This window comes from Beta vulgaris, chromosome 7, assembly GCF_026745355.1.
Source record: "Beta vulgaris subsp. vulgaris cultivar EL10 chromosome 7, EL10.2, whole genome shotgun sequence".
Lineage (NCBI taxonomy): Eukaryota > Viridiplantae > Streptophyta > Magnoliopsida > Caryophyllales > Amaranthaceae > Beta > Beta vulgaris.
This window is the reverse complement of record NC_079208.1, coordinates 19,113,227-19,185,315: the sequence shown is the minus strand read 5'-3', so window position 1 is coordinate 19,185,315 and position 72,089 is coordinate 19,113,227. Positions and strand designations below refer to the sequence as shown.

The 72,089-nt window shown below is 38.8% G+C and overlaps 3 protein-coding genes and 2 long non-coding RNA genes across 7 annotated transcripts; 1 reads left to right on the top strand and 4 right to left on the bottom strand.

Annotated features, from left to right (window-relative positions):
* Window positions 1-3,252: 3,252 nt before the first annotated feature.
* Window positions 3,253-5,570, bottom strand: LOC130589489 (uncharacterized). The gene is made up of 2 exons (XM_057390759.1): window positions 3,873-5,570; window positions 3,253-3,271 (listed from the first exon to the last, which is right to left on the bottom strand). The coding sequence occupies exons 1-2, from the start codon at window positions 4,796-4,798 to the stop codon at window positions 3,253-3,255; spliced, it is 945 nt and encodes a 314-aa protein (XP_057246742.1). The 5' UTR covers window positions 4,799-5,570.
* Window positions 5,571-13,549: 7,979 nt separating this feature from the next.
* On the bottom strand, window positions 13,550-19,620 carry LOC130592213 (uncharacterized). Its single transcript, XR_008970468.1, has 3 exons — window positions 17,949-19,620; window positions 15,636-15,698; window positions 13,550-13,636 (listed from the first exon to the last, which is right to left on the bottom strand). It is a non-coding gene; the product is annotated as an uncharacterized LOC130592213 (long non-coding RNA).
* Window positions 19,621-19,648: 28 nt separating this feature from the next.
* Window positions 19,649-55,819, top strand: LOC104908873 (auxin-binding protein T85). Of its 2 annotated transcripts, XR_008970467.1 has the most exons (6): window positions 19,649-19,881; window positions 36,953-37,059; window positions 41,765-41,968; window positions 52,209-52,894; window positions 53,022-53,089; window positions 55,355-55,426. XR_008970467.1 is itself a non-coding variant. In XM_048633703.2 (5 exons), the coding sequence occupies exons 1-5, from the start codon at window positions 19,788-19,790 to the stop codon at window positions 55,458-55,460; spliced, it is 579 nt and encodes a 192-aa protein (XP_048489660.1). In that variant the 5' UTR covers window positions 19,654-19,787; the 3' UTR covers window positions 55,461-55,819. The 2 variants fall into 2 exon arrangements, 1 of the variants encoding a protein (XP_048489660.1); XM_048633703.2 differs by lacking the exon at window positions 52,209-52,894 and having other exon boundaries at window positions 19,654-19,881; window positions 55,355-55,819.
* LOC125491638 (uncharacterized) lies at window positions 27,878-33,469 on the bottom strand. Of its 2 annotated transcripts, XR_008970466.1 has the most exons (3): window positions 33,009-33,469; window positions 28,182-28,312; window positions 27,878-28,106 (listed from the first exon to the last, which is right to left on the bottom strand). XR_008970466.1 is itself a non-coding variant. In XM_048633700.2 (2 exons), exon 1 carries the CDS (start codon window positions 29,458-29,460, stop codon window positions 28,333-28,335), a length of 1,128 nt encoding a protein of 375 aa, XP_048489657.2. In that variant the 5' UTR covers window positions 29,461-29,593; the 3' UTR covers window positions 27,973-28,106; window positions 28,182-28,332. The 2 variants fall into 2 exon arrangements, 1 of the variants encoding a protein (XP_048489657.2); XM_048633700.2 differs by lacking the exon at window positions 33,009-33,469 and having other exon boundaries at window positions 27,973-28,106; window positions 28,182-29,593.
* Window positions 54,426-64,558, bottom strand: LOC109133597 (uncharacterized). The gene is made up of 2 exons (XR_002038744.3): window positions 57,487-64,558; window positions 54,426-54,837 (listed from the first exon to the last, which is right to left on the bottom strand). It is a non-coding gene; the product is annotated as an uncharacterized LOC109133597 (long non-coding RNA).
* Window positions 64,559-72,089: the final 7,531 nt, after the last annotated feature.

Here is a 72,089-nt window from a genome sequence, read left to right as displayed (position 1 = left end):
TTATATTATTTGTATTAATATATTAATACTTGATGATGATTATATAATAACAATAATATCTAAGAACTAAACTAATATACTATTTTAATAATTAGATTAATAATATAATAATATCTAGTAATTAAAAATAATGATGGATTGGACGCGAAAATTGCATCATAAACCGTTTTGACGCGATTTGATTGGTTTATGGGCTAAAAAACGTGGGTTATTTGCACTTGACCTAAAGCATGTTCCTCTTAATAATAATACTAATAATAATGAGTAAAGCTATAATAAAAAAATAATATATAGAAACAAAAACAATCATAATAGTAATAATAATAATAGTACTTAATAGTAATGATATAAAAATAAATAATAATAATAATAAGAGTAATTAGTAAAATAAATTATACCAACATAATACTAATATTTAACAAAATGGTTTATAAAAGTATGGAGCTGAGCTGAACTGAACTGAACTAAACTGAGATGAACTGAACTGAACTAATTGGATCGGAGCTGAACTGAACTGAAAATAAGCTGGAGAGAACATGCCCTAAGTTTGTACACGTGTCAATCACTCAATAATACTGATACATGTCTATAATATAATTAATTGCCAAAAATAAAGTAATAATAAAATATTGAAAAAGTTGTCATAATATAGTTTTATATGTCGGTTCTTACGAAAAACAACCTTTTAAAATTTCTCTAAACAACATAATACCTTTTAAAAAAATAATTTGCAAAAGACAACCCTAGCGTAATTTCAAGAAGGAAAATGGTGGGTATTTATATATCCGAAATTGGAGTGAAAAAGGTGGAAATAGAGAAAATAATATCACACGTGTCTTATATTATGAGTAATTTGGACATGATAGACATTGCAGCCTCACATCACCCAAGTATGTGCAACCTACTATCAAGGGAGTGGTAATTTAGCATGCGCAAAATCGATATGATTCACAATTTTGAAGACATACTTATATTATAAGTAATTGATTAATTGGCAATTCAATCATTTTTCGTTAATTCTATGTTGAATTATCAGTTGCTAGATGCATGCATTAAACTCAATGATGACTTATAAGCATGTTAGTCGTAAACTATTTTTAAATACTCTTTTATAATAACATGTTTAATTTTCTAATAATCAATGAAACTCAATAATATCTAAGAATTTATATATTTCGTGTGCCTTCTAGATGACTATTAACATAATGTATACCATGTATAAAGCCATAAAGAAAACGAGTTACGCCCTCGTAACTCACCTCAAGGAATAGGTCTGGATACTTTTTCTTCATATCCTCTTCGGCTTCCCACGTTGCCTCTTCTGACTCGTGGTTAGACCAAAGAACTTTGACTTGGGTAAGGCAGTCACAAAGTCCATAGAAATCGAATCCCACTTCCATCCAGGAACCTCTAGTGGTTGGACTGTCCCCATGGGCCTCTTATGGTCTATCTTCACTTTCTGACAGGTTAGACACTTAGACACATACTCGGCTACCTCTCGTTTCATGTTCGGCCACCAATATATCACCTTAAGATCCTTATACAACTTGTCACCCCCAGGGTGCACAGAATACGGAGTATTATGCCCTCATCCATAAGACGTCTCTTTAGTCTTCACTTCTGTGGTACACACCACCTCCCTTTAAACCTTAGACCCATCATCATGAATCTTGAAGTCTACTTCCTTACCTTGCTTCATTTTCTCTTTAATCTTATCTAGATGCTCATCCCCACTTGACCCTCAATGATCTCATCGAAAACTGACATCCCAAAGAAAGATTACTAAGTCTCGCCTCACTTTCCCCAGGATTTAAAATTTCTAGGTTCAACCTTTGCATATCTCTACACAACTCCTCAGGAACTATCAAAGTACTCAGGCTATGACTCGATTTCCTACTCAAGGCGTCAGCCACCACATTGGCTTTCCCTCATGATATTGGATATCTAGATCATAATCCTTAATCAACTCTAGCCATCTTCTTTGCGTCATATTCAGGTCTTTTTGGGTAAATATGTACTTCAAGCTCTTATGGTCTGTAAATATCTTACAAGTTGCTCCATAAAGATAATGTCTCCAAATCTTTAAAGCAAACACTATGGCAGCTAACTCTAGGTCATGGGTAGGGTAATTAGCCTCATAAGGTTTCAATTGACGCGATGCATAAGCTATTACCTTCCCATTCTGTTGCAACACACAACCCAAACCATTCTTCGAAGCATCACTATAGACCTCAAATCCCTCATTCCCATCAGGTAGGGTTAAGACAGGTGCAGTGGTTAGACGATCTTTCAAGATCTGGAAGGCTTCCTCACACTTCTCATTCCACTCAAACTTGGTCTCCTTTTTCATTAAATTCGTCATAGGTCCCGCTATCTTCGAAAATCCCTCAAAATCTCTCCTATAATAGCCAGCTAAACCCAAGAAACTTCTAATGTCAGTCACACTCTTTGGAGTTGGCCACTCACTCACAGCTTGAATCTTAGCAGGATCTACAGAGACTCCTTCCTTAGACACAAAATGACCCAAGAATGCTACTTTCTCCAAACGAAACTCACACTTAGAGAACTTGGCATATAATTGGTTCTTCCTCAAGGTTTCTAAGATAATCCTCAAATGTTCATCGTGTTCGGTTTCATTCCTCGAATAAATCAAAATGTCATCGATGAAAACCACTACGAACTTATCTAAAAACTCGTGAAAGATTCTATTCATCAAATCCATAAATATAGCAGGAGCATTGTTAACCCAAATGGCATTACAGTGAACTCGTAGTGACCATAACGCGTTCTAAAGGCAGTCTTAGGTACATCCTTATCAGCTACCCTCAACTGGTGATATCCTGAACGTAAGTCAATCTTCGAGAACACACTAGCTCCGTTTAGTTGATCGAATAGGTCATCTATTCTAGGCAAAGGGTACTTGTTCTTGATGGTAACATTATTCAACTCCCTATAGTCTATACATAATCTCATACTCCCATCCTTTTTCTTCACGAACAAAACAGGAGCTCCCCAAGGCGATGCACTAGGTCTGATATAACCCTTATCCAAAAGTTCTTGCAATTGTGTCTTTAACTCACTCATCTCAGGAGGTGCCATTCTATAAGGTGCCTTAGATATAGGTGCAGTTCCAGGAACTAAGTCTATGGTAAACTCAACGCTCTTGCAGGTGGCATGCCTGAAATTTCACTCGGAAATACGTCCATAAACTCATTCACTATTGGAACATCCTCAAGTTTTAACTCAGCTTCTTTACTCACATCTTGCACGCCTACAGAAAAACACTCACAACCCCTTTCTCATCAACTTCTGCACTTGTAGAGCAGAGATCACTCCAAAGTTTTTAGGTTTCCCAAATCGTCTATATGAGGTAAATTTTCCCGAAGGGTTTCTCAACACTACTTTCTGGACTTCACAATCGATCCTGGCCTTGTAATGACTCAACCAGTTCATCCCAAGAATCACATCTAAATCTCCTAAGTTAAACTCGATCAAATCGGATGGAAAAACACTCCCTCCTATCTTCAAAGGTAAGTTCTTAAATAACTTAGTACACTTAACGACTTCCCCAGTAGGAATACTAACAGACAAGTCAATTGACTCATACTCCACCAATCCCAGACTCTTTAAAACAGAAGGCGAAATAAAAGAATAAGTAGCCCCCGAATCGAATAACGTTTTAACGAAAACTGAGTTGATAGAGAAATTACCAGTTACCACATCCGCAGATCTCTCTGCCTCGTTATGACTCATCACGAACACTTTTCCTGCAGGTTTGTTCTGGGTAGAATTATCATTAGCACAGGCCTACTATGGTTCCCTTGGTTATTTGACCTCCAGGCTTAGGACCCTGGTTCCCTATTTGATTAGACCCTGGTCTAGCCTGATTACCGTTTCCCTGAATTCTCAAACCTTTTCCGTGCTTAGCGTAGCACTCATACTCTCTGTGACCCTTCTTCTGGCAGTAATGACAGGTCACTAGCTCTCCTTTACAGTCTTTCCCAGGATGGTTTTTGTCACAGAACTTACAAATGTGAACCCTCTCAGGTCTACCCTGACTACGATTATCCTGGTTGTTCCTTCCTTGAAAGTTCCCATTCCCATTCCGGTTTTTCTTAAAGTTATTTTGGTTTCCTCCAGTACTAACCTCCTTTCTCTTCTCACCAACTATTCCAGCCTTCTTATCTCTTCTCGATTGCAACCCATAAATATGAGAAGCTCTCCCATACACTACATCTAAGGATGTAAAGGTCTCACCCCCTAATCCCAGCTGGATCTCATCAGTCAACCCCTGTTCGAACCTCTGAGCCTTAAGCTCCTCAGTAGCTACAACCTCAGGTGCAAACCTAGACAAGGCTATGAACTTACTATAGTATTCAGAAATGGTCATACTACCCATTCTAAGGTTGATGAACTCTTGGGCTTTCTGCTTCCTCAAGAAGGCAGGGTAAAACTTTCCTCTCAGCACAATCACAAAGGCTTCCCAATTGAATCCCTCAGCAGCACTCAATCTAGCCCCATTTTCTCTCCACCACAAGTCAGCCTCATCTTTCAGGTATAAAACAGCTTGTCCTACTCTCATGTCAGCAGGGCAATTCACTACCTCAAACAACTTTTCAAATTCCCTAATCCAGTTTTCTAGGAAAGTAGGGTCAGCTTGTCCCTTAAAGTAAGGTGGTTTCACTTTGGACAGTCTTTCAAACATTTCCCCAGCAGTCTCTGGACGTTCAACCTTGTCCTGGTTCAGTTTCTCCGCCAAGAGGCGAATAGCGTCAGCTAGTTCAGTGTTGTTAGCCATTCTACTTCGGGACCTGAAAGTAATATAACTCTACTCAGGCTCCAGAAAACTAGTATAGACATCTAAGCAAGACAATACTTGATTTGATCACTAAAGATCGCATCACATACAATTTCACTAAGTTTCAACATGGAATGTTCACTAATATTCATACAGTTGTTCACGTAAGTAAATTCATAGTCACATGAATTTAGGCAAGAAAATTTGAAATCACATAATGAAAATAAATAAAAAAAATATTCCCCATTACGTGTCCAAAATAAATTTTTACTCCTTGAACTAAACAAACTAAATTTATTCTTCCATAGAAGGGAAAAGAAAATGTGAAATAAAATAACACACTAGTTAATATATATATTTCCTAAAATGCTAATCCTATAAAACACCTTTGTTGTTGGCATATACCCAACCTTATTCTTTTAACAAAACCTTATATACCTCTATATATATATAAAAAAAAAAATATCTATAAGTTTATAACCTATGGCACTACACTGCCATCCTTGTCCTTATCTTCCTTATATTGTTGAGGTACAAAGTCTTCATCACTAACTTCGTCCTCTTCGTCAGTCTCATAGTAGTCAACGAATTTCCTCTTGATCTTAGACTGCCTAGTAGGTATGGTGTCCAAATCTTCCTCAGGTTCAGATTCCACCCTCATACATGCATCATATATGTCTTCCCTGGTAGTTCCTCTAGCATGATCCATTTCTATGATGACTTCATCATCCCTAGCATAGTGTCTCCTCAAGATGCGACGCATTATCCAATGCAGTTTTCATATTCTCATCCATGGTCAATGGGTGGATGATGGTCGTCGTCTTCATCGTCAGTCAGGACGATAGGGTTAAAGTAGTTTCCTAAATTTGCAGCCATAATAGTAGAGCTACATCACAATAACCCAAAAGGTTTAGCACTCTTCCTTAACGTATTCCCACCAAGAATCAAAGATAAGAAAACAAAGGCATGTAAAATATAACACTTTAATAGGCAAAAGGATATAACAATTAGCAGGAAAGAAAACATTCATGCATCGTTAGTAGGGAAGAAAAATAATAATGCACTTATTTGCAGGGAAGAAAATTTATAATGATGCTGAACTAAATTTTCAATGCAGGCATATAATATTTTTATCCTATATGCCCTTCCTATACTACCCATTCTCACAATGTCATGTTGTAAACCCTTAAAGGTATGAAAATAATGCAGGCACTTTTTATAATAACATTACTTTTTTGCCTAAAAAAAAAATTTCGAACTCAAGACATTCGAAAAAAAATTTTACTCGACTCAATTTTTTTTTTTTTTTTTTTTATTCGGCCTCATAAAAATTTCCGAAAAACGAAAACGACAAAAGAAATTTCGAACTCCTCGATTTCGAAAAAATTTCGAACCCAATTTCCGAAAAAAAAAATTTTCGGTTCTAAAAAAAAAATTTTGATCCTCAAAATATTTGTGTTCATCTTTCGAAATGAAACGTAGGAGCAATACTAAGGTTTCCTTCAAATAACAATAAGCTAGGTAACTTAAGAAGCTAAAGTCACTTAATAAGCTAGTTAGTTAGGCGCCTATAAGTCTTAAACTAACCTAAAGCTCCCAGATACCACTTTGTAACACCCCGATAATTCTCTCTTTCTAGAAAATACTTATATATAAAACTTAGAGAATTACCCAGGCATTATCGCCCGTGTGATAACGTTTCGGCTTACTCAGAATTTTGCAGCGGAAAACTTACTAAAACAAAATCAACTTTATTAAACTTATGAAATAAGAGTCAAACAATGTTTGAACTGAAACACCAACTCAAAGCTAAAGTCTGAAAATATAAACTCCTAGAACAACTTAAATACTACTATCACAAAAGCCTCTCCATTCCAGATTCCCCAATGGTATGCATCTTCGAACCTGTAATGTCAATGCTTTCTTGACTCTGCTCCCCCGAAGGATCACCACAGGATCAATAGGCAAAGCCATGATCACAAACACAGACAAGCACGTAATCAGCAAAGCTGAGTACTACATATCAGACAACAATAATCCTAAACATGATACTACAACACAACTTGTAAAATAAAAATAATAATAACATAACAATTGCAGATACTCTTACTGAACTAGACTCTAACTTTTATTTCTTCTTTAAATGGAATAGTTATTGGACGAGTTGACTTTCTGAAATAGGAATACGGTCATGACTCCGCAAACCAGAATGACCTACGATATCGAGGAACCTTTGAACTAAAGAGGAATGGTGATCAATCCAACCTCGAGAATACATATCACGGCGGACTATGTACTCCAACCCTTAGTGTCCAACTCTAGACGTGCACCAGTCTAAAGTCTATAACCTATTCTCGTTTCACTTTACGTTGCATTCATTTTATACTTGTGTTGACACCAACCAAGCACATAATACTCACAACTACTAATCACATAACATCACAAAACTCCTTTTTTAATCTTAGAATTAATAAGTGTTCACAACTTAGCATCCAAGACTCTTTTAACTTCTTTTATTCTTTACTAACTTGCCTGTTGAACCTAGCCAACAGTAAACTGTACCTTTATATAGGTATAACTCAAAATTACCAAATAAGATCCTCGGTTCTTATAAGATAAATATAAACTCAAAGAATCCATGATTCCAATTTACTTACATTAATTCACTCACGAATTAATACCAAACTAAACTTAGTTGCTTGCATCAAACTTCCATACAAACAAGTCATACTTAAACATATTCTTAGTTTACATGTAGCATACAAGCAATTAACATGTAAAGCCATCTCAGTAAATCATATATATGAACTACAAGGTCCTATACATGATACTACATATTAAAAACATCCCTAAAGCATGTTTCTAATCATTTAGCACGTAGACTATGTACGTACCTCGTATAAACGTAACGGTAGGCCACTTTTAAGCAATAAAAGTCCCCTACAGTGAATTCTCCGCCTAAAACAACCAAGAAATCGAGTAAATACTTGTACTAAAAAAAATACAGCAACTTTAAAAACGTCCCAAACCCTTCTAAACTTCTTTAAAAATCGTTTTTATAATTTAAACTCTCATTAATTTTTAATCCCTAGTATAGATAAACTATTCTAGTGATTAAAAACCATTAAAAACCTTAAAATATTAACTTTCTGAATTTCCAGCAACTATAAAATTTTCTAAACCTTCTGAAAATATTTTAAATGAATATAAAAATCGTATTCCAATCAAAATTCATATTCATACTCTAAATATACGATTTCTAGTGATTTAAAACCCTAAAAATCACATCTTTCATGATTAAAACTAAAAATAATAAATCTGAAATTTTCTTTTATACACATGATCCGAAAAATACATATTTCATAATAAAAATAATAACTCAAATCGAAATCATGCAAATAATAATAAAATAACAATAAAAATTAGAACTTTAATGGAATCTTAAAGGAGAAGTAAAGAAAACAACCAAAATAAGAGGAGGAAAGAGGGGCGCCGGACTGAAACAGCAGCAAGGACCGGCGGCAGCAGCTTTTTCGGCTTCAAAAATATGTTTGTGACGTTTCTTGTTCAACAAGAAACGTTACTTAGCGAAGAAGAAACAATTTTTAGAGAGAGATGAAAGTCACGCTCAAGAGGAAGAAGAGAGAGAAAATGTCGAGTGAGGGAGAGAAAGCTCGAAGTCACGTGCAAGTGAGGAGAGAGAAAATAAGTGTAGGGCAAAAATTCGGGTTTTAGGATATTTAAATAGGCTAATCCTATTGGGCTTAGGAAAAGGAATTCAATAATTAAAACTTTGATGACTAACAAGATGGGCTTGTTAGGACTTTAGTCATCAAATTGTCCTTTCCCTTTTTATTTCTTTTGGGCTTTCGATTCCATTAAGTTTCTTTTCAAATATACTTTTAATAATTAAACTCTTATTTAAAACATGCTTAATTAAAATATTACAAACTTTATTAAGCTTAGAAAAATATTCTTAGTTGACTTTTAAAATAGTCAACCCTTTTTAAAAGTCAAATCATTTTCCAAACTCATTTGGATTTAATATAATTACATAAATAACTTAATATATTTATGAAAAATCCTTTAAAAAATGTGGGGGATTACAGTCTACCCCCCTTAAAAGAAGTTTCGTCCCGAAACTTAACACAAAACCCTCTTGTTTTCGAAAGTCTGAACTCATCATTTCGAAAATCTTTGAAGAAAAGATAGTGCCTCTGGTGCACTTTCCCATTTTTAAACACTTGTGTCACTTATGAACACTTTTCTTATGCGGAGACTCTACTTCTTTTGCACTAACATGTGCAAATTGCCCAACATAGACATACATATACATGAAAATGTCATAAAAATAGACAAAAAGCGCGAAATTTATCGCATTCTACCCCCTTAAAGAAAACGAGTTACGCCCTCGTAACTCACCTCAAGGAATAGGTCTGGATACTTTTTCTTCATATCCTCTTCGGCTTCCCACGTTGCCTCTTCTGACTCGTGGTTAGACCAAAGAACTTTGACTTGGGTAAGGCAGTCACAAAGTCCATAGAAATCGAATCCCACTTCCATCCAGGAACCTCTAGTGGTTGGACTGTCCCCATGGGCCTCTTATGGTCTATCTCCACTTTCTGACAGGTTAGACACTTAGACACATACTCGGCTACCTCTCGTTTCATGTTCGGCCACCAATATATCACCTTAAGATCCTTATACAACTTGTCACCCCCAGGGTGCACAGAATACGGAGTATTATGCCCTCATCCATAAGACGTCTCTTAGGTCTTGCACTTCTGTGGTACACACCACCTCCCTTTAAACCTTAGACCCATCATCATGAATCTTGAAGTCTACTTCCTTACCTTGCTTCATTTTCTCTTTATCTTATCTAGATGCTCATCCCCGACTTGACCCTCAATGATCTCATCGAAAACTGACAGTCCCAAAGAAAGATTACTAAGTCTAGCCTCACTTTCCCCAGGATTTAAAATTTCTAGGTTCAACCTTTGCATATCTCTACACAACTCCTCAGGAACTATCAAAGTACTCAGGCTATGACTCGATTTCCTACTCAAGGCGTCACCACCACATTGGCTTTCCCTCATGATACTGGATTCTAGATCTAATCCTTAATCAACTCTAGCCATCTTCTTTGCTCATATTCAAGTCTTTTTGGGTAAATATGTACTTCAAGCTCTTATGGTCTGTAATATCTTGCAAGTTGCCCATAAAGATAATGTCTCCAAATCTTAATGCAAACACTATGGCAGCTAACTCTAGTCATGGGTAGGGTAATTAGCCTCATAAGGTTTCAATTGACGCGATGCATAAGCTATTACCTTCCATTCTGTTGCAACACACAACCCAAACCATTTTTCGAAGCATCACTATAGACCTCAAATCCCTCATTCCCATCAGGTAGGGTTAAGACAGGTGCAGTGGTTAAACGATCTTTCAAGATCTGGAAGGCTTCCTCACACTTCTCATTCCACTCAAACTTGGTCTCCTTTTTCATTAAATTCGTCATAGGTCTCGCTATCTTCGAGAAATCCCTCACAAATCTCCTATAATAGCCAGCTAAACCCAAGAAACTTCTAATGTCAGTCACACTCTTTGGAGTTGGCCACTCACTCACAGCTTGAATCTTAGCAGGATCTACAGAGACTCCTTCCTTAGACACAAAATGACCCAAGAATGCTACTTTCTCCAAACGAAACTCACACTTAGAGAACTTGGCATATATTGGTTCTTCCTCAAGGTTTCTAAGATAATCCTCAAATGTTCATCGTGTTCGGTTTCATTCCTCGAATAAATCAAAATGTCATCGATGAAAACCACTACGAACTTATCTAAAAACTCGTGAAAGATTCTATTCATCAAATCCATAAATATAGCAGGAGCATTTGTTAACCCAAATGGCATTACAGTGAACTCGTAGTGACCATAACGCGTTCTAAAGGCAGTCTTAGGTACATCCTTATCAGCTACCCTCAACTGGTGATATCCTGAACGTAAGTCAATCTTCGAGAACACACTAGCTCCGTTAGTTGATCGAATAGGTCATCTATTCTAGGCAAAGGGTACTTGTTCTTGATGGTAACATTATTCAACTCCCTATAGTCTATACATAATCTCATACTCCCATCCTTTTTCTTCACGAACAAAACAGGAGCTCCCCAAGGCGATGCACTAGGTCTGATATAACCCTTATCCAAAAGTTCTTGCAATTGTGTCTTTAACTCACTCATCTCAGGAGGTGCCATTCTATAAGGTGCCTTAGATATAGGTGCAGTTCCAGGAACTAAGTCTATGGTAAACTCAACAGCTCTTGCAGGCGGCATACCTGAAATTTCACTCGGAAATACGTCCATAAACTCATTCACTATTGGAACATCCTCAAGTTTTAACTCAGCTTCTTTACTCACATCTTGCACGCTACAGAAAAACAACTCACAACCCTTTCTCATCAACTTCTGCACTTGTAGAGCAGAGATCACTCCAAAGTTTTTAGGTTTCCCAAATCGTCTATATGAGGTAAATTTTCCCGAAGGGTTTCTCAACACTACTTTCTGGACTTCACAATCGATCCTGGCCTTGTAATGACTCAACCAGTTCATCCCAAGAATCACATCAAATCTCCTAAGTTAAACTCGATCAAATCGGATGGAAAAACACTCCCTCCTATCTTCAAAGGTAAGTTCTTAAATAACTTAGTACACTTAACGACTTCCCCAGTAGGAATACTAACAGACAAGTCAATTGACTCATACTCCACCAATCCCAGACTCTTTAAAACAGAAGGCGAAATAAAAGAATAAGTAGCCCCCGAATCATAACGTTTTAACGAAAACTGAGTTGATAGAGAAATTACCAGTTACCACATCCGCAGATCTCTCTGCCTCGTTATGACTCATCACGAACACTTTTCCTGCAGGTTTGTTCTGGGTAGAATTATCATTAGCAACAGGCCTACTATGGTTCCCTTGGTTATTTTGACCTCCAGGCTTAGGACCCTGGTTCCCTATTTGATTAGACCCTGGTCTAGCCTGATTACCGTTTCCCTGAATTCTCAAACCTTTTCCGTGCTTAGGTAGCACTCATACTCTCTGTGACCCTTCTTCTGGCAGTAATGACAGGTCACTAGCTCTCCTTTACAGTCTTTCCCAGGATGGTTTTTGTCACAGAACTTACAAATGTGAACCCTCTCAGGTCTACCCTGACTACGATTATCCTGGTTGTTCCTTCCTTGAAAGTTCCCATTCCCATTCCGGTTTTTCTTAAAGTTATTTTGGTTTCCTCCAGTACTAACCTCCTTTCTCTTCTCACCAACTATTCCAGCCTTCTTATCTCTTCTCGATTGCAACCCATAAATATGAGAAGCTCTCCCATACACTACATCTAAGGATGTAAAGGTCTCACCCCCTAATCCCAGCTGGATCTCATCAGTCAACCCTGTTCGAACCTCTGAGCCTTAAGCTCCTCAGTAGCTACAACCTCAGGTGCAAACCTAGACAAGGCTATGAACTTACTATAGTATTCAGAAATGGTCATACTACCCATTCTAAGGTTGATGAACTCTTGGGCTTTCTGCTTCCTCATGAAGGCAGGGTAAAACTTTCCTCTCAGCACAATCACAAAGGCTTCCCAATTGAATCCCTCAGCAGCACTCAATCTAGCCCCATTTTCTCTCCACCACAAGTCAGCCTCATCTTTAGGTATAAAACAGCTTGTCCTACTCTCATGTCAGCAGGGCAATTCACTACCTCAAACAACTTTTCAAATTCCCTAATCCAGTTTTCTAGGAAAGTAGGGTCAGCTTGTCCCTTAAAGTAAGGTGGTTTCACTTTGGACAGTCTTTCAAACATTTCCTCCAGCAGTCTCTGGACGTTCAACCTTGTCCTGGTTCAGTTTCTCCGCCAAGAGGCGAATAGCGTCAGCTAGTTCAGTGTTGTTAGCCATTCTACTTCGGGACCTGAAAGTAATATAACTCTACTCAGGCTCCAGAAAACTAGTATAGACATCTAAGCAAGACAATACTTGATTTGATCACTAAAGATCGCATCACATACAATTTCACTAAGTTTCAACATGGAATGTTCACTAATATTCATACAGTTGTTCACGTAAGTAAATTCATAGTCACATGAATTTAGGCAAGAAAATTGAAATCACATGATGAAAATAAATAAATAAAAAAAATATTCCCCAGTACGTGTCCAAAATAAATTTTTACTCCTTGAATAAACAAACTAAAATTTATTCTTCCATAGAAGGGAAAAGAAAAATGTGAAATAAAATAACACACTAGTATATATATATTTCCTAAAATGCTAATCCTATAAAACACCTTTGTTTGTTGGCATATACCCAACCTTATTCTTTTAACTAAAACCTTATATACCTCTATATATATATAAAAAAAAAAATATCTATAAGTTTATAACCTATGGCACTACACTGCCATCCTTGTCCTTATCTTCCTTATATTGTTGAGGTACAAAGTCTTCATCACTAACTTCGTCCTCTTCGTCAGTCTCATAGTAGTCAACGAATTTCCTCTTGATCTTAGACTGCCTAGTAGGTATGGTGTCCAATCTTCCTCAGGTTCAGATTCCACCCTCATACATGCATCATATATGTCTTCCCTGGTAGTTCCTCTAGCATGATCCATTTCTATGATGACTTCATCATCCCTAGCATAGTGTCTCCTCAAGATGCGACGCATTATCCAATGCAGTTTATACTCATATCCTATGGTCAATGGGTGGATGATGGTCGTCGTCTTCATCGTCAGTCAGGACGATAGGGTTAAAGTAGTTTCCTAAATTTGCAGCCATAATAGTAGAGCTACATCACAATAACCCAAAAGGTTTAGCACTCTTCCTTAACGTATTCCCACCAAGAATCAAAGATAAGAAAACAAAGGCATGTAAAATATAACACTTTAATAGGCAAAAGGATATAACAATTAGCAGGAAAGAAAACATTCATGCATCGTTAGTAGGGAAGAAAAATAATAATGCACTTATTTGCAGGGAAGAAAATTTATAATGATGCTGAACTAAATTTTCAATGCAGGCATATAATATTTTATCCTATATGCCCTTCCTATACTACCCATTCTCACAATGTCATGTTGTAAACCCTTAAAGGTATGAAAATAATGCAGGCACTTTTTATAATAACATTACTTTTGTGCCTAAAAAAAAAATTTCGAACTCTAAGACATTCGAAAAAAATTTTACTCGACTCAATTTTTTTTTTTTTTTTTTTTTTTCGGCTCCTAAAAATTTCCGAAAAACGAAAACGACAAAAGAAAGTTCCGAACTCCTCGATTTTCGAAATTTAAATTTCGAACCCAATTTCCGAAAAAATTTCGGTTCTAAAAAAAAATTTTGATCCTCAAAATATTTGTGTTCATCTTTCGAAATGAAACGTAGGAGCAATACTAAGGTTTCCTTCAAATAATCAATAAGCTAGGTAACTTAAGAAGCTAAAGTCACTTAATAAGCTAGTTAGTTAGGCGCCTATAAGTCTTAAACTAACCTAAAGCTCCAGATACCACTTTGTAACACCCCGATAATTCTCTCTTTCTAGAAAATACTTATATATAAAACTTAGAGAATTACCCAGGCATTATCGCCCGTGTGATAACGTTTCGGCTTACTCAGAATTTTGCAGCGGAAAACTTACTAAAACAAAATCAACTTTATTAAACTTATGAAATAAGAGTCAAACAATGTTTGAACTGAAACACCAACTCAAAGCTAAAGTCTGAAAATATAAACTCCTAGAACAACTTAAATACTACTATCACAAAAGCCTCTCCATTCCAGATTCCCCAATGGTATGCATCTTCGAACCTGTAATGTCAATGCTTTCTTGACTCTGCTCCCCCGAAGGATCACCACAGGATCAATAGGCAAAGCCATGATCACAAACACAGACAAGCACGTAATCAGCAAAGCTGAGTACTACATATCAGACAACAATAATCCTAAACATGATACTACAACACAACTTGTAAAATAAAATAATAATAACATAACAATTGCAGATAACTCTTACTGAACTAGACTCTAACTTTTATTTCTTCTTTAAATGGAATAGTTATTGGGACGAGTTGACTTCTGAAATAGGAATACGGTCATGACTCCGAAACCAGAATGACCTACGATATCGAGGAACCTTTGAACTAAAGAGGAATGGTGATCAATCCAACCTCGAGAATACATATCACGGCGGACTATGTACTCCAACCCTTAGTGTCCAACTCTAGACGTGCACCAGTCTAAAGTCTATAACCTATTCTCGTTTCACTTTACGTTGCATTCATTTTATACTTGTGTTGACACCAACCAAGCACATAATACTCACAACTACTAATCACATAACATCACAAAACTCCTTTTTAATCTTAGAATTAATAAGTGTTCACAACTTAGCATCCAAGACTCTTTTAACTTCTTTTATTCTTTACTAACTTGCCTGTTGAACCTAGCCAACAGTAAACTGTACCTTTATATAGGTATAACTCAAATTACCAAATAAGATCCTCGGTTCTTATAAGATAAATGATAAACTCAAAGAATCCATGATTCCAATTTACTTACATTAATTCACTCACGAATTAATACCAAACTAAACTTAGTTGCTTGCATCAAACTTCCATACAAACAAGTCATACTTAAACATATCTTAGTTTACATGTAGCATACAAGCAATTAACATGTAAAGCCATCTCAGTAAATCATATATATGAACTACAAGGTCCTATACATGATACTACATATAAAAACATCCCTAAGCATGTTTCTAACATTTAGCACGTAGACTATGTACGTACCTCGTATAAACGTAACGGTAGGCCACTTTTAAGCATAAAAGTCCCCTACAGTGAATTCTCCGCCTAAAACAACCAAGAAATCGAGTAAATACTTGTACTAAAAAAATACAGCAACTTTAAAACGTCCCAAACCCTTCTAAACTTCTTTAAAAATCGTTTTTATAATTTAAACTCTCATTATTTTTAATCCCTAGTATAGATAAACTATTCTAGTGATTAAAAACCATTAAAAACCTTAAAATATTAACTTTCTGAATTTCCAGCAACTATAAAATTTTCTAAACCTTCTGAAAATATTTTAAATGAATATAAAAATCGTATTCCAATCAAAATTCATATTCATACTTTAATATACGATTTCTAGTGATTTAAAACCCTAAAAATCACATCTTTCATGATTAAAACTAAAAATAATAAATCTGAAATTTTTCTTTTATACATGATCCGAAAAATACATATTTCATAATAAAATAATAACTCAAATCGAAATCATGCAAATAATAATAAAATAACAATAAAAATTAGAACTTTAATGGAATCTTAAAGGAGAAGTAAAGAAAACAACCAAAATAAGAGGAGGAAGGGGCGCCGGACTGAAACAGCAGCAAGGACCGGCGGCAGCAGCTTTTTCGGCTTCAAAAATATGTTTGTGACGTTTCTTGTTCAACAAGAAACGTTACTTAGCGAAGAAGAAACAATTTTTGAGAGAGAGATGAAAGTCACGCTCAAGAGGAAGAAGAGAGAGAAAATGTCGAGTGAGGGGAGAGAAAGCTCGAAGTCACGTGCAAGTGAGGAGAGAGAAAATAAGTGTAGGGCAAAAATTCGGGTTTTAGGATATTTAAATAGGCTAATCCTATTGGGCTTAGGAAAAGGAATTCAATAATTAAAACTTTGATGACTAACAAGATGGGCTTGTTAGGACTTTAGTCATCAAATTGTCCTTTCCCTTTTTATTTCTTTTGGGCTTTCGATTCCATTAAGTTTCTTTTCAAATATACTTTTAATAATTAAACTCTTATTTAAAACATGCTTAATTAAAATATTACAAACTTTATTAAGCTTAGAAAAATATTCTTAGTTGACTTTTAAAATAGTCAACCCTTTTTAAAAGTCAAATCATTTTCCAAACTCATTTGGATTTAATATAATTACATAAATAACTTAATATATTTATGAAAAATCCTTTAAAAATGTGGGGGATTACATTACCTTTGTAGAGGATATTAAAAAAAAGGAAGAAGAATAAGAATACTAATGATGTTATTGATAGTAAGAGGAAAAATGTGGGGAAAGTTGTGTGTGATGAAGATGATATTGTTGGGTAGTTTTAGTGAAGTACATGCAGCATATAATTTCTTTACATTCTTAATTTTCTACATTGTAAATTTAAAATCTTATTTGGTTGAATAATATATATTTTAATTGTGTATATGTGACATTTTTGTTGGGTGGCAAAAAGTCATACGACCCATTAACTCAATCCGAATCCAACACGAAATTATCGGGTTGTTTAATTTAGTTTTTTTTGGTAAAATATTACTCCCTCCGTTTCATTTTAATCTACACACTTACACTTTTCACGTATGCCAATGCAAAACTTTGAGGACATATATCTTTAGTTTTGTATTTGTAAAAATTATAAAAAGTAGATATAAATAAAATACATGTTATGATGAATCTAACAAGATCCCACATGACTATATTTTTATCCACGTATAAATCACAAATGATGGTCAAAGTGAAATTTGTGAATAGTGTAAAATGTCAAAGTGTGTAAATTAAAATGAAACGGAGGGAGTAGTAAATAAGAAGTGGGTTAAAAAAATTCTTGAGATTGATTTGTTTGGCTTATGCATATGTTCAAACTTGATAAACGGGTTAATAAATGAATCGGATAAATAAAATCAACTAATAATAAACAAAACAATTTACGTGTCTTGCACGGGTTCAAGTCATATCTACATAAAGCCTCCCGTGCATTTTTGCACGGGTTAAAAGCTAGTAAGATAATAAAATAATACTCATCAAGGAATACATGAATAACATGATTCAATTCTATAACATATATTAATTCTTCATGCGAATTAATAAATAAACTTTCTTTTTCATGCTTGCATCAATTATTCCATACAAACATACAATCTATTATTCATGAAAATCTCAAATCACATGCTTGCACACAAGCATAAAACATGTAAATCAAATACTAGAAATCACATATATATGAACAAAATAAGTTCCTATACATGATACTAAAATTTATTCCTCCTTAAAACATGAAACTAATCACATAGCACGTAATTATGTACGTACCTCGTGTAAACTAGCCTGTAGGCCACTTTTAATCTTTCAAAAGTCCCCTACGAGATATTCTCCGCCAGAAATCAATATAACCGAAATTAATAACTTTAAATAAAAATTACAGCAGCCTCAAAGTACTTAAAACCCTCTTTAAAAACGTACAAAAGTTGATTTTAATATCAAACTTGAATTATTTTTAATTCCTAGTATATTACTACCATACTAGTAATTAAAAACTCTTAAAAACTCTATAAATAAACCCTTTCTGAAATTACAGTAACTTTAAAAATTAATAAACCTCCTTTAAACATATATAACATGTTTAAAATCATATCCTAAGTTAATCTCATAGTATCTAATGTGCTATTATGGTTTTCTAGCAATTTAAAGCCCTAAAAATTCATGTTTTCATGATTAAAACTAAAATCTAATCATAATAACAAATCTGAATTTTTTTTTATAATCTCTATTACATAAGGGAAGGGGGGAGCAACGGTGTCCTTTTTTGAACCGACTATTTTGCCCCCCTTTCCTTTCTAAATTACAAAATACTTGCTTGATTAGCTTCTACTTGATTAGCTTATATGAGGAAAATTAAAGTTTCCTCTTATTATAACTTTATAGAAATAAAATACCTGCTTGATTAGCTTCTACTTTCACTGATCAACAAATAGTTTCATGTTATTATCATTGACGACTACACATACATAGCTTTTTATCCACGCGATGCGTGCGATGACATTTTTAGGCCTAATTATTACTAAGTAGTAAACAAAAAGAAAATGCAAGTTAGTATTTAAGTTCACCTCCATGTTGTAGAAATAAGATTCTTTGAACTACAATCAAATAGTATTTAAAAACACTTTAATAAATAAGTATAAATAATGAAAAAATAACGGTATTTTATTTCTATAAAATGCTTTGCAAAAACCATTTCATGCGCAATCAGATTGTGTATGAAAAATTTGAAATTTCATTTCACCTATAATTGAAAATCAAAGTGTTCAAATTTAGAAAAGGAGAAAAATTAAAAATGACCATTTCATGCAAAATCAGATTGTGTATGAAAAACTTAATTTTCCTTTCAAATATAATTGATACTCAAAGTGTGAACATTTAGAAAAGGAGAAAAAATTAAAATGATGAAAATTCTTAAATATCTGTGAAATCAGAATTTAGAAGTTAGACAAGGAAAAAAAACTAAAATTGTATTATACTTTTCGTTTACAATTTTGGGATCATAGAGAAATTACTGAAATCCATATAAAAAACTATTATAAATTACAAAAATGAACAAAACAAAAAAAAAAGAACATGACGATATTTGGTAAAGAACATCATACTGATTATAAAAGAACATGCGCATATAAGACTTGAGAAACAAAAAACTATTCAAAATCACAAAAATGAATGACAACATAAAAAGAACATGGAAGAATATTATTCACAAAATAGAGGTGAACTTACATACTAACTTGCATATTCAGTTTGTTTACTACTTAATATTAGGCCTAAAAATATCATCGCACGCATCGCATGCACAAAAGACTAGTATAAACTATTGCGAGAGAACGACTAAAAATTTGTATGATTATAGTTAAAAAATAGGTTTAATATTTTTCGATATTCATTGAAAATCAACATGTGTATTTTGTATTTTTTGATTTAATGAATCTATATGGTTTGGGATGTTGCTTTTTGAATTGTGTACACATTTCTCAGTGTACACCTGTGCGCACTATGGACGGATTGCTCTAGACAAACCCAAGTAAAAAAAAAAAATCTCATCCTTTCAATAAATATTTTGGCAAATGCTTACTTCTCACCGTTGGGAGGATCGAGCGTGAAGGAATGTGTGATCTTAGGCCGTTTCTACTTCTGATTGCGCTCATCACTTGGCTTTTCTTAGCGCCCACGCTGTTAGCTTCAAAATGCGGCATTAATGGTGAGTTCTTCAATTTCCAGAACGATTTCTTCTGTGTTTTTATAATAGTTTTTAGAACTGGGTTTGCTATCAGGAGTTGATTATACTATAAATCTCTTGATTCCCGAAATTTATTAGTGAAAGTAAAATAAAAATCTCAAACTTCATTGTATATCATCGAATGAACAGTATGGGAAAACATTAGCTAATTAATAATTTTTGGGGGAAATTGAATACCAACATAAATATAATTTTGAGAAATCATGTGGCGGATTGTTTGATACGAAGCGATAAATACGTCAGTTTGAAGTTTGTCATCGTTTTTTTTTCAAAAAAATTCACACGAGTTCGTGTGTATTTAGTCAGACCCTCCCCAAAAAAGAAACAAATGCCTGTGTTATGTGCTAGAAAAGAACCCCCAAAGATTACATACTAGGAGCAGGAGCAGAAGATGCACTAACAATATAGCAGCAAAGCGAGTGCATATATTAATGTGGTAGATGATGCCTACTGCGAGTGGCTGTGGTAGATGATGTTTATTTGCACGGTATGCTGGATATCTGTACCCTCATATAAACCATTACTTAAACTTCATAGTATGCTCTTGCACTTTAGAGTCTCACCGCCTATTACAATTGTTTGGGCTTATTTCCTGGTTTAAGCTTACCAAGGATAATCCAGCCCAATAAAGGCCTTAGAGCTTCCAGTGGGCCCCACCTGTGATGGTGCATTCCAGCTGTCAATGCCCCCTAGCTGGCCTACAGTTGGGAAATCCCCAGCACTATAAATACTCAACCCCCTCATCAATGAGAAGGTATTGAATTCTTACCTAACAAACCAGAGCATCTCTCTAGACTTATCTCTCTAAAGCTTGATCACTGACTTGAGCGTCGGAGAGGCGATCCCGGAACAACCCCCGGGGAGTCTAACCGTTACTTTTGCAGGATTCCGGCGTACGGACTTTGGACTCAGGACATTCGAATCTGACCCGGTACTCCCTAAGCAAAGGAATCAAACCCTTAATTTCTAGACAGAAACAGTTTGGCGCCGTCTGTGGGGATAGTACAAAAAGTTACTTCGCCACCACTCACTCAGATTTTTCAGCTACTCAGCTCAGAACGCCAATTGACCATGGCACCAACCAAAAAACTCGCGGCAAGCCAGCCTCCGAGCAGGTCTCTCGGCCAGAGAGGGCCACTCGCCCGCGCATAATCGGGATCCCCAATCCCTCGACCGGAGCGAGGCCATTCGCCTGCGCATAACCGAAGGCCGAGGACTCCCTCACCGGCTCGGAGGTCACCCACCGTCCAAACTTTGGACCCTCGGTCAGTATCCCAGCACATCCAGCATGTGGAGCCTCAGCCGCTCTTCGCGTCTGACCTGGCCCTTATCACGGCTCAGCTCCAGGAGACATTCCAAAAGCGATGATGGACATGATGGCCATGCTTCAGCAGAGGCAGCCACAACAAGTGTCCCGCTCAATCAGCATGAGCCCAGGGAGCGCACGGTCGTCCGCTCTCAGAGGGACAACTCTCGTTCTAATCGGACCCGCAGCCTAGCCGGCCACGGTCCGATGCGAGAGACCCAGCCACCGGGAAAGAGAAAAGTCAGCGCGACAGGGTCGGCCCGTCAGCATGCGAGACCCATGTATCTAAATCCCCAAGGGGGGTGCGGGTCGGAAACCCCAAGATGCCCGAGAATTCCTTAACAACAAGAAGCGCCTCAGCCAAGGCTATGACGCTCGGGAGTTCCTCAGGAAGAAGCAAATGACCGAGAGGGCCAAGGGGACTCGGCTCATTCTCAGCCCCCTAGCTAGCTGGAGGAGGGCTCAAGTTCCTGATCCCCTTCAGTCAGGAAATCCTAGGACCAACCTCCGGGTAAAATTAAAACCCCCCTGATCGAGCCATTTGCGGGCCTAACCGACCCAGATGATCATATGGCTAGTTACAAGGCTCAAATGAGCGTGCAGACAAGCTGCGAGGCCACTTGGTGCCGCTTCTTCCCTACCACCCTTAGAGGGTTGGCTCTGAATTGGTTCCAAGAACTGCCGGCGGGGTCATCACTGACTTCGCCATATTGGAGCACCTCTTCATCCATCAGTTCGTAGCGGGAAAGAGGCAAAGAAAAACCAGCCTTCACCTCATGGGGGTGAAGCAAGACAAGAATGAATCCTTGTCGGACTACATCAAGAGGTTCAACGAAGAGTCTCTAAAATAACCGACCTACAGGACGCTGTAGCCTTCGCTGCCCTCATGTCCGGCCTCCAACCGGGTCGGCTCAGATGGTCATTACCGAGAATGAAGTCAAAACTTACTCGGAAGCCATGGCTCGGGCTCAAAGATTCATCCAAGCAACGGATATCTGCCGTTACTCGGACGAGGTTGGCAAGAAAAGGAAGGATGAAGGGAATCACGCGGGTCAGCCTAAGCATCAAAGAACAGGGGGCCGAGGGATCGGCTCACTGATAATGGCAACGACCCCCGATTCAATAAAAACCGGAAGGAAATCTACTTTGGCATCCGGGACAAAAATTGGCTTCCCAGGCCAACGCCCATCCGGACGTCATCGTCTCGGAGGGACAAGAATTTGTGGTGTGACTACCACAAGGAATGTGGTCACACCACCAATGACTGTCGGGAGCTCAAGAAATCCTTGAACGGTCTAGCCGACCAGGGCAAGCTCGACCACTACCTCAAGCGCTCGAGCGAGGAAAAGGGAAAGCAAAAGGTGGGTCAGTCGAACAGTGGGGACACCGAAGGCTTCATTGGTGTCATCGCTGGAGGATTTGCGTCGGGAGGCCTAACCGGCCGAGCCGCAAGGCTCACCTCCAGAACCTTAAACATCAGGTGCTTGATGTTCAGCTCCCTCGAGCAAGCTGCCCCGTCATGACATTTGGGGAACCTAGTCGGACGTTGCGCGTTCCGCACGACGACCCCCTTGTCATCGAGCTCAAGGTAGCGAATACAAAGGTGAAGAGGGTATTGGTGGATAGCGGCTCATCCGCTGAATAATCACCCTTGACTGCCTCAAAAAGCTGAAGTACACCGAACGGGATGTTACCCCCATGGCTCAGCCGCTCATAGGCTTCGGGGGCAACTCTGTCCACCGGTCGGATCAATAAATTACCCACTCGGATGGGTGAAAAGGGTAAGGGGAGAAGCCTACCGATCGACTTCTTGGTGGTAGACATCCCTTTGCCTTACAACATAATAATGGGGAGGCCCATGCTAAACAAGGCCAAGGCCGCCATCTCCACCTACCAGCTCCTCTTGCAGTTTGAGACTGATGACGGGAAGGTAGGAAAAATTCAAGGCGACCAACAGGCCGCAAGAGAGTGCTATGTGAATAGCCTAAAAATACCGACGTCCAAAAGGACTCGGACAACGACGTCCAAAAGGACTCGAAAAAAAGAAAGTATGAAGGGGGTCAGCCCTCAACGAGCCTCGGGGTGTATCATAACTGAAAACCCCACAGAATGAACGTCCTCAACCAGCCGAAGAGGACGAAGAAGTCGCGATCGGCCAGGACCCCGGTCGGACTGTCAGGGTAGGCAAGGCCATGGACCCGCAAACAAGGCAAGATATCATCCAAGTGCTCACGGAGTACCAAGATGTCTTTGCCTATGAGGCCACAGAAATGCCGGGGCTCGACCCGAAAATCATGTGCCATGAGCTTAACATCAAAGAGGGGTTCAGACCTATCAAGCAGAAGCTCAGGCACCAAGGTCCCGAAAGAAATGCCGCGGCAGCAGCAGAAGTCAAGAAGCTGCTCGAGCGGGTTTCATAGAAGAGTGTCAATACTCGGAATGGCTGGCCAATGTGGTCCTGGTCAAAAAGCCGAGTGGGGCATGGCGAATGTGTGTCGACTTCACCGACTTAAACAAAGCCTGCCCAAAAGACAATCACCCTTTGCCAAAGATCGATAGGCTGGTCGATTCAACGGCAGGGCACGCCCTTCTCAGCTTCATGGATGCAAATGCCGGCTATCATCAAATTCCCATGGCCGAGAAGGATAGGGTTCATACGCGTTCATCACTCCTCAGGGTGTCTACTGCTACAAAATGATGCCATTCGGCCTCAAAAATGCCGGGGCGACATATCAGCGACCGTCAACAAAATCTTCAGCGACCAATTGGGTCGGAACATTGAGGTATATGTTGACGATATGATAGTCAAAAGCAAGGCCCAGTCGGATCACCCTGCAGATCTGAAAGAAACGCTGAGCACCCTAAGGAAATACCGAATGATGCTCAACCCCAAAAAATGCGTCTTCGGAGTTAAAGGGGGAAAGTGCCTCGGATTTCTAGTAGATGAGAGAGGTATAGAGGCCAACCCGGACAAAATCAAAGCGGTCTTAGAAATGAAATCGCCTCGGAATGTTCGGGAAGTACAGCGCCTAACCGGCTGCTTAGCGGCACTGGTCGGTTCCTCTCCCGGTCGGCCGATAAAAGCTTGTGTTCTTCAAGGCCCTGAAGCGAAAAGAGTTCGCATGGGATGACGAAGCCGAGCAAGCCTTCGCTGACCTCAAGAATCACTTGGCATCTTTGCCCAAACTGATTTCCCCCTTGCCGGGGGAACCCCTGTTTATCTACTTGGCTGTCTCGGACTACGCTCTTAGCGCCGTCCTGATAGCCGAGCGAGAAGGAAAGCAACATCCTGTGTACTTCATCAGCCACGCCTATAGGGGGGCCGAGGCGAAGTACAGCGATGTTGAGAAAATGGTCTTTGCCTTAGTAATGGCAAGCCGGAAGCTCAAGCCCTATTTTCAAGCACACCCATCAAAGTCCTAACCGGACAACCGCTCCGGAAGCTTATTGAAAATAGAAATCATTCGAGTCGGATGAGTGATTGGGCAGACCAGTTAGCAGATTTTGGGCTCGAGTTCGAGCCCCGAAGAGCCATCAAGGCCCAAGCACTCGCTGACTTCATCACTGAATGCGCAACTCGACCCCCGGTCGGTTCGCAAGAGGAGTGGGAATTGCTTGTTGATGGGTCATCCACAAAGATGGTTGGGAGCCGGATTGGTCATCAAACCTCCGGTCGGAGAAAAAATTGAATATGCTGTTAAGTTCGAATTTCTCGGATCTAACAATGAAGCCGAGTATGAGGCTCTCATCCTCGGAATACAGTATGCATCCTAGCTGGAGCAACCTCAATCATAGCCAAGTCCGACTCACAACTCATAGTGGGTCAGATTTCGGAGACTATGAGGCCAAGAGGACAACATGAGGATGTACTTGGCCAAAGCCCGAGCTGTCATTGCAAGGTTGTCCGGATTCCGGATCACCCACATTCCTCGCTCGGAAAATCAGCAGCTGATGCACTGGCTCGGATGGCTAGTTCTGCTGAGGGGTCGGCCCCCAGAACCATTACTTGGGAGGTGTTGAAGGAGCCTAGCATAAATGCTAAAGAGCAGCTCGTACTCAATCGATCCTCAAACTGGATGGGGAAATTGTGGAGTACTTGCGAGACGGGACCTTACCCAGTGATCCTAAAGAAGCCGACCGGATTAAGCATAAGTCTGGTTGGTTCCTTTGGCATGAAAGGCAGCTCTATAAAAAGTCTTTCACTCATCCCCTCCTCAAATGTATAACTCCCGAGGAAGGAAACTATGTCCTCCGAGAAATACACCAAGGAGCCTGGGAAGCCATCAAGGGGGTCGGACTATAGCCGGAAAGGCGCTAAGAGCAGGGTACTATTGGCCTACCTTAAAGGCTGATGCCTCGGACTTAGTCCGACGGTGTCCCTCCTGCCAGATTCACTCGGACCTACCAAGGGCGCCGGCCACTCCCCTCACCACCATTCAAGCAGTCCTGCCTTTCGACAAGTGGGGCATGGACCTGCTCGGACCTTTTCCCCCGGCTTCTGGGCAAAGGAAGTTCCTAATTGTGGCAATTGATTATTTCACCAAGTGGACCGAAGCCGAGCCACTGGCGTCAATTACTGACAAGCAGGTTCAGTTGTTCATATGGAGGAACATCATTACCCGGTTCGGAATTCCAAGAGCCTTGGTTCAGACAATGGCCGCAGTTCAACAGTGGCCGACTCAGAATATTGTCCCGGTTCGGCATTCAAACAAGGTTTTCGGCGGTCTCCCGCCCTCAGACCAATGGGCAAGCCGAGTCGGCTAATAAAATTGTCCTGAAGGGTATCAAGAAGTCCCTTGATGCCGCTAAAGGGGCTGGGTGACGACCTACCTGGAGTACTCTGGTCGGCTCGAACAACGGTAAAAAGCCACGGGGCACTCCCCTTTCGGCTTGGTCTATGGAAGCGAGGCTGTCCTTCCGGTCGAGGTGGGAATTCCTTCCCCTCGGATGACATTCTATGAGTTCGACCAAGAATGAAGAAGAAAAGCCCATCAACTTAGACCTATTGCCAGAAACCCGAGGCAATGCTTTGCTCAAGCCATCCGGTACAAGCAAAGAATCACAAGGCATTTAACCGCCGAGTAAAGCCTCGGCCAATCAGTCTAGGCGACTGGGTCGTCCGAAAGGTCGAAGCCACTGGACTTTCCCATCTCAAAGGGAAGTTGGGGGCAAATTGGGACGGCCCTTACAAGGTTACAGAAATCATCAAGCCAGGGACTTCCGACTCGAATCTCCCGAAGGGGTCCCCTGGCTCGGCCTTGGAACCTAGACAATCTCAAAAGATTCTTTGTGTAACTTCTTTTTCGTTACTTGCACTAGGGGCATGATGTAAGGCCAGCACTACCTGGTCGGTTTAGCAAGCAAATCAAATTGTAACTCGGACTTAACCAGTCCATGTACCAAGTCGGTTTTATACCCCAGAAATGAAAGAAGACTTAACCAGTCTAAATTATTTTGAACAAAAAGGCAAGCAAAACTTAACCAGTTTATTGTCTATTGAATGTTGTAATATTGCAAATAACGAAAAATATGCGACAAATGACGAGTTGCAAAATAGTAGTTGTATTCCAATTGATTAAAAGTTGTAAAATACAACCAAAAGTTTACAAAAGTGGTCGGAAAGCAAAAAGCTAAAAGGGCCGACAAGGCCAAAGCTAAGAAAATAAAAATCCTAAGGAAGCTAAGTAGAAGGACCAGTGGCAGGTGCTCGGCCGCAGGTTGCTCTGGTGGAGGTGGCTCGGTGCTCCGCATCTTCCTCTCCATCATCGAGTCAGAGTCGCTGTCCGAGCTCAGCTCTTCGGCATCCGGCCTTGATCTCAGCTGCCTCGGCATCGGCCAGCTCCTGGTAGCGAGACCAGACGAATTCCAGTCGGCCCGGGACAGGAATCAGCAAAGGCCACCTTAAGCCTACAAGCGCCTCGTCCTCGCCCATCTTATGGGAAGACTGGCCCACGTCGGCACAGAAATCGGTACAGTCATCCGACTTCTGCCAAACTTGGAACCACTCCTCCTGAGAGCGAGAAACGGCCGCTTGGGCTTCCTTCAGTTGAGCCTCGGTTGTTGAAAGTTTGAGCCGGACCTCCTCCAGATCTTTCTCGGCCTGAGCTTGCTTGGTCTCGGCCGTAGCTTTGGCGGACTCGGCGTTTTCCTTGGCAAGAGAGAGGTTGGTCCTTTCGATCTGCCAATCCTCCTTCTCTTGGTTCCAGGTCGCCTCGCCGTCCTCGATCTTTTGTTGGCCTCCTCCAAGCGCAGCTCGGCAATCCGTTTGGCCTCCTTGGCCTGGTACACTTCATCAAGTGCGACCGAGCCGCCTGCTTCAGGTCCGAGACCTCTTGCACCAGGGCGAGCCGGTCTTCGGCTACCTTGGTCATCCGGATGGAAAACTGCAGAACAATAAACAACAATTGGAAGCTGGCCAATAAAAAGCAAGTAAAAGGACGAAGAAACATTCACTTACGTCCATCCAAGAGCGGAAGAGCTCACTCGACTCATTCCTTGGGTTGACCCATTGATATGGTCCCGGTCCTTTGAGTACATAGGATCTCCAAGCATCGGAGATCCTCTTCTTCTTGTCCGTCTTGGACATTTGCGTAAACGGGACCGGTGCCTCGGATAAAGAGCGCTCGGTCGGAGAATGGTGAGAGGCCCCGGTTCGTACCCCGGACTCCGAACAGGCTCGAAGTCTGAAGGGTGGACCGAGACATGTGTCCCCCCACCTTCTGAATCGGGTCGAGGACTATTCACCTCGATGCAGGATCTTTTCTAGCCTTCTTGGCGGCAGCCTCCTGCTCGGCTCGGGCCTTCGCCAAAGCCTTTTCGTCATTTCAACCCTCTCCTCGGTGCGCTCCTTGCGCTTCCTCGGTTTGGGGTTGGAAGGATCCTGCAAAACACATTAAAGTTGGTGAGAAATTGCAAAACCTAAAGTAAACCGGGTCGGAAGTAAAAGGGTTCTCACTTTTGGCTTCGAAGGCTTGTTAATCTTGTTGGCCTTCATCTCGGCCCTGATCCGAGCCGCCTTCAGTGCAGCAGAGGTCAGTCGTTCTGCCATCTCTGGGTCGGTCTCTTTGAGAAAGGCGAGGGAAGCTTCTGCAAAAAGGAAAAAAGAGTTAGAACAAAATAACAAAGCAAGCATAAACATAAGTCAACCGGACCCCCTTTTTTGCCGAATTACCCTTGGGAAAGGCCGGACTCAAGCCGAAGGCCGCCAGGAAATGCTCGTTCTTGAACAGTTTGCAGCTCGGGAGCCAGTTCCCCGCTACAAACACCTCGCCGCCGTCGACTATCTTAGCCTCCAGCTGAAAGTAGATAGCAGCCACGGCTTCCTCGTCGGATAGCTCGGGCACCTTGAAATTCAGGCAGTGGTTTGGCTCGGCTGCCGGGGGCACGATGGGGATGCCCCATTCCCCACCGTAGTACACGAAAGCGAACCCTCGGCGGAACCCCTTCTGAGAAGTGGGGAGATCAAGGACTGTGCGATAGCCCCGCCGAGCCTGAAAGCACCACCAGCCCGGACCATGATCCCCGGCTGGCATTTCAAACAATTTGTACATATGCCGCCATAAAGTAAGGGTCGGCCTGACACCGATGATGTCACAGATCACTTGAACCGCTAAAATGCCGCCCCAAGAGTTTGGGGAAAGCTGACCCAAGCACAAGTTGTAGGCGTTCAAGAGGTCTTTCTCAAACTGGGTCAGCGGGAATCTAAGACCTAGTTCCATTGCCTTGTAATAAAATGCCGTGCATCCCGGCGGTGGTGATAGGATGGTATGGTTGGCATCGGGTCGGACAAGGATGTAGGGGTCCTTTATTTGAAATTTGGCCGCTTGGCCTCGGGCATCTTGTAGCAAAGCCTTTATTAAAGACGGAAGTGGAAACTTTGCTCCCGGTCCGCCCTTCGGATCAAGCTCCGGATATACGAGCCTCCCGGACGTCGAAGCTTCGCCTTCCTCTCCCGGCATAGCTATCCTAACTACACCATCAGAAAATATTTGTCTAAGTAACTCCTCGAAGAAGGATAGGCCAGGGACACCTCCCAGGGTAGGGGGATGGTACCCTCGGCCTCCTCCTCCTCGGCTTGCGAAGGAGTACTGGGAGGGAAAGCGCCTCAGGCACGCCGAGGGATCCGGGCAACTTATTAAAGTTGACACCAAAACCATTCCCATACCCCTCACTTCCTCGGCTAAATTATAAGGAGGTGAGGGAGGGGGTGTCACTGACTCGGACGAGCTCCCCATTATTTATCAACAGAAGGGGGTCGGCCGATTTTATTAAAAGCAAGAGAAGAAAAACTTAGCGAAAAACAAAACAAGTGCGTACCTGGTCGGACGAAGAAGATGGGGCTCGACTTAGAGAGAGAAAATGCTCTAAAGTAGAGAGAGAAGAGCAGAAACTCAAATTTAGAGAGAGAGAGAGAATTGTAAAAGTGACAAAAATCTCTCCCCTCTCTCCTACTTATAGGCAAATCCTCGGTCCCCGTGCTCCACGTCACCTCTTGGACCGGGCCTTGTGTCTTCAACACCTTAATGGGCCTCCCAACTGCCCAAAACTGTTCAAAAGGCACAACCCCTCGGAATATCAATTGTCACAAAAGTCATGAATAACCGGAAGTTGAATCGCCACCATGTTTTCAAGCACCCCAATAATCCACCGTTGCCACGTGGCATTTGGGTTCCCAAGAAACTATTAAGTTCACCAGCTCAATATTGCCAGTTCATCAGCTCAAGGTTACCCACTCGGTCACCTCAGCCAGTGGTCCAAAACCTTGGCACGGCTCGGCCCTTGGAGGCACTCCTCCTTGGTTGAGTAAGTCTCCTAAGTCCCAGATTGACTTAGCGAGAGCAGGCACCGCCTCGGACAAGCATGGGGCTCATTGGCCCTCATTCGAGCCGCGTCCACCTAGCTCAGCCCTTGGAGGCACTCCTCCTTGGTTGAGTAAGTCTCCTAAGTCCCAGATTGACTTAGCGAGAGCAGGCACCGCCTCGGACAAGCATGGGGCTCATTGGCCCCTCATCCGAGCCGCGTCCACCTAGCTCAGCCCTTGGAGGCACTCCTCCTTGGTTGAGTAAGTCTCCTAAGTCCCAGATTGACTTAGCGAGAGCAGGCACCGCCTCGGACAAGCATGGGGCTCATTGGCCCCTCATCCGAGCCGCGTCCACCTAGCTCAGCCCTTGGAGGCACTCCTCCTTGGTTGAGTAAGTCTCCTAAGTCCCAGATTGACTTAGCGAGAGCAGGCACCGCCTCGGACAAGCATTGGGCTCATTGGCCCCTCATCCGAGCCGCGTCCACCTAGCTCAGCCCTTGGAGGCACTCCTCCTTGGTTGAGTAAGTCTCCTAAGTCCCAGATTGACTTAGCGAGAGCAGGCACCGCCTCGGACAAGCATGGGGCTCATTGGCCCCTCATCCGAGCCGCGTCCACCTAGCTCAGCCCTTGGAGGCACTCCTCCTTGGTTGAGTAAGTCTCCTAAGTCCCAGATTGACTTAGCGAGAGCAGGCACCGCCTCGGACAAGCATGGGGCTCATTGGCCCCTCATCCGAGCCGCGTCCACCTAGCTCGGCCCTTGGAGGCACTCCTCCTTGGTTGAGTAAGTCTCCTAAGTCCCAGATTGACTTAGCGAGAGCAGGCACCGGCTCGGACAAGCATGGGGCTCATTGGCCCCTCGTCCGAGCCGCGTCCAACCGGCTCGGATAACCATGGGGCTCATTGGTCCCTAGGCCGAGCCGTTCACTAAACTCACCCCTCCTAAGGGAGACCGGGTCGGCACTCAAGCCACCCTTCTCCTCGAGTAGACCGGGTCGGCACTCAAGCCACCCCTCTCCTTGAGGAGACCGGGTCGGCACTCAAGCCACCCCTCTCCTAAGGGAGACCGGGTCGGCACTGAGGCCACCCCTCTCCTTGAGGAGACCGGGTCGGCACTAAGGCCACCCCTCTCCTTGAGGAGACCGGGTCGGCACTCAAGCCACCCTTCTCCTCGAGTAGATCGGGTCGGCACTCAAGCCACCCCTCTCCTTGAGGAGACCGGGTCGGCACTCAAGCCACCCCTCTCCTTGAGGAGACCGGGTCGGCACTAAGGCCACCCCTCTCCTTGAGGAGACCGGGTCGGCACTCAAGTCACCCCTCTCCTAAGGGAGACCGGGTCGGCACTGAGGCCATCCCTCTCCTATAGGAGATCGGGTCGGCACTCAAGCCACCCTTCTCCTCGAGGAGACCGGGTCGGCACTGAGGCCACCCCTCTCCTTGAGGAGACCGGGTCGGCACTGAGGCCACCCCTCTCCTTGAGGAGACCGGGTCGGCACTCTAGCCACCCCTCCTCCTTGAGGAGATCGGGTCGGCACGTGCCCTCCTTTCCTGCCTGAGAAGCAGGGCCACCTGGGTTCCAAACTGTCTAGGTTCCGCCACGAACTGGAAATATTTCAGCAAGGCCTCGATATTTCCCATTCCTGGCGTGGGGCTAATTGTTTGGGCTTATTTCCTGGTTTAAGCTTACCAAGGATAATCCAGCCCAATAAAGGCCTTAGAGCTTCCAGTGGGCCCCACCTGTGATGGTGCATTCCAGCTGTCAATGCCCCTAGCTGGCCTACAGTTGGGAAATCCCCAGCACTATAAATACTCAACCCCCTCATCAATGAGAAGGTATTGAATTCTTACCTAACAAACCAGAGCATCTCTCTCTAGACCTTATCTCTCTAAAGCTTGATCACTGACTTGAGCGTCGGAGAGGCGATCCCGGAACAACCCCCGGGGTAGTCTAACCGTTACTTTTGCAGGATTCCGGCGTACGGACTTTGGACTCAGGACATTCGAATCTGACCCGGTACTCCCTAAGCAAAGGAATCATAACCCTTAATTTCTAGACAGAAACAACAATTTTGATAGTGAATAGCAATCCAAGCTCTTCTTTTCGTTTGCGCGTGTGAAGCACTTTATGAAGCCTCCCGGAATTTAATTGATTTATTTATTCCTTTTCTACATGCAGAAGAAGAAAACTTACATTTAGAGGACAATCAACACAAAGTTTCTTTACCCCTTTTTACCTTTCACAAGAAATTGGCTGAACTAAGGAAAAAAAATATAGCATTGAAATCTATTTTTATTGACCAATTAGAATTTCCACCTAGGATCTACAATTGCGAATTGAATGTGTAAAGTGAACAACTCAGGAAAATTGAGGGGGATTAGGAAAAAGTTGACTGAAGCGAGAGGAGGCATTGGAGCTTGATAGCATAAACCAGGTCTTGCATGTTTGACAGCGGTTGGGATTTAATTGAGTTCGTTAGTTGAAGGGGAAATGAATTTGGAAAGAGTAGCATGTCAAGTCAAGTACTTGCTGGATTGACCTAACCCGAAGTAGCTGTATTGCATAGGGGGGTCATTCTTTGAACGCTCATCTCCTGTGTCACTTCATTCCGTTCACAGAAATTTCCTTTTAGAGCACCTTATCAGGCTTCGTTTTTCCTTTATTTGGCTTCTCACAACTCACAACAAAGTTTATAGGAAAATGGAAAAATTTAAATGGAATAGAGAGGATAGGTGGGAGAAGAGAAAGAGCAAGGCATGCAAGGATGCAAGGAATTGAGAGGAAAATGTGAAATTGCTTCCTTTAAGTAGGAGGTAGAACTACTTATCAACTATTGGAAAATTATTCAACCCTTTGACAAACCAAACAGAGGAAAACGAAACCACTTTTCCATGAAAATGGTCTTCTCCCAACCAACACTCTCTTATGAAGCTAGTGATAGGGTTCGCAATTGTAAATGCAATATAATATAAGGAACTAGATCTTACCTTCTAGGCTTCCGTTGAAGTTCACTCGGGAGGTTCCATAGGTTATAGATCAAGGCTCTAAGGATTCAACCAAGTTGAGGTATTCTGGTAGCAATATATATCTGGCTGAAACTATTGTTGGATTATTCTTCAGTCACCTTACATGTCAATTCACAGGGGATAGTTCTTCCATCAATATCAAGATATTAACAAGCCCCCATTGTAAAAGCTACGAACTTCTAATTTTCTATGTAGAACAGATCTTGAATCATAAAGGATTGTTGTTTAAGATCTTGAATCATAAATATCTATCTTTATATACATTATTATGTATTTAAGTAGAGGATTGAGGTAGTGTTGTATTGAGCCAATCTTATACTATCTATGCAATGAGTGTGTTGAAACATACATCCTTTCTTTTGTGACGAATAAAATTGGTATGGCCATAATGTTAATGGGGACAGAAGCAAGGACTAAGAAGTTCTGGATCAAATGAATTTTTGGCTACAATGTCAAGCAACTGTGCATTATGATAATACTTCCTTCATTTTTTTAGCCGTAGCATATCGACTTTTGACACTACTCACATATTCCACTTTGACCTTCACAATTTTCACCAATCAATAGGAATAGTAAATAATCGGAATTTCTAGTTATTAAACAATAAAATAAGAGAACCTTAATAATTGCAAATTGTTTATCAATCTCGAGATATCTCTTTTCTTTGAGGCAAATTCATAATTGGAAGGGGGCCTTCTTCGCCTTAGTTAGATTAGTCTCGTCATATAGTTTCATAATATCAGCTTGTCATGGATGGTGAGGAAGATGGTGAAGATTAGGGATCGATGGACGCAAACTGAAGGGATGGCGGCAGGTGATGCTGTGATGCAGAATGATAAACTTCCTATTAAGAGTAAGCAAAGGTAGATAGGAAATGCGTGAAAGCATATTGGGAGAATATGATTCGTGCTAATAATGCGAGGCTACGTGCTAACTTCATATTTGATGCGAAATGGAAAGGCCTTATTAGTCCAAAGATGTCCGTAGGTCTCTTTAATCTATGGATATGGTTAATCTTGTGGATTAAGAAGGGAATTAAGGGCTTAAATGGTGGAATTCAACCAAATGATATATCTTTAAGAGCAATGATCTCTAAAGGTTGCATAAAGGAGAGTAGAATTGAAGATGCAAAACAAGATCAAGATCAAGATCAAGAAGTTCTTCTAAGTACAAGTTCGAGTGTTCAAGGGAAGCTTTCATGGTCCTTGGATTACTTCGAGCATTTCCGTTTTGCATCAAGTTCAAGCAACTAATTACTTGGATTAATCCTCCAAGTGGAAGAGATGAATTAGCTACAAAGGATTATTAAGTATATATTAATGTTATACACCCCTAAATAGCATTAATGTATCTTAATTTAACTCTTAAACAAGCTTAGAAGTGAAGTTGATTCATCCAGTTTTTTGTCAGCAAAACTGTCTAAAGTAATGCATACTTTTAGGGACGAAAATGGATATATTTTTGGGATCCTTTTGTTGCCCATAATAGAAGACATATATGAGGAGGTGCCTACCAAAAATCAGCCAATTAGGAGCTTTCCTTCATGAGGAGGAAAGGTTGCAAGTAGACGCCGCCATCACCGCCATTCTGGCGCTGCAGCAGCGTGTTGATAATAAGATGTGGGCAGCCACTTTTCTTGGTCCAATGAAGACGTTCCTTAGTGTTTTGGAAAGCTTAGAATGTCTACTTTCATGTTCAACCAGCCTTGGAAACAGTAAAGGTCGGCTAGTAGCTGGAAAGGTGCAAACAAGATAACGTGGTAGTTTTTGGATAGTTTTTAGTAACTTGTACTTTTAGCATAGCTCCTCTTATTATTTTAAGCTGTATTTTTGGCAACTTGCTGCCAACATGTCCTTTTGTAACCTATATAAGTTTCAAGTTCAGAAACTTATGGGAACATAGTTGAATGATCAAAAAACGAAACCGTTGTTTCACCTAAGTCAAAAACTGTTTCAGTTTTTACTTTCTTTGAAAGATTATTCTAGGGACCTTAGTTGGGACTAGTTAATCACCTTGATTAGGAGGTTTTGAGAGCTAATCTCTTAACCAATTAATCACCCTTAGTTTAGACTTGTGAGCTAATCCTCTTCTAAACTAAGTTTACCTCGAGTTTGAGTTTTAAGAGCAAATCTTTCAACTTGAATTCACATCACTTAGTTAAGGTTGAGAGTGGAGATTCACTTCCTTAGCTAAAACCGAATTAGAAGCTTAAAGAGGAGTCTTTTAGTTTGTAATTCATTCTATTCTAAACACCATTCTTCATTGAGTTAAACAATTCTTTTAGTTTTAAGAGGTTTTCTTTCGACTAAGAGTCTATATCCATTGTTCTTTCGTTTTCCGCTGCATTGTGTTATTGAGTCTTCTAAACACACACATGAGAGGAGTCCGATTTCACATCAATATTATGGCTATGATTGTGGAATGGATTGACTACAAGGATAGAATGCTCAAATTTGGAGTGTGCTGTCACTATGCGTGATAATGAGATGGAAAAATCAAATCATCTGGAATTTAATGGTTAGGCTATTAACATAGAATAGAGGACTAGAGCGAGGATACTACCTGCTTGAAGAGGGCATGTAAGGCTATGTTCTAGGAGCAGCAAGCTCAAATATTTGTTTGGCTCAATCAGTCTTTGCCAGGCTATAGCAACTAAAGTTGAGAATTGCTTTGAGGAGGTTAAGTGGGAGGGCTAGTATGTTTTGTAGGTTGTTTGTTGCGTACAAAGGGAAATGAGTATGCTATGATGTGATCTGTCAGGGTTGCATATGGTGCATCTTTCCCATTAGAAACTCTTCCTTGAAGGTGGGCTATGGGTAAGGACTTGTTCTCCCCAGCTTATTTTCAGTTCGGTTGAGTTGCAATCACTTCAGTTCAATTCAGTTCAGTCATTTAATTCTCTGATAATAAAACAATGATACTTATTATTATTATTATTATTATTATTATTATTATTATTACTATTACTATTATAAATATTAATATCATGATTACAAATTTACAATTATTATTATTATTACTTCTATTACTATTGCTTTTAATATTATTTTTGTTAATAATAATAATAATATTATTATTATTATTTTAATATTGCTAATTATTATTTTGCTAATACTTTTTTTCTATATGATTCGGCTAATTATATTGCAATGATAATTCAAGCCTAAGAAGTATACATTTCAATAATATTTGTCATTGTTCAAAGTACAAACTTTTTAATAGATGACAACACTAATACTATTAATAATAACAACAATAATATTTGTCATTGCTGAAATGAAAAAAAAATACACGTTTTGATAGTTGAATTACTAGGCAAAATATTAATACTATCGAACATTAACTAGTTTTCATAGTCGATTAGTTCTTCGTCTTCTTCTTGTCCAAAAATTTGCGCCATTACATCGGGATTATTGTGCATTGACTCCCATTGTTGTCGGCATGTGTGACTTAAAGTGTGATGTTTTGAAATATCTTTTAGTAGCAACAACAAGAAAGCCTTAGTCCCAAAATGGTTTGGGGTCGGCTAACATGAATCGTCACAAGAAATCATTTCCGTGATAGAAGAAAAAATAAATGTAAAAGTGAAGTTTAAATAGAGAAAAATGAGCGAGTAAAAGCAAGAAGATGAAATCCTTTTATAGCTCTAGATTAAAGAATTTATTGGTTGTCCATTGATTCCAATCTATGCTAGTATCTTATTCTTGAATGCTTTAATTCCTTTTTAACTTCTTGAGAAAAGAGATCTTTTAGTTTATTTTTTCTTTTGATATTTAGATTAAACTATTTTCTAGGGCGGAAAAATGCACCTTAGGAAAATGTTGTACAAGTGAAGGAGTGATGTTCCTGGGCAAGAATATATGTTGTATAGAAAAGGATTTGATTTTAGCTTGCTACCGATGCAGGATTTCCACTTGTGAGGAATATAAATGAGCTTCCACAAAGTAACTATGGTAGAGAAGGCCTCTCTCACATTACCCTTGCCGGGTCTCTCCTCCACGGAATGAAAGAGGCAAGTATATGGCTACAACTATATATTTCATTCATTACTTATTTTTATTTTTCATAGTAGCTAGTGCCTTGCAAATTTCAGCAACCTCATAGTAGAAATCATATACTTTTCCACAAAGTTGTGTTGATAATTTGGAATCCTCAGGTGCTGTTTTTTCATCAATCAGTCGGCAAATTTTGTGTGTAAATATTTTCAATTTTTTTTTATTGTAAAACGTGGACAAATATTGCTGTGAAGGTGAATTGGTCATTCCTATGTGTTGATACTTTGAGAGGTTATGTCCTTGTTATGTTCCTTTGGCTTCTAGGGACCTCTTTTTTCTTATAATCCTGGAATTTCTGATTATATAACAAACTTTACTGCCAGATAATTTCACTTTGATAGAATTCTTTTCTCTTCCCCTTACCTTGTTTCTCTTTTCTTCTTTTATTTGAAGATAGGGCACACTTTGTCCACTTCAATCACCAGAAACCCATAAGACCACCACATTTGCTCACCACTCACCACTCACTACTCACTACTCACTACTCACCACTCACCACTCACCACTCACAACCAGATAACCCTACCACTTTGAAAACCAATTTTTACCAAGAGAATTGATATAGTTTAGCATAAACTACCCAAAAGGTGGTTTTCGTTCAACTTTAGCCTATAACATAATTTTTGCTGGTGTAATTATTCCTTGACCGTCCAATCCAACCACTAAAGGTGAAGTTTGACGCTTAAATCTTATGGTGCCTTCGCGGTGGCTTGAATTGCTCGTGGTGGCTGGTGGTGAGGCTCGGGTGCTCTTGTGGTGACCGTGGGTAGGGATTTGGTTGTGTGATGAGTTAACAAAAGTGGGGGATGGGGAACCAAGGTTGATAAAGAGAGACTTAATGGAGATTTGGGGTTGGAGAGGTTTTTATTAGCTCAACCAAAAACAAGTTTAGGGGTTTTTGTGTAGTTTTCAAATCCCTTTCCCTTTATCAATTCATTTCCTTTCCTTTTCCTTTTTAACTTCTTATAGTGCTTTGATTAGAACATTGCACCTTTAGATGCCCCGATCCTACTTATGGGTTTTTCTTTTCTTGTAAGTCTTTGCTGGCTAGTTTTTTTTTTTTTTTTAAATTTTGTTGGGATCTTGGTGGGCTTGACTTAGTTTGGTTGTAATCTGATTTTTAAATATATTGATAATGAACAAGTATGTCCTCTATGCAGTTGCAATGCTCAAAGAGTATAGTTTAAATTCTTTCAAATTTGTATAAGCAATTGATTTGATTCGAGATGTGATGTTTTCTAATGATATGGTTCAAGGAGTTTGTGGTTAAAAGTTACTTCTTGTGGTTGGTTAGGAATATTGGAAGCTTTTAGAAGTTACTTTATTGAGGATCATAATTATGAAAGGCCATGACTTTCTTGAAATCTCAAAAACAACTAGAGTTGTCTAATAACCAAGTAATTTAAATGATGAAATTGAAATAGTTTTGTTTAGTAATATTACAATTGAGCAAAAACCCTAAATAAAAGAAAAGGAAGAAAGACATAAACTTTTGGCCTCTGTGCTTACTTTTTCTCTCTTCCCTTTTCTTTTTGCCTTAGCTCTATCTCAAGGAAGAAAGTTGTGCATGCAGTTGGATGTTGCTAACACGGAATTTTAATGGATGAATGAGACGGTTCATGGTTAACTCGACGTTTAGAAAATTCATACACAGGGGTTGTTTAGTTCACTATTTTTGGGCTCCAAAAACAAAATCAATTACTGAATTCCTTTTTTATTGTTTGGTTCAACCTCTCATCATTCCATTATCATTACTTGATGGTTATGGTCTTTTGGATTCCCCCTTTGTGTTACCTTTCCCTCCCCCTCCTCTTCAAGTACAAAATCCATTACTTGGTGGTAATGATGACCATTCATTTCCATTTCTTGGATTGAACCAAACACTCAATAAAGGAAAGTATCTTTGTTATTATTCCCCTCCTCTATTTATATCATTCCATTACCATTCCATATCTTGAACCAAACAACCCCTAATTGATATCTAACCTCAAGTTTGTATTGTCCAAGTTTAAGGAGTAATCTTTCAACATTATATGACCACACCATGGTTTCAAACAAGGTCGCATCGTATCGTATTGTATTGCCCGAGTCGTTGAGATTTTTAGATCTACCTAATGGATACTACCCACATCGTAAAGGTGTAAGAGAAACGCATTTTAGGTTTTATCCCTTGATATCTCATGGTCTGAGCCGATATTTGGCGGTACAACAACCGCATCATCCCTGTTTGCGCATCACCATGACCGTTATTACGATCGTGACCCAAGATGCATTTTCGAACTATGGACCACACCTATTATATGATTGATTGTTGTATATGTGGTGAAGGAATAATTACTTAAAACATGTGTGCCCCATCCTATTATTAGTGTAAATAGACAACAACTTATATACATTACCCAACTCGAAAGCCCATGTCACGTTCTGGTCCTTTCATTGGTGTGTGCATAGTGTTTTTTGAGTTGCAGTGTGACGGACGTAACAAGGAAAGGAACGTTCTAACATGGCGAGTCATGGTTATGCAGCGGACGATGCGGAGTTGAGTATATGATTGCTGTCACGGTGTTATGTAATGACATTTCATGGAACAGCATGTTCAAAGTCCGTTACATGATGGACCGGCCGAGTTTTTGATTCCATGCTCTATCCACAACCACACTCTAAAGTGAAACAACCAATTATATTGGATAAAGGAGGCTTTGAAGAACCACTGTCTTTTGTATTCTTTCTTTCATATGTTCAGCGTTATCACTGTTTGCCTTTCCTCAATGTCACTTTGTTTCGTCTCCGTCTCTGCAAGAACATTGCTGCTTTCATTGAAGCTCTTTCCTGTGTTACATCTTTCTAAATCAAGGTTGTGGCTTGTGGGGGATGCCATTCAATAATATTTTGAAAGTTCTGTACACAGAAGATCCATGCTTAGTACAATTGGATGGTGGGTTAGCATTTCCACCAACTGGTAGTGGTGGAGAATGGTGAATTGGTGAAGGATGGAGATCACCATCTCTGCCTAGTGCCTATGTCTTTTTACTTGCTTGGATGCTGTTAATGATGATTTATGAAGCTTCTTCTGGACATGTAGTTCTATGTGTAAATCAAGGATTTCAGGTTTCTTCTATTGGTTTTAAGGTGTAGTTGACTTGCCTTCTTCAGTTGATATATCTTTAGAAGGAACTAATGTTCTATTATTTTCTTTATTGTTTCAAAAATTTCATAGTTTTTGGAGCTGAATTTGGTGGGAAACGGGGGTTTTAAGGATAATATTGTTATTTGTTTCCTTTCAATTATTTTCCTTAAGCTATTTGATGTTATTGATTTTCTCCGAACACAAATCAGCTATTATTCGAAAAGTGTGCAGCCTAAGCAAACAGGCACGTGAAGATGTCTTGCGGCCTTGAGTGTAGCCACAATGCATACAATTGTGACTTAGCTTTTTGTAAATATCTGAAGAATTTATGTTGGGATATAGCCACAAATTAATGGGGGATAACAAAGCTGCTTTAGTTTAGCTTCTCCCTTTCATTCACGTAATAGATATCCATCTATCGGAAATAATAGTGGCTGACTTTTTGGGATGTTTGGGAGAAAGTCGCTCTTTTTAGAGTATTAGGCTATTCTTGAAAATTATCAGAATGCGTGTAGAAATAGTATCTCTTCACAATTCTAGAATTGGAAAATGACTGCATTGGTACTATTATTATGCTTTTCGGCAAATTCATATGAGACACCCGGACTATTATTTACAGACTGAAGAAATGTATATGAAGACACGCGTGCACTTGCGGGCGCGCATACACGCGAGGTGGAGATGATATCTAGGAATACATATTTTCTTATAAAATGCTGTACCTGCACAAAATTTGTGTTGGATTGCAATTGTTCTGTCTCTGGTTATTTGCTCCGTCACTTCTTTTCAGACTTTGTTTCCCTTTTCTATCTTTGTAAATATGCTGCTTTTGATTTCTCTTGCATGGCTGATTAGAATTCCTTTTTTGCTGTAATATAGTGCTAAATCAAATTTTATTGAGATACATTGAAAACAAATTAAAAGCAGGAGCTACATTAATTATGTGACTTGAAAATCTAGAATTATACAGATTTGTGCCCAAAAATGACTGCAACCTGTTCTCATTGTAGGATGCAATAATAAGATCGACCCTTAACAAAACGCACTGGCAGTGGGCATGAATATGATGTAGGAATTCAGTTTTATTTTTCTTTTGATTATAGCATAAAAGCATATACTCTTTGAATGCGGTGATCTGAATCAACCCCTTTTAAAGGGAATGAGGGCCTGTTCTGGTCAACTTAGTTTTCCTTAATTTATCTTACTTTCCCTGAGCTTTACTGAAAATTTTCTGAACTTCTTGAACTTCTCTTAATTTTTCTGAATATTCTGAACTTATCCTAATTTTCTGAAATTTGCTTAACTCATGAACTTTTCTTAATTTTTTTCAGAAAATAAGTTGAACAAAATAGACCCTTACAACGTTATAGAAAGCAAGAGCTTACCTTATCTAGACAATATCAAGAGATCACCTCAGAATTTGAATCGTCGTGGTTGTGGCTCTAAGATCCCTGTAGTATATATTTGGTGAAAACACATGCAGTTCATGGTCCATGTTATGGCTTTAATTTTGCATATTTTTGTAATTTTGGCAGATTGAGGTGTGGCTTCAAACCTTTTCTCCTGGATCACGCACACCAATTCACAGGCACTCATGCGAAGAGGTTTTTATTGTTTTGAAGGGTAATGGTACACTTCATCTTGCTTCAGACGTACATGGAAGATATCCTGGCCACCCTAAAGTGTTTCCCATCTTTGCAAACAGCACCTTCATTATCCCTGTTAATGATGTTCACCAGGTAATCTAATTTGTGCCTATGTGATGCAAATATCTAAATTGTTTTAGAACATATTGGAAGTATATACATATATTTTTAGAGATCTGAGATCCTAGTCTATAGTAATTGTTTTACTTTAGTTACCAAAAAATGAATGAAAATAATGTTTGATGCTTCGTTAGGAGTTGTAGAAGTTCACTCTATGCCACTAAATGGACATCAGAGTGCATGTTGGAAGCCGACATAAGTAATTGTCGAATAGAAGGGTGGTGCTAGATGTGGGGTTTATTGAGTGACATTTGGCTGCTTAAGGAGTTGTTTTAATTGCTTTGAACTCCACAATGCCTAGGTGCGCTATGTTTTTGAACTTAGATGAGCTTGTTGTCCTCTTTTAAAGAAGACATACTCCACCAGTGAACTATGTAACGGGAAACTACAAGGGCATTTCCTCACCTTGAAATAATAGTGAGAAAGACTTCTACAATAGCTTCAAACCGTAAATCTCTGTAATCCAGCATTGCATGTGGTAATTGAGAATGTATTAAATATTTTATCAGGACTTTTTCACATGAAGCATGACCTTTTACATGAGAGTACAAGCTAAACATGCAAATAATTTTCACACTGTTGCAATTTTTTGAACAAACTATAAAACATGTTTATGTAGTACTACCTCCGTTTCCTAAAGATCTTCCTTGTTACTGTTCCTACAAATACCAAGGAGGATCCACTTGTGTGGGGTGTGGGGTGGGTAAAGTAGGAGAGAGAAAGGGTTAAGATAAATAAACAAATAAAAAGGGTTAAAGTAGGAGAGAGAAAGGGAGATAAATTAAATTAATAATGTAATGGTGGACCATATGATAGGGACATGAGAGGGTAAAAAGGGAAAAAAAATTCCAAATAAGGAATAAAGTAAAAGAGGGAAGATATTTTGGAAACGCACTTAAACGGAAAGAGGGAAGATCTTTAGGAAACGGAGGGAGTATCTAGTATCTAGTAATAGATGATCGAATCATTTTTTGTCCAATGTCAGAATTCTGGATTAGTTAGGCAACTCTTCTTTTTTCCACAATTACAACCTTTGATCCCTTGCAGCATTTTATTCGTCATGGATAAGATCTATGGTGTGGCTTTTTAGTTGGTTTGATCCTAAATGTGCACTGTTTTGCTGGTTTCTCAGGTTCTAGTGCTGTTATTTCTGCTGTCTTATTTGGGTTATTTTGTGATTGAAGTATTGAACCATTTCAAGTGGAAGTGTATTTAACTATCGAAGATCGCAATATTAGGAGTTTTCATAGATTATTTCGATAGGGATATCTAATTTCTTACTGAACTGGGGAACTTGTGGTTTATGCTCACTATCGCCAAAAATATAGCTTATGGACACTAAGAATTGTGGTCTGGAATATTAAGTTTGTCATCTCAAGGGGAACATGTATTAGACCCATGATATAAAATCTCGCATGCGGTCATGGAATTTTGCGGGCACTGTTGATTGTCTACGTAAGTCGCAGCCTATCTAGTGTAGGGGCGTTAACGAGCCGAACCGAGATCGAACATACTTAGGCTCGGCTCAAAAACAGTTCAAGTCAAGCTCAGCTCGAGCTCGACGAGCCTCAAATATTTGAGCTCGGCTCGAGCTTAAGAGGACAAAGTCCAAGCTTGGCTCAAGGCTCGGCTCGAAACTTAATTTTAAAAAAGTGGGTTTTGGCCCAATTGTATACGTTCAAGTCGATAATTAAAGCTACACTTAGGTGGTAGGCCCAACCATATAGGCCAAAGTATGCCTAAGAAAGTAGGGGAGCTTGTTCACTCACCTATCATATGCTTTTATAACTTGGTTTTTCTCTTAGCATTGCTAAGATTTCAATGTGGGATTCCTTGGTTTGTTAAAGAAAAACAAACTCATCTACCCATGCTTTTATAACTGGTTTTTCTCTTACCATTGCTAAGATTTCGATGTGGGACTCCATGTTTTGTTAAATATAAACTAACTCACTCTACATATGCTTTTATAACTTGATATCCCTCCTAGCATTACTAAAATGTCAATGTGGGACTTTAAGTTTTGTATGAAAAACAAATTCTAGCGAGAAAAATAAAAGAAAAAAGAAGAAAGCAACATAATTGTAATTCTTAGTTGCCAATGTGGGACTTTAGTGATCCTAGATATATACTATTTAAGGTACAAGTTCGATTAATTTTTTTTTAATATAGTAATTTAAAATTGATCAAACCTTTTTGTGAGCTTTCTAGTGGAACTCTATTAGGCTCGGGCTCGGCTCATGAAGGTCTCGAGCTGATCTCAAACTCGAATCGAGCCCTTTCGAGTCCTTAGTTTTAAAAAGCGCGCATTGTGCGTGCGTAGGTGAGGGGCGAGTCCAGGCGTGAGGAAAATCGCATCCGAAGACCTAGGCGAAGCGACCTACGATAGGCGCAAGGAGGTGCGTGCCTCCGGAGAGCCGCTAGGCAGTTCACCTTGGACGCTTATTGGGAAAACACGAGATAGAAAGAGCAGATTTGAGTTTAGAACTAGAAATCATCAATTTTCCTGTAAATTACAACTTACTCATGCTTTAGTGTTAAATTCGAGCAAGATCGAGCATTTAATTGCATAAAATTGCTTAAAGTTGAATCCTAAAACGAAAATCCCCAATTTTATGAAACCCTACTTCTCAGGATTTGGTAAAAGTTGACAATTGAAGGTCAATCTTCATGACAGTGACTGCCGACCAGACTGCCCCATGGTTACTGGTGGTATAAATTTCCGGTAGCCGTCGCCGTAAAGCAGTTTGGTAGATCTGCCGGCTATCTTCGCTTCGAACTTTTCGTTAGTGTTCCTTGATCCAACTGCAGTGAGCATGGGCAGTTAATTACTTTATTGTGAGTTTTACCCCACTAAAAAAAATGAGGAATAGTGACTTCACGTGTTCTCTTTTTCTCTCTTTCTATTTTTCTTTTTTTTTTTTTTTTCTGTTTTCTTCTTTTTTTCTTGTCTTTCTCTTCTTTTTTCTTCAAATCTCTTCTGTTCTGTTCTGTGCTCACTTTTGCTGCACTTTTTATTTTCTTGACAAACCTCACTTCTGATCCTGTTCTTGTTGGCATTGTTCAGAATTTTTTTATTGACAGTAGTGGTATATTTTAAAATAGCTAATTTTACAATCAGCAGGTATATTTTTTTAATTACAGCAGCTAATACTTTGTTAATTATTATGTATTGACTGTAAAATATGCTTTATAATATCTTTTTTAAGGTTTCTCACCAAAGGTGCGCCTCGCCTTCGCCTTGCGCCTCCCTTCGCCTTGCTCTTTGCGCCTTGGTGCGCCTCGCGGCTTTTAAAACTAAGCTAGAGCTGAGCTTTGACCGCGCCGAACCCGAATAGTTTGCTAGCCACACTGGCGCATTAACACCCCTAATCCAGTGTATGCTTTAAGGCCTTTGTAACGTTGTTGTCATCGAGATTCAATACCAAGGTCAGACCTCTCTGTTATGGACAAAAGTCTTAGACTAAAGGTTTAGCTATAAATTATGATGAAAAGTTAATAGGGAGATACATTTGCTAGCTAAAAAATACAGTGGTATTGAGAGGCTAGAGTTTGTGAGCATACAAGTATATCGGTTTGTTTGTTTTATGTTTTATATCATTTTATGTTAATTTTTTCCCTGGCCCCTGTGATGATCTGACTTCCTGCAACACAAGCTCACCACAACAATGGGGTAATAACAGCAAGATTGAGGCAGAAGGAAGGGTAGTTTGATTGATCAGCAAAACAAAAAGTTACAACTGAGTATTCGAGAGACTCAGGTTTCTCCCACTACAATGAACTTACTCGAAATTTTCATGTCTCTCTCTTACCTTCTGCCCCCTTTTATTCTTACTCCCCACTCACCTCTTGTAACCAGCTCTGAGATCAGTAACCAATCACAGCATTCTATTACAAACTATTTCTCTCTCCACAATATTCCTTTTCTTGTTACGCCTAGAATAAGTGTACTTGACAGGTGGCTTATCTTGGTGCGTCACAATACCCCGCCCCAGAAAACTCACCTTGTCCTCAAGGTGGAAGGAAGGGAATCGGGCACCGATGGACTCCACATCCTCCCAGGTAGCTTCAAAGGGGGGGAGGTGCTGCCATTTGAGTAAAGCATCAATGCGAACAGTGTCTCCATCCTGCACCATGCGGATGTCCAGTAGCTCCTCAGGTTCCACCATCATTTCCATTTCGGAAGACAACTGAGAGGGTATTTTTTCCCCAACTGGTAGATCCCCAATGGCCTGCTTCAATTGTGACACATGGAATACCGGGTGGATCTTGCTTTCCGCTGGTAACTTCAGTTTATAAGCCACGGCTTCCACCTTTTGTAATACCACAAATGGCCCATAGAACCTGGCAGCAAGTTTTCCATAAGGGCGTTCCAGTATAGCATCTCGCACCTTGAGCAAGTCTTCCAATGAATCAACCGGATCTCTGCCAAGACGAAGTAAGTGTGGAGGATCCCTCCCATAAAGAACTTTGAATGGAGTCATTTTAGTGGACATGTGAGGAGAAGTGTTATGGGAAAACTCAGCCCAAGGAAGCCACTTTTCCCAAGATTTGGGGTGCCCCGCCACAAAGCACGCAAGCACGTCTCCAAACTCTTGTTCACGATTTTAGTTTGTCCATTGGTTTGCAGATGGTAAGCCGTACTACGTTTGAGGGTAGTGCCTTGCAAGCGGAACAATTCGCGCCAAAACAAACTCAAGAAAATCTTATCTCTGTCGGACACAATGGAAGCCGGGAATCCGTGTAAGCGCACCACTTCTTTAATAAATATCTCCGCAACAGATAAAACAGTAAACGGATGACGTAGTCCAATGAAATGAGCGTAACCCACACTTCTGTACATAGCGTGCCATGTTGCCCCTCATCCCCACCCAATACCAATCAGCTGCCACTCTCTGATACGTCTTCAAGTCACCCGAGTGTCCGCCCTACAGGGGAATCATGGTACTCACGAAGAAGGTGTGGGATGAATGAGGATGTTTTAGGGATGACATAACGGCATTTATACAGGAGTTTGTTGTCCACCATATAGAAACCTATGTGCTCCTTCACCTCAGAAAGAAGTTCCTCCTTAATACGGCATAGTCAGTCATCCTTACTAATTTCTTCCTCCAAGTCCTGCCAGTTCACACCCAGTGATTAAGGCCCCAAAGGCCCAAGTCCATTTCCCCTGTGCTCTTTCTCGAAAGTGCATCGGTCACCCGGTTAGAAGCTCCCGGTTTAAGTTGGATCTCAAAATCAAATCCAATCAATTTGCTCACCCACCTCTGGAAATCAGCTCCAAGTTCCCTTTGTTGGGAAATAAAACGCAAACTTTGTTGGTCGGTGCGGATCACAAAGTGCCTCCCCAACAAGTAATGTTTCCACTTTTGCACCGCCAAACAAATGGCCATTAATTCTTTCGTAAATAGATGTTAGTTGAGAACGAGGGCCAAGTATCTTACTGAAAAAGGCTATTGTGCCACCCTCTTGCATTAACACCTCCCCAACTCCCTAACCCGAAGCGTCTGTTTGACCACAAAGAGTTTGTGAAAGTTTGGCATAGCCAACACTGGAGGCTTTGTCATGTTTGCCTTAAGTTTTTCAAAAGCAGTCGTGGCCATGGGGGACCACCCAAAGTTGTCCTTGCGCAATTGTTCAGTCAAGGGATGCGCAATGAGAGCATAATTGGCAATGAACTTGCGGTAATACCCTGTAAGACCCAGAAAACCTCGTAATTCCCGGATATTCTTAGGTTCCACCCATTTTATCATGGCCTTAACTTTGTCCATGTCTACTGCCATACCGCTACTTGAGATGATATGTCGAAGGTAAGCCACTTTCCAGAACTCACACTTTTTAATATTTGCAAACAAAGTATGTTGTGCTAAGGTTGCTAAGACCACTCTCAGATGTTGTTCATGTTCTGCTTCTGTTTTGCTATACACCAAAATATCATAAAAAAAACTAATATGAATTTGCGTAGGAAAGGACAAAACACATCGTTCATGAGGGACTGGAAATTGGCTGGAGCATTGGTTAGCCCAAATGGCATCACCAAGAACTCGTAATTACCCTCGCGAGTCCTAAAAGCGGTTTTGTGAGTATCCTCAGGTCGAACCAAAATCTGATGGTAACCCGCTTTTAGATCGAGCTTTGAGAAGATACGAGAGCCATGGAGCTCATCTAGGAGTTCATCAATCACAGGTATCGGGTATTTGTCTGGAACCGTCTCTTTGTTGAGAGCCCTATAATCTACACAAAAATGCCATGACCCGTCTTTTTTCTTCACTAGTAACATCGGGCTCAAAAAAGGACCGCTCGACGGCATAATAATCTTAGCTGCCAACATCTCCTTAATCAACTTTTCAATTTCATCCTTTTGGAATTGAGGATAGTGGTAAGGAGCACACTGACCGGATTCGTTCCTTCCTTAAGCACTATAACATGCTCATGTCCACGGGTAGGTGGCAAACCTGTGGGGGGGTGCAAAAACCGCAGCAAACTCCTTTAATATATCCCCCAACACACCCCGTCGCTCTTGTGTTTCATTCAGAATGTCCTCTGTTCTCTCCTGTACTTGATTTATTTCCAACCATAAACCACCACCCTCCTTTTGTAAAGTGCAGATCATAGCTTGTAATGAGACTCTAGACCGAGCCAAAGTGGGATCTCCCACGAGAGACACTGATATATATATATATATATATATATATATATATATATATATATATATATATATATATATATATATATATATATATACTCAATTTCAAACTCCATCACCTGCGTTTTCCAATTCATCACCACGCTACCCAGCTTCTTAAGCCATTGCACCCCTAGTATTAAGTCCGAATTTCCCAATTCCAAAGGAAAAAAATCGTCAACCACTATTATTTCTCCATCGAGTTCCAAACACACGTGTTGACAAATACCCTTTCCCCTCATGGCTTCATCATTGCCTAAAGAAACACCAAAGCTACTGGATTCTATTATTGTAATACCCAATTTCTCCACCGTAACAAGAGAAATAAAGTTATGAGTTACCCCGGGATCAATCATCACAATCACTTCTCTATCTCCAATTTTTCCGAATAATTTCATCGTTTTAGGGCTAGACAAACCAATAACTAAGTTAAGAGATACCTCATTTCTTCCGTGGGAGACGCCTGCGATTCACTGCCGCCAAACTCAAACTCCTCGTCATCTTCTTCGTTGAGTAAAATCACGCTCAACTCCTTCCTTTTGCAGCGATGGCTCACTACCCATTTGTCGTCGCAGTTAAAACAAAGCCCCTTTGCCTTTTTCTCCTGAAATTCCTTGTCATTCAGCCTTTTTACTTCACCAAAACGCTGAGGAGAGCTTTGGATGGATTTAGAAGTTGCAAGTGAGGCCTGTGACTCTGTAGCCCAACTCTTAGTCTGCCTGTGACCCATAAATGGGTGTAGCAGACCCCATTCCCTTGCTATAGGAAGAGTATGGGCCTGATTTATAAGAGCCCATGGAACTCTTCTTTTCACTCAGTCCCTATACCCGAATTTTTTCCTCGGCCCGACGCCATGTCCATTGCTTGTTCCAACGTGGCAGGGTTAAGAAAACGCAGTTCTGCCTTAACATCTTCTTTAAGGCCGTTGATGAATTTCCCCATTAGAATGCTCTTTAAAACACGATCGAGCGGCGCTGCCATCTCGATAAATTTGCGCCGGTATTCCACTCATACAAAGATCCACTGTGCTCCGGTCGAAATTGTCTAAGGAGAAACAACTTCACAACCTAATCGGCTGCTTCTTGTTCTGCTTCTTGTTCTCCTACTGCCACCACCAAAGAGCGTCTCCCCCCATCGCCACCACCGCTGCGTCCAACATCTCATTCTCCTTCAACCCATAAAACTTATAATAACGCTCAGCTCGAAGGATCCACTCGCCTGGATCAGATTCGTCGAAAATAGGCATCTCCAGCTTTTTATAACGCCAATTTCCACCTCCAGGCCCATTACCTCGGTGAGGACCATCGCCAGAATTTCCCACAAATCCTCCGTTACCACCACATTCACCCACACCCCTGACTCCTTCATCTCCCATAGAAAACGTTGCTGCGTCATTCTCACCCAGTCTGTTTACACCGTTGGTCGTACCAGAGGGTTTTGTGATCCTTGGAGATTCACCACCGCAACCCTAATTTCCTCTTGAAACTTCACCAGTTGGTTGACATCCATCTCCTGATTTCCCCTAGATCGGCCAACATGCCTTTTCAACCGATTCGCTAGGGCTTCCATGTCTTCTCCGATCTTCTTCGAGACCTCCGATTGTCCTTCTAACAATTGATCCGTTAACTTTTGTCGGAAAGAAGAGATCGATGCTGTGATAGCCTTCTCCACCACCTTGTCCGCTTTCTCCGATATGGACTCATCATTGTTAGCGAGTCTGTCTTCCAACTACTCTAACCTTTGTGTGGTGTTTTGGGGTGCCATGATCGTGCTCTGATACCAAGTGTGATGATCTGACTTCCTGCAACACAAGCTCACCACAACAATGGGGAAATAACAGCAAGATTGAGGCAGAAGGAAGGGTAGTTTGATTGATCAGCAAAACAAAAAGTTACAACTGAGTATTCAAGAGACTTAGGACTCTCCCACTACAATGAACTTACTCCAAAATTTTCATGCCTCTCTCTTACCTTCTGCCCCCTTTTATTCTTACTCCCTACTCACCTCTTATAACCAACTCTGACATCAGTTTCCAATCACAGCATTCTATTACAAACTATTTCTCTCTCCCCACAATATTCCTTTTCTTGTTACGCCTAGAATAAGTGTACTTGACAGGTGGCTTATCTTGGTGCGTCACAGCCCCTCTCAATGGAAGTGGGTTTGGAAGTCTACTTTTGCATAATTCAACTCTTTTGTTGGTTTTAAGCTAAGGACCTGTTCCAGTTCGCTGTTCTGGTATGGTGTGGGGATTAACCCTTTGAGTGTCCTCTTCTCTGTCATTCTAGGATCACCTCTTTTATGGGTGTTGTGAGAAGTTTGCGTTGTAATGAAAATTCAATGCATATATGTAATGTTTCTCTCTTTAGGTGTTATTCTCCATAAAGGTGAAAAGAGAATCAACTTTTAGGCTAATGGAACTGTTTGATCATTGAGGAAGAGCCAGTTATATGGTATTGCCCTATTTTTCTTTGCTCCAGAGCGGAACTTGCTTGTACAACTTGAGCCAAGTGTTGGTGTGGAGAGCCGGCCCTATGGTAGATAAGATTATGCATAATGACTTGTAAGGAAATAAGGGTGATATTTTGTCTTATCTTTCTGCTAGATAGGGAACACCCTCTTCTCTTTTTTCCCCAATCCATTATTACTTTGGAAAAAAGACAAGGCTGCTAAAAATGTTGAGGTATTGCTGAAGAAAGAATTCTAAAATTTCAGTTTTTTTTCCTTTCCTTTCTTTTTTTGTTATTTTGAGAAGGGAGGGAGGAGTGTGGAAGGGGTTAGGTGGAGTGTTGCAAATTGCATCTGTAATGTCCTACGCACATACGTATGTATTAACAAGCCTTATTGCTCATTTAAGTAGAAGATTGCAAATATGGAAATGTATAGATGAAAACAACCATTGCATATATGAGTATCATGTTAATATACCTTTTTTTGCTTTAACTTTTTATGAGGAAGTAAGGTGGGAGGCGCTTTCTGGTTAAGTCTATAACTTGAGTGAGCAATTGTGCTTTCTGAAGAGGGTTGAGAACTTAAGATAAAGGGGAGGGCGAATCTTCCTCTGATATTTCGATTGGGAATTGCTGCTGAGGAATAGGACAGTTTGGTCTACGGACTAATTAGCACTCATTGGATGGGGATTTAAGCTTTACTTAATTCCGTTATAGTACTTTTTGAAGACTCGTCCTGTTGAAAAGGTCAAGTCAAACACTTCTCTAGTTCTTTTATGAGGCTTTTCATTGATTAAGACCACTTTCAAGTTGTTGAGGCTATCTGCTCTGGACTTTGCCATCATTTATTGAAATTTCATAGCATTGTAAGTAGGATGTGAATGGTAGTTTTTTACAGCAGGTTTACCAGTGGAGTTTGTTATTAATTATTTTTGTGAAGAAAGAAAGAGAAAGTGTCACAGTTTGACATTATGACCATATCTGTTTAGATGATGTGGTATTGTCATAACATTTGAAGTTTGTGCTTCATGCCTTGTTTCCATTGCATTCTTTCTTATTTAAGAACGGGTTATTGGTATAGCCAAGTTTGGACCTGACAACCGGACCAATCGGGTCGGATTTGGACGGATCAATTCAGATCGGACTGTTTTCGGATCAAGTTATATTCGGACCGGATCGGACCATTTCGGATCGGACTGAATTTCGAATTATGTTTCGGATCATCATCGGATTGGGATGCTTTTGGATTGGACGGTTCTACATCAGGATGGTGGATTGTCTCATCTTTATTATGTATGGAGTTGTTACTCCTTTAGTGTGATGGTTTGTTTGACTATGAGCTTTTGTTATGTATATATGGATCTGCCCCTCTTCGTGCTTTCTAAAGGTATACATAACTAATTTGCATAGTCAAAACTTGTGCCAAAGAGTACTTGTGATAGTCATTTTTTTTTTTAAACGAGTCAATTTCGGGTTCTTCGGATCAAAGCCTAATGGAAGCCAATAATTTCTGATTGCTTCGGGATTGAGTTACCTTTGGATCGGATTTATTTCGGATCGACAAGATTATATCAGATCATTTTGGATTTCGGATGAGTTTCCGATCAAGATGATTTCGGACCGAATTCGGACCAGACCTGATCGTTTCGGATTCGGACCGTCTGGTTCGGACCCAGATCAGACCACGGATCGGATATTTCGGACCTAGATCAGATCACGGATTGGATATTTCGGACCGGATATTCGGGTCAGGACTAACTTTGCCAGGTCTAGCCAAGTTCTTTTTTGTTTTGTTTTTCCCTTCAGTAAACAACAGTATGCATGATTTTCTAAGTCTTCGTCTCCTTGATAATAAACAATTGTTTATGTCCCTTACTTTTGTTTTGGTGCGCAGGTCTGGAATACTGATAACAATGCAGATCTGCAAATAGTGGTTATTGTTTCACGTCCTCCAGTGAAAGTGTAACTTTCTTTACTCTGAAAGTCGATTTAATTCGTTTTCTTTATATTCTCCCATGTTTTTTTAGCATGCTCTAAAGTACATAAATGCATACTAAAAGGTGGCCTTTATTTGATTTATTTTGAGCATGTCGTTTGACTTGTGAGATACTTCCATTTAAGGAAATGGTGAGAAAGTTCATCCCTTCTCTGGGCCATATCTTATGTGGATTACATGGGAAATAGTAACAGTGCTGACTTAAGGTCAATAGGCCTCTTAGTATCTGTTGCACTTCATCCCTCTAACCGCCTTTACTGTTATGATTTGTCACTTTCCCATGAGCATGAATATCATCATCATATACAATTATCGAAATAGCATTCCATGTCTTTGTAATAAATATGTTGGGATTTTTTTTTGATGATAATCTTTTGACACCAATATATTCCAGTGTCACATCAAATCGGCAACAACTTGTGAGAAGTTGTTAAAGGAACATCGTGGTGCTTTGTGTGATGACTGGTGCTTCGAGCACCAAATTAGGACAAATGACTAATGATCATAATTATTAGAGCTCATCATACTGAGTTGATGAGAATTTAGGTAATAGATAATGGAAATTCAAGCTCTGTTGACAGAGAAAGAGGGGCTTTATAACTATATCAACATCTGCACTAAAATATTGGAGGAACCTAAATTTTATGAGTGGTTATCTTGCATTAAAATTGCTGAATTGGAGATTATTTTGGAAGTTCTGGAAAAGGTATGTGTTGAGAAATTTTTTAAGGTGGAGAGTATCCTAACAGAAATCCTGCCTCCTATCCTCAACCAGCATGCCACCAAATTTGCCTTCCCTTCCCATCACCGTTAGTTCAGTACCTCCAAGTACCTTCTTGCACAAATCATCAACATTGTAAGTCACCATATCCAACAGAACCAGAGCTGTCTAAAATCAAGATATACAACCCTACCACAATAACCATCTACCCCAATCTTCATTATGGCACACCCACAATGCCATATTGTAGAAGAGAAGGGCTTGAGAGTGAGGTGAAGTGAACGAAAAGTTAGAGGGCTAAGGAATTTTAAAAGGTGAATACGTAGAAGATGAGAGGGGAGATAAGGAAAAGCATAAATAGTCGGATAGAGAGAAAAATAGAGAGAAGCAAATAGGCCGAAAAAAGAAGAGAACACTTAGAGAGAGTGCTTGTGAGAAAAACAAAGATAAGAAGCGTGTGACTCACACAACTAAAATATAAGGAGCGTGTGACTCCTGGATTAAGGTTCCTTTTGTGAAGATTTTGTCTTAGAAAGTGCTTCCAAGCAAAAAAAATTTGAAGGTGCAAACTCACAAAATACTTGTTTTAAAAGGTCAAATATCCGAATTTTATGACATGGATTATTTGCCATTTGGTGATCATGTATTACAACTATAGTGTCTGTGACCTTGGGCGTACACTGGCCTTTGAAAAAATTAATAGATAATGAATTACAGACCTCGTTTACCCTTGACCTTTGAAAAAGTTACATGACTTAAAGATCATCAATAGAAAAAAGAAGAAATTAGTATAAAATTTCAGCCTCCATTGTCAGTGTAACACGGTTTGCCTTGCCATCTCCAATTTCTAGTATTGGATTTCTTGTACATGCCAAGTTAGGAAATTAGCATGGTGTCTTTTGGACCTTGGAGTAAGATGATTGAGAGAAACTTGTCTTGAAGTCGACATGTCTTGAACATTTCATATGCCCTCAACTGTCTTCTTTCCAATGCCTAACATTGCAATTTAGTGAAGTAGTATATATGAGCTGTACTAACAGATGTGAGATCTTGAAAGGGAGAGAAATAAAATCTTCCTTTTTCTTTTTTTTTAATGCGCTACTTCACGATCGATCTTGATCATATGAGTATTTTCGATAAAGTATGTCTAGTTTATCGATCTTGGTCATATGTGTTTTTAGCAAATTATTGGTGACAATTATTGGTGGCTGATGAAATACTTTATGATAGTCCAGGAAATTCTAAATATTCGAAGAAGCGTTCTCTCTAGTTTATTGATAAGGCTTATGTATTAAATTTCAACAAAGGTAAAATTAGGTGAGAGTGTGTTTATTTTAGAGACTTCATTCCTTGTTAACATTGTGGATTGAACAATCAATGAAGATGGTAAGTTGAATTATTTTGTAATTGTACTACATTCTCATGCATGAATGTTGAATTTCGTTGCAATTCCTGTATGATCTTGGCACTGGCTATGTATAAGTTTTTAACTTTGACATTTACGTTCTAGGTTCATATATGAAGACTGGCTTATGCCTCATATTGCTGCGAGATTGAAGTATCCATATTATTGGGATGAAGAATGTTTCGATACTCCCGTAAGAGATGAGCTCTAAGTCATTCTCACTCTTAAACTTTTAAATTTATTTTTCTAACATCAGTTGCAGCTTATTGAAGAATGATGGACCTCAGGCCCACTACTGTCGTCACTCTATTTATCCCTACCTAGTACCTAGCTCAATATTGTAATAATTCCAGAAATCTTTGATAGGAACCTTCCTTGTTTCTTTCCTTTATTACCAGTATTTTTTCTTGTAATGTGACATCATTAGCCCATGAAGTCACCAGTGATTAGCTATCAGCGTGTCACTTCTCGTAGAATATTTGCGTTGCCACTAAGTATATAAAAGGGAGAGGTAAAAGACTGTAATAGTGAGGTTTTTATGCAATGAGATGATTAGCTTTCCTCTCTAAATTTCAGTGCAATATTTGCAGTTATATTGCTCTTCATGGTATCATAGCAAGGTCGCTAAAACCTATGCAAACTTTCTCAAGAGTAGCCTTTTTCCTTTTCCTGAAAATTTCTAGAGTATTGAGTATATTTTTGTGTTGTATCTCTTTTCTAAACCTTGTCTACCTTCCTTCCCTTTCTGAACCCTTCTTTGATCTTCTTTTTCCCAACCTAATTAATTTAATCTTCAAGTCAAATAACATGGCCAGACTAGCTGACATTAAAAACCCTCTATATCTATATACTTTTAATGGCACTGAAACTTTGGGTGGAATTAAGAAACTAGCTATTTCAACCAATCATAGAGAATGAAAAGGTCTATGGAGATCATCTTAACATTATAGAGAAAGTTGGATTTTGTGAATGGAACTTTTGAGATAGATCCCACAAATGTGCTGAAGGGGGAGCAATGGGATACATGTAATAGCACGGTCTCATATTGGATACTGATAACTGTATTTAGGAACAAAAAAAAAAAAAATCCATTTTCTTCGTAACCTTGGCTATGGTTATGTGGAAGCAACTGGAAACTACGTTTGCTCAAACTAGGGGCTCTAAAAAATATAGGTTGGACAGAGAGATGTATGAGCTCAAGAATCATGGAAAATCCATAAGTAAATATTTCACTACTATGAGCACTCTTTGGGAGGAGATTGAAGCCCTTAACTACTTGAGCACCATTGAAGGCCATGACTGAGAAAATCGCAACCTTTGTGACAACTCTTAACAAACAAAAGAAAGAGCAACACTTGTTTCAATTCTTGAATGGATTGGATGATGAGTATAACATTCAAAGAAGTCAAATAATGACTGACTACCAGACTGCCAAGTAGTGTGGAAGTTGTATGTGGAATTCTTTAACAAGAAGAAGCTCAAGGGAAGGTGTTAAAACACAAAGAGGACCCTGAAGTGACAACTATGTATAATAAGGAAGATCCTGCTTGTACATAATGTGGAGGAAGAAATCACAGTTGAGAAGTGTTGGAAGAAAGGTGGATTTCCCAAATGGCATCCATAATGTAAGAAGTAACAATAACAATCTTACAAAGAGCAGAAAGGGAATCACGTGAATGGTGGAAAGTGGAACAAAACAGGGGTAATCAAAACCCAAAGTTTGCAGCCAATGTGAATCACCAAGAAGAAACAATCTCTCACTAGTCAACACCTTGAACAACTCCTCAAGCTTCCCCCCCTCAAGCTCAAAAAGCAAAGCAGATTCTGACACAAATGAAGCAAAAGATATCTCATGTGCTGGTATGATCTATTGTCACACTACAACGGCACAAAGGACAAGCGGATTATTGACTCGTGTGTTTCAGACCACATGACAACAAGGTATTGACCCTATTTAAATTTCAAACTTTCAAAGCATAACTTCATTTTATAACTCTTTTGCAACTCATAATCATAAATATTTGTAGGGGTCTACGGTTGTAAAATATATACATACATATATATATACATATATATATATATACATATATATATATATATACATATATACATATATACATATATACATATATATATATATATATATATACATATATATATCGAGCTCAACACAAGAAACCCATGTAATTATACAAAATACAAATTCGTATTTAAAAGGTGGAAGGACATGTGTGTACCTCTTTCATTTCCCAAATAACGCTCAATTCGATTAAAATCTTCAAGAGCCCAACATCTTTAAATTCATGATCAATCTCCAATAATCACCTCACAACAATAATAACAATAATTAACATTCGTTCTTATTACTCAACTCTCATAAACAAATTGACTTGCCATACTTTCTAAACTCCTTTATGAACTAATACAACCCTTACGCACAAACCATCTCACTAGTCTACTCACATTTTTCACTAATCAACAAGAATCTTATAAACCCAATTTAATTAACGGAATCTCTGAAAATTTTGACACTAATCGGCAATACGTAATCATGGTCTAGAATTTCATAGAAATATAATGTATAAAATATGATTTACTAAAGTTAATATAGGAAAATGAAGATGATTATAAACTAGGATTTACAAGTTCCAAAACAACTTCAATCCATGGATTAAAAAAAAAGAAAGATTTAATCTTTAGCTCTAACGTACAACCACATGTTGATTTTTGCCATCAAAACCAAGAAAACCAAGGTTTAGAGCTGAATTTGCTAATTCAATCTAATAATAATACATTTGAATTTGTTCTAAACATTTTGAAGAAAAAATGAAGTAAAGATTTTAACTTTAAACCTTCATTAATACACTAAAGAGTAGAAGAAACGAAGTAGGAGCACCAACATCAACCACGAAGCTGCCGCAAAAATCGCAAAACCTCGAAAGAAAATGACAGCAACAAGACCAAACTTGCAAATCCCATAACTCACAGCTTCGAACTCCGAATTGGACGTTTTTTGTGGCTAAATTCAATAACTCAAAGAGATCTACAACTTTGATGAAAAAACAAGGAGCAAATTTGGATTGCATGTATGAGAAAATTGCAGAAACAGATTGACGAAAACAGAGGAGATGAAATAAGTGAGAAGGAAGATAAGTTTTTGGGGTTTTGGACTTTTCAGCTTTGGGTTTCAATTCTCGAAGCTGCTGCTTTTTTTTTTCTTCAGATTTTCGAATGAATGAGCTATAATGGATCAGAGTTGCTAAACTTGAAGATTATTAAATCCTTGTTGTGGAGCTTGGAGTAATTGACAGCTCAAATATTTCAATTACTGGCTTTTCTTGAGGGAGACACGAGAGAGAAAAGAGAAGAGGAGAAAGTGAATGGACTTTCTTTTTTTTTTTTTTTCAAAATATAACTTAAAGCCAAATTTGAATTTTGGAAATTAAAATTTATTTTTTTCCAATGATGTTTTAGAATAGTTTAACATACAATTAGACTAATAAAATATAATTATATTTTAATGAAACCTACTTATAATTTTTGCTATTACATACTACCACCCTTAAAAACGAATTTCGTCCTCGAAATTTAAAAATGTAAAACTTTAGCTCATTTCAGTATAACCTATAAAACGATCTTGTACTTGTGGGTCAGGGCCCACAACAATTCATCCTTAATAACCAAATAACAGATTAGATAATACCTTTACTCGATTTCCAAAGCAATATAATATTATATTCACAAATAAGGATATATACTCCTAAATACAACCTTTGAACCATTAAATATAATTATAACCATGATACCCAAATTCTTCCTTTTATTCCATTCCGAGTTTTCCACATACGAACCCGCAAGATCACTAACAATGAACTCTGCCCCCACCAGGACAGGTTCCAAGAACAAAATCAGAAAAAATGAGTACACACTATTCAACCAGAAATCCATTTTAGTGGCTTAAAATATACTTTTATATCGTTAATCACTTTTCATAAAATAGTTCTTCGTTACCTATCTTATAGATAAATCCTTTCGAAGACATTTTAATAAATCCAACTAGTTAATCAATATTTTAGAACACTTTATTGAGAGCGTATCTCTTAGCATAAAATCATTTGTATAATATCTCAGAATTTCGACATAAACCCCTGAGTTGTTGCAGCAATCAAAACTATTTTTTTTTTATGTAAAAAACAAACTTGGTAATTGCTCGAAAAATAATTTATTATTTAAAATATATCGCTGGCATAGTTAATCACGTAACAGAAATCGCTGGAAAATACAGGCAGAAACTTAACATAATATAACATAACACAAAATTCGACCTTATCTGGTTTTAACTCATATATGAATCATTTTCCTCCACCTGTACCTTGCCACTATTCATATTAGTTCATAAATTAAGCCAGCTAAAACAATTTCGAAATCATTTCCTCATTATCATACTCAAATCATATTTCAAGAATACTTTATAGTTTCCATAATCGGGGAACTTATACAAATAGAGAGGTTATACCATCTCTAAACTCATGGGGACGTCTCCCCTATCAACTTTGTACCGCTTGCAAGACTTTCTAGGTCATAACCCTACATAATAGAGCAATACTCGCTCCAAACACATAATGAGCAAACCTGCTCCACAAATGTTGTTCACTTCCCCTTATAAAATAAAACTTGTAATTATACAAAAATATGTATACTCAACACTTGTACTCAAATACTCATACTGAAATAATTATACTTTAATAACTATCGTTAATAGAACATTTACAAACATATAAAGTCTCATTGGTTCATGAAAACGAGTTCACATAACCATGTCACCAGATTATATTCTTTAAAGTTTTGGCACCTCTCGGAATTTTAAATTTCAAACTTTCAGAGCATGACTTCATTTCATAACTCTTTTGCAACTCATAATCATAAATATTTGTAGGTGTCCACGGTTGTAAAATATTTACATACATATATATATCGAGCTCAACACAAGAAATCCATGTAATTATACAAAATATAAATTCATATTTCAAATGTGGAAGAACATGTGTGTACCTCTTTCATTTTTCCAAATAACGCTCAATTCAATTAAAATCTTCAAGAGTCCAACATCTTTAAATTCATGATTAAGCTCCAATAATCACCTCACAACAATAATTAACATTCGTTCTTATTACTCAATTCTCATAAACAAATTGACTTGCCATACTTTCTAAACTCCTTTATGAACTAATACAACTCTTATGCACAAACCATCTCACTAGTCTACTCACATTTTTCACTAATCAATAAGAATCTTATAAACCCAATTTAATTAACGGAATCTCTGGAAATTTTGACACTAATCGGCAATACGAAATCATGGTCTAGAATTTCATAGAAATATAATGTATAAAATCTGATTTACTAAAGTTAATATAGGCAAATGAAGATGATTATAAACTAGGATTTACAAGTTCCAAAACAATTTCAATCCATGGAATAAAAAAAGAAAGATTTAATCTTTAGCTCTAACATACAACAACAAGTTGATTTTTGCCATCAAAACCAAGAAAACCAAGTTTTAGAGCTGAATTTGCTAATTCAATTTAACAATAATACATTTGAATTTGTTCTTAACATTTTGAAGAAAAAATGAAGTAAAAATTTTAACTTTATACCTTCATTAATACACTAAAGAGTAGAAGAAATGAAGTAGGAGCACCAACATCAACACAATTACAGCAGCAACAACCACGAAGCTGCAGCAAAAATCGCAAAACCTCGAAAGAAAATGACAGCAACAAGACCAATCTTGCAAAGGCCATAAGTCATAATATCGAACTCCGAATTTGACGATTTTTGTGGCTAAATTCAATAACTCAAAGAGATCTACAACTTTGATGAAGAAACAAGGAGCAAATTTGGACTGCATGTATGAGAAAATTGCAGAAACAGATTGACGAAAACTGAGGAGATGAAATAAGAGAGAAGGAAGATAAGTTTTTGGGGTTTTGGACGTTTCAGCTTTGGGTTTCAATTCTCGAAGCTGCTTCTTTTTTTATTCTTCAGATTTTCGAATGAATGAGCTATAATGGATGAGTGTTGCTGAACTTGAAGATTATTGAATCCTTGTTGTGGAGCTTGGAGTAATTGACAGCTCAAATATTTCAATTACTGGCTTCTCTTGAGGGAGACACGAGAGAGAAAAGAGAGGAGGAGAAAGTCAATGCGCTTTCTTTCTTTATTTTTTTCAAAATATAACTTAAAGCCAAATTTGATTTTTGGAAATTAATTTTTTTTTCCAATTATGTTTTACAATAGTTTAACATACAATTAGACTAATAATATATAATTATCTTTTAAGAAACCTACTTAAAATTTTTGCTATTACATACTACCACCCTTAAAAACAAATTTCGTCCTCGAAATTTAAAAATGTAAAACTTTTGCTCATTTCAGTATAACCTATAAAACGATCCTGGACCTGTGGGTCAGGCCCCACAACAAATCATCCTCAATAACCAAATAAGAGATTACATAATACCTTTACTCGATTTCCAAAGCAATATAATATTATATTCACAAATAAGGATATATACTCCTAAATACAACCTTTGAACCATTAAATCTAATTATAACCTTGATACTAAAATTCTTCCTTTTACTTAAAGGTGATCATGAAAATTTTGCCCATTGATGAGGCCAGGCCGAAATTTTGTGTCCAAAGATCGCTATTTCGGACCTAGATTAGCGGGCTTTTGCTGGCCTAAACGGGCTGGGCAAAAAATTGACTAAAAGTCGTTTTTGACTTGCCTAAATCCTGCCCAAAGCTAAAAAAAATATGGCCGGGCTGGGCCCGGCCCGCGGGCCGTAAAATTCTGCCCAAAACCTGGCCCAAAAACGGGCCGGGCCGGGCCAAAATGATCACCTCTACTTTTACTCCATTCCAAGCTTTCCACATACGAACCCGCAAGATCACTAACAATGAACTCTGCCCCCATCAGGACAGGTTTCAAGAACAAAATCAGAAAAAGTGAGTACAAACTGTTCAACCAGAAATCCATTTTAGTGGCTTAAAATATACTTTTATATCGTTAATCACTTTTCATAAAATAGTTCTTCGTTACCTATCTTATAGATTAATCCTTTCGAAGACATTTTAATAAATCCAACTAGTTAATCAATATTTTAGAACACTTTATTGAGAGCATATCTCTTAGTATAAAATCATTTGTATAATATCTCAGAATTTCGACATAAACCCCTGAGTCGTTGCAGCAATCAAAATTGTTTTTTTTTTTTATATAAGAAACAAACTTGGTAATTGCTCGAAAAAAAATTCATTATTTAAAATATATCGCTGGAATAGCTTAATCACGTAATAGAAATCACTGGCAAATACAGGCTGCAACTTAACGTAATATAAGATAACACAAAATTCGACCTTATCTGATCTTAACTCAAACCTGAATCATTTTCCTCCACATGTACCTTGCCACTATACATATTAGTTCCTAAACTAAGCCAGCTAAAACAATTTCGAAATCATTTCCTCATTATCATACTCAAATCATATTTCAAGAATACTTATAATTTCCATAATCCGGGAACTTATACAAAAAGAGAGACTATACCATCTCTAAACTCATGGGGACGTCTCCCCTATCAACTTTGTACCGCTTGCAAGACTTTCTAGGTCATAACCCTACATAATAGAGCAATACTCGCTCCAAACACATAATGAGCAAACCTGCTCCACAAATGTTGTTCACTTCCCCTTATAAAATAAAACTTGTAATTATATAAAAAAATTTATACTCAACACTTGTACTCAAATACTCCTACTGAAATAATTATACTTTAATAACTATCGTTAATAGAATATTTACAAACATATAAAGTCTCATTGGTTCATGAAAACGAGTTCACATAACCATGTCACCAGATTATATTCTTAAAAGTTTTGGTACCTCTCGGAATTTTAAATTTCAAACTTTCAGAGCATGACTTCATTTCATAACTCTTTTGCAACTCATAATCATAAATATTTGTAGGTGTCCACGGTTATAAAATATATACATAAATATATATATTGAGCTCAACACAAGAAATCCTTGTAATTATACAAAATACAAATTCATATTTCAAAGGTGGAAGGACATGTTTGTACCTCTTTCATTTCCCAAATAACGCTCAATTCAATTAAAATCTTCAAGAGCCCAACATCTTTAAATTCATGATTAATCTCCAATAATCACCTCACAACAATAATAACAATAATTAACATTCGTTCTTATTACTCAATTCTCATAAACAAATTGACTTGCCATACTTTCTAAACTCCTTTATGAACTAATACAACCCTTATGCACAAACCATCTCACTAGTCTACTCACATTTTTCGTTAATCAACAAGAATCTTATAAACCCAATTTAATTAACGGAATCTCTGGAAATTTTGACCATAAAGGACAATACAAAATCATGGTCTAGAATTTCATAGAAATATAATGTATAAAATCTGATTTACTAAAGTTAATATAGGAAAATGAAGATGATTATAAACTAGGATTTACAAGTTCCAAAACAACTTCAATCCATGGACTAAAAAAAAAGAAAGATTTAATCTTTAGCTCTAACATACAACCACATGTTGATTTTTGCCATCAAAACCAAGAAAACCAAGGTTTAGAGTTGAATTTGCTAATTCAATCTAACAATAATACATTTGAATTTGTTCTTAACATTTTGAAGAAAAAATGAAGTAAATATTTTAACTTTATACCTTCATTAATACACTAAAGAGTAGAAGAAATGAAGTAGGAGCACCAACATCAACACAACAACAACAGCAGCAAGCACGAAGCTCCAGCAAAACTCGCGAAACCTCGAAGGAAAATGACAGCAGCAAGACCAAACTTGCAAAGGCCATAACTCACAGCTCCGAACTCCGAATTGGACGATTTTTGTAGCTAAATTCAATAACTCAAAGACATATACAACTTTGATGAAGAAACAAGGAGCAAATTTTGATTGAATGTATGAGAAAATTGCAGAAACAAATTGACAAAAACAGAGGAGATGAAATAAGAGAGAAGGAAGATAATTTTTTGGGGTTTTGGACTTTTCAGCTTTGGGTTTCAATTCTCGAAGATGCTTCTTTTTTTTTTCTTCAGGTTTTCGAATGAATGAGCTATAATGGATGACAGTTGCTGAACTTGAAGATTATTGAGTCCTTGTTGTGGAGCTTGGAGCAATTGACAGCTCAAATATTTCAATTACATGGCTTCTCTCAAGGGAGACACAAGAGAGAAAAGAGAAGAGGATAAAGTGAATGGGCTTTCTTTCTTTTTTTTTTTAAAAAAAAATATAACTTAAAGCCAAATTTGTTTCTTGGAAATTAAAATTTATTTTTTTCCAATGATGTTTTTCAATATTTTAACAGACAATTAGACTAATAAAATATAATTATCTTTTAATGAAACCTACTTAAAATTTAGGCTATTCCATACTACCACCCTTAAAAACAAATTTCATCCTCGAAATTTAAAAATGTAAAACTTTAGCTCATTTCAGTATGAGTACATCTCTGAAAACATATTCACAAAAAATCAAACCAAAAGGAACGCAATGCCGAACTCTAACATCTGAAAAGATATATTTGACTCCAATCCAATTACGAATTTCTCCAGAATCTAAATCAACATAATTCGATCTTTCTCTAATAGCTACTTAAAACTAAAACCCTAATAGAACTTTTCACTTTTTCAATCTCAACTTTCAAGACTCAATCTTCAACTTCCTTTATTCCGATTACTCAATTCTTAACTACTAATAACCCAATTCAATTTCAGACAAGCCTGATTTTTTTTTTTTTGAACTCATATTCCATGATATGAAGATCATGACAACTCTAAAACAACCATGCTCTGATACCATCTGTAACAGGCCGCACTTCCCAGCTGCTAGCTAATCACACTTAACATTCATAAATCTCATTTACCACTTAATAACCTCGACTTATATCCAATTATATTCATTCGCAGCGGAAACATAACCTATAAAACATAATATACATAACCGATATTTGACTCCAATCCAAATTACGAATTTTTGGCCAGCAGTCCTTATTGGGTCACCGTAATGGCGCCCACCTCCTCCACATCAATCACTAGTGGAGAAAAACGCAAAGGTTGCGGTCAAAACAGACCTAAGGGCCGCGTTTTTGGCCAGCAGTCCTTACTGTAGCAGCCCTTTGGCAAAAATGAAGGGTTGTGATTTTTAGAACGAATAACTACGATTGGAAGACAAAATCGCAGCCCTTCGTTGTGAAAAGGGCTGCGGTTTTCACAACACTTCAAATATGGAAGGGTCGCCGATCGCGGTCTATGCTTGAAACCGCTTCCCTTTTATTCTCGTAATTTTTTTTATTAAAAAAACTGCCAGCAGTATAACATTCCTTACCCCTTGCCAGCAACCTAGCACCCCCCCACCCCTCCTAGAAGCCTAGCACCCCTTTGCCAGCCACCCTTGCTGCCATCCCCTACACCCCCTGTTGGCAGCAGCACCTGCTAGCCCCTTTAGCCAAGCCCAGCATCACGGCCCAGCCCATGGGACCTCCACCCCAACCCCCAACCAACCCCCTGCTGTCAGCCCCTGCACCCCCTTTTGGCGGTACCACCCCCGCCAGCCCCCCCGCCCAGCATCCCCTGCTAGTCCCCCTAGCCCAGCCTAACATCCTCCTACTAGCACCCCAGCCCAACACCTCCCTTCCAAAAAAAAACCGAAATGCAATAGTAATATCATAAGGGCTTCAATTTATTAACTTTAAATATATTTTTATAATGTATAAAGTGTACTTGGCGAATTGACTGTTTCTGCAAACTTGTCTGCAAACTTATTAACTTGGCGAATTGGCTGTTTCGCGCCATACAAGGGCTTCAATTTATTAACTTTTCATATATGGTTGTTTCTGCAAACTTATGCTTATTTTTGCAGGTACGCGAGTTAAAAGAGTGATCCTAGTTTGTAGAGCATCTAGAATCATTATCCATCCTAACACGTATTCTTTGACTTCCGGTTTTACAAACCTCAATCAAAGTGGGGGATTTTGTAGACACATAGTTGTATCTTCCTATTTAAGGGCATAATGATGAAACAAATTGCGGATTTAATTGGTCTGGCCCAAGGAAATAGCAGTTCGAAGAGCCAGGCCCAAAATTTTATTAAAGTAAAAAGCTTATCTATTTGCAATCATAACCCTAAGTCCTATTTTCAAGCCCAATTGATTATTCTTGATAATTAATTGTATTTTGAGCGAATAGCTTGAAAAAAGCTCAATTAATTATTCATGATAATTATAGTATTTATTTATTATTCCAATAAATATTTTTCAAAAACAAATAAATATTTAAAGATACTTTTAAAATTGAAATTAGGTTTTATCTTGTAAAACTTGGTTTCCTTATTTAAAGGAGATAAAAACTCGCATAAAAACGCGTCAAGTAAAAGGATGTTCAGATTGAAATGCGCGTCTGGCGCGAGCGTTGCACTTGGCGAATTGGCTAGAACGCGTAAGGCGCACCAATTTGCGCCTGACGCATGGCGTCGAACGTCATGTATAGACTTACGCCTACTTTTTATCTCATTTTTTAAATATTTTTGTACAAAGAGGGCACTGATTTTCGGGATCAAAAGACACTTTTACATGTGCTCTTCAGACCCGAATAACTTGCGAGCTCTTAAAGCAAAAATACCCTCATACATTCATACTTTCAAACACATAAACACATATTCAGAAACACACATAACATAGACTTTGATCGATCTTCACCAGTTTTCATTGAAAGGCTTCTCCTCCCAAAGGGTTGTTATTCCCTCATACCCAAGCCACACTAGTATATTCCTGAGTGTCCTTGAATAAATCTCTCTTTTTTATTTATTAAAGTTACTAATATTGTCTTTCATGATGTAGATCTCTAGTAAAATACCATTCTTTTGTATATTCTAACCTCTATATTCCTTTTGTTTATTTTTCTTATATATTTTTATGATTGTTTTGCTTATGTTTTCATCACCAATATATTATTATTGTTAATAAAGAACTAAGGAATTGTTTTAATAATTATTATATAATTTGGAGAAACTCTTAGGAACTCTGTATATTTGATTGCTTAATAACGTGTCACTAAAAAAATAGGCTTTTTAATGTTTTTATTCAACCAACTTAGACTAATATTTTTGGGGTGCTTAAAAATATTCTCTAGTTGTTCTTTTGCATAAAACTTATTGTAAACCGAATATTTAGTAGAGGCAAGCAATGAGCGAACCTGATTCATGACCGTGTTCATACCCTCACCCCTGAATTCACTTTTTGGTTTATGACATCAATAAAGTTATGTCGGAGAAATCTACATTGGATAAGTCCCTTAAATGTCCCTATAGTTTCTCAAATATCCAGTTAGGTTTATGAGTCTTCTTTTAAAGACTTATATTATTGACGACGTCGAGTTTAACCTAATTTTTAATACAATCTTTACAATGGGGTAGTCAAATACGCAATTACATTGCGTAGGAGAGATAATATCATGCATACATAAGCATATATCATATATGCATTAAGCTTAAGTTATGCAAAACGATAGATAAGAATTCATATAGTAGCTTCACGTTATGCACACACTAGATAATGCATACAGTAGTTAATCTTATGCATTATGTATGTAAAAAAATATAGCAACACATAATTTCAACAAGTGAAATAGTATTTAACCAACTAATTCATCATGAAAACATGAACACTAGTCCATCAAACTCATGATGTTGTATTGCAATTTCTTTACATCAATGAAGGTTGGAAGCCATTGATTATCTAAGGGTACCAACTACTATAGTACAAAACTAGCATAATAGTCATAACAAAGTCACAATCTATCACATTGGAGAAATCTTTAATTTCAAATTTAATAAACTTTTATGATTGAAAATCTTATTCTCACATAGGACAAAGCCAATCATTCACCTGCTACTTGTGTTGTTGGAGTATGCTGATTAGGAAAATCTTTGATTTGAAATTTAATAAACTTTTATGATTGAAAATCTTGCTCTCACATTGGAGAAAGCCAATCATTCACCTGCTACTTGTGTTTTTGGAGTATGTTGATTAATGTCTTCGATAATAGTAGGTTGATTTTCTATGAAATCCTCAAATTAATCTGGAAAGGAACACAATAATATTAATTGAATGACACAATAAACAACTTAATTAATTGAAAGAAATACGATCATCAATTAGATATGCATAAATTGCATTTCATGTTTGTGTATGATAATGTCCAAAACCCAACTTCTATATTTATAAGATATTTAATGTACTTGTATGTTACCGATGATGCATATATAGCAAAGATCTGATGCACATGAGTTGCATTGGTACACCAAATGAAAAGAGGAAGCTCAAATCATCAAGGAAATAAAATGGTGTTTTTCTCTCTGTTAAGATCATAGAGGCTTTTTCTCTATTTCCTTCTGTTGTAATGTATTACAATCTGCCGCTATCACTACCTTTCTACTGAATATATATCAACCTAGGGAATAAAACCTAGAGCAGTGTTGTACAAAAGGACAAAACTAAATCATCCTAGGATCATACAAAATGACAGCTCATATCATGACAAAATAGAGGCTGATGCAACAGCTATATACATGTACCCATATTTACACAACAACATAATTGTAATTCTTTACACCCCCCCTTCAAGTTGGAGCGGATGCAAGGAGGCCCAACTTGGAGGATAAGTGATTGTGTTGTTGTTCACTCAAGGCTTTTGTCATCAGATCTGCAAGTTGGAAGAAGGATCTGATGTGAAGAGGATTAAGAAAACCATCTTAGTAGTGATCTCTTACATAGTGACAATCAAGTTTAAGAGCTTAGTTCTCTCATGAAACACAGGGTTGTGAGAGATGTATATGGCTGCTTTGTTGTCACAATATAGAGGTATAGGTTTAGGAATGTTGAACTTCAAATCTTCTAGCAAGCCATCTAACCAGACTAATTCACTATTGGTCTGGGACATACATCTATATTCTGCTTCAGCAGAAGATTTGGAGATAGTCTTCTGTTTCTTGGTCTTCCAAGAGACAAGATTTTTGCCAAGAAAAACACAATACCATGTGAGTGATCTCCCACTATAAGCACAGGTTCCCTAGTCAGCATCACAATAAGCTTGTAAGTTCACATCAGAGTAAATGTGGTAATAAAGACCCCAATCAATAGTCCCTTCTAAATATCTGATCACATGCATTGTAGCTTGTAAATGAGGTTTCCTAGGGCATGCCATGAATTGGCTAAGTTGTTGGACCGAGTAAGAGATATCAGGCCTAGTGAGATTGAGGTAAAGAAGCTTCCCAATAATACTCCTATAGAAATCAGCATCCTCGAGAACTTCACCAATTCATCAATGGACAATCTGAGCCCTCTTGGAAAAGGGAATTTGCAAGGCTTGCACCCTTGCATTCCAGCATTTTTGATGATGTCTAATACAAACTTCCTTTGATTGAGTAGTGTCCCTTTGTCATTCCTGGACACTTCAATTCCCTTTGTCACCTAGATTTTTGCAACTAAAGGCTGCATTTAATCCTTATTTCAAAGTCTCAATCCCATGTTCATCATCTCCACTAATCAGTAAGTCATCTACATAAACTAAAGCAATGACTTGCTTCCCATTCACCTTTTTGGTGAAAAGAGAATAGTCCCTTTTGCTTTGTTCATATCCTTCCTTGATGAAAAACTTGGTGCGTTCTATATTCCATTGCCTAGAAGCCTGTTTCAGCCCATAGAGGCTTCTCTTAAGTCTGCATACCTTGCCACTTTTCTCTTCTTTATGACCAGGGGGAGGTTTCATGTAGACTTCTTCATCTAGATATCCATGAAGGAAGGCATTGTTGATATCTAGATGGTGAAGCTGCCATCTTTGACATGTGGCTAGGGCAATCAAAGTTCTTACACTGCTGAACTTAGCAACAGGAGAGAAGGTATGTCTATAATCCTTTCCCTCAACTTGTCTGTCTCCCCTTGCCACCAAACGAGCTTTTAATATTTCTACCTCTCCATCTGGTCTTAATTTGACCTTGTACACCCATTTGCAATCAATTGCTCTTTTCCCTTCTGGTAGGTGTATCAAATCCCATGTGTCATTCTCTTCCAAGGCTTCTAGTTCCCTTTGCATTGCAAGCTGCCAGCCCTCTTCTTTCACTGGCTCTTTAAAGTTTAAAGGTTCCGTGACCTTCAGAGCATTACTAAAGGAGTGAACATACTCATCACAATAATGTTCAGAATCCTGCAGCCTTTGGAGCATAAGAGACACTTGTTGTGGATGCTCTATCTGCTCTTGCTGTCCAGGGATATTCACAATGTAGTCTTTGAATTTTTCAGGCAAGACTTTATGCCTTGTTGTTCTTCTCAGGTCATTCCCAACTCGAGCTTCTTGGTCGGTGTGCCTTTCCTAAGTAACTGGCACTTCATTTATGTCATTGTGATCATAAACAGGTTCTCTTGGATTTATCTCCAAGGCAGTTTCTTCTAATATGTCTTCCTCGTTTTCTTCATCATTTGTTACACTTGTTTTGTTTCCCATCAAATCAACCTAATCTCTTCTCTTCTTGTTAAGAACAAAAGGTAATATATTCTCGTGAAAACAACATCTCTACTAATCAAGATTTTCTTCTTGTCTATATCATAGAGTTTATATCCTTTCTGGTGTGGTGGATAGCCTATCATAATACATCTAATACCTCTTGCAGAAAATTTATCATTAGGTTTTTTGCTAGGACTAGCATAACACAGACTACCTATTACCCTTAAGTTGTCATATTTAGCTTCTTTCTTCATTAACCTTTCATAAGGTGTCTTCCACTTAAGAACAGCACTAGGAAGTAATTGATCAAGTAAGTTGCAGTTAAAATACACTCACCCCACAGATGGTTAGGAGATTTGCATGAATCATGAGAGCTCTTATAGTCTCCAATAGGAACCTATGCTTCCTCTCCACTCTCACATTCTGTTGTGGCCTCCCTACAACACTTTTTTGATGTGTGATCCCCTTCTCTGCTATGATCTTGCCACATTCTTGCTGGAAAATTTTAGTCCCATTGTCTGATCTGATAGTCTTCACCCTGCACTGAAAATGATTCTCAACATATGCAAGGAAATCAACTAAGATTCCTTTCACTTCTTCCTTTTTAGACAAAAGGTGAGTCCAGGTCACTCTAGAGTGATCATCAACAATTGTAGGAAGTATTGTGCCCCTGTGGTTGCCTTCACACTGTAAGGTTCCCACAGATCAATGTGTATCATGTCAAAAATGCTTTCAGCAATAGAAGAACTTAACATAAAAGGCAGTCTGTGGTGTTTAGCTACATAACATGTATCACAAAAGTAGGATTTTAAATCCTTACATTCACAAAAAAACAAGTGTTTCATCTTGGATAAAGAAACATGCCCTAGTCTAGCATGAATTAAACTTAAATCCTTCTTGTTCTCTTTTCTTGCTTCTGTAGCCATCACCCTTCTAATTCGTCCTTGGTCAAAATCCTTCATTCCATCCTCTTTCTTCACTTCCAGTTTGTACAAGTCACACTGATTACTTCCATGTGCCACAATTTTCTCATTCGAAAGGTCCTGCAGGTAACATCCACTCTTATCAAAGATGAATTTCGTAAGTTTTTCTCTTGTAACAACTTACTCACAGATAGTAGGTTGTGCCTGAAATCACTCACATACAACACATTTTTCAAGAGCACTTCATCAGAGACTCTTATATCTCTAAATTCATTCACCTCTTTCACAGTTCCATCTGGTAAG

What these genes read in the sequence shown, in the direction of transcription:
- LOC130589489 (XM_057390759.1), bottom strand. Translation starts at nt 4,798, where the DNA reads ATGGCTAACAACACTGAACTAGCTGACGCTATTCGCCTCTTGGCGGAG.
- LOC104908873 (XM_048633703.2), top strand. Translation starts at nt 19,788, where the DNA reads ATGTGTGATCTTAGGCCGTTTCTACTTCTGATTGCGCTCATCACTTGG. An exon ending in TTCAAAATGCGGCATTAATG is followed by an intron (nt 19,882 to 36,952) that starts GTGAGTTCTTCA and finishes CTACCGATGCAG; the next exon opens with GATTTCCACTTGTGAGGAAT. An exon ending in CTGTTAATGATGTTCACCAG is followed by an intron (nt 41,969 to 53,021) that starts GTAATCTAATTT and finishes TTTGGTGCGCAG; the next exon opens with GTCTGGAATACTGATAACAA.
- LOC125491638 (XM_048633700.2), bottom strand. Translation starts at nt 29,460, where the DNA reads ATGGGGAGCTCGTCCGAGTCAGTGACACCCCCTCCCTCACCTCCTTAT.